The sequence below is a fragment of the Conger conger genome, chromosome 16 (assembly GCF_963514075.1).
Source record: "Conger conger chromosome 16, fConCon1.1, whole genome shotgun sequence".
NCBI lineage: Eukaryota > Metazoa > Chordata > Actinopteri > Anguilliformes > Congridae > Conger > Conger conger.
The window spans coordinates 18514161-18586249 of record NC_083775.1 but is presented as its reverse complement, the minus strand read 5'-3'; the positions used below and the strand labels follow the sequence as shown (position 1 = coordinate 18586249).

The following is a 72089-nucleotide window of genomic DNA, read 5'->3' as shown; positions in this document are numbered from 1 at the left end:
TATCCTGCAATGTTCCATTGTAATATGAATCATGGTCCAATGTAACAAATCTAAATTCACTGGAACAAGGACAAATTTAAATCTCCACCAATTTCTTTTTAAATTTGGTAAATTTGGCAAGACCTCAATTGTCTTGCAGTACAAACTATACAGTTCCTGGCTAACAAATAGTTGCAGTAGAGGGGACTGCAAGAATTATTTTTTTGGGTACTGATTAAAAATGACAGGTATGTGTTTATAATGGAATCATTTAGCCAATTGTTTCCAGGATTTCACAGAAAGGACTGTAGAATATTAAAGATATGGGTATATAGAGTAAATGTATACCCCCTTTCATTTTGAAATAATTACAGTTTTTGAGTTATCAGCTATGCAAATGAGCTGCTTGTGAATTGACAGTCAATAGCAATGTATTACATTATTGGCATTTAGCAGACGCTCTTATCCAGAGCGACGTACAACAAAGTGCAAACCCATAATTTTTTGAGAACAAATTAACAAACAAACAGAGCAAAAGTGACCAAAGTGAACTATCCAAACACTGCTTACCTAGCCAACTAAAAATACCGATACACAAAGCACATCACAGAGACAACAATTAAGGTTCACAGGGAGGTAGGGAGGTAGGGAAGTAGGGAGGGACGGGGAGAGGTGCTGCTTGAAGAGGTGCGTCTTCAGCTTGCGCTTGAAGGTGGGGAGAGATTCTACAGTTCTGACCTCAACGGGGAGTTCGTTCCACCACCGTGGAGCCAGAACAGACAGTAGTCGTGAGCGTGAGGTGGAGGTTCGGAGAGGGGGAGGTGCCAAGCGGCCTGTGGAGGCTGAACGAAGAGGTCTGGCAGGGGTGTAGGGTCTGATGATTTTTTGTAGATAAGCTGGGGAAGACCCTTTAACTGCTTGGAAGGCTAGCACCAATGTTTTGAATTAGATGCGAGCCATGACAGTGGAGGGAAGTAAGCAGGGGGGTGACGTGTGAGTATTTGGGAAGGTTGAAGACCAGACGAGCTGCTGCATTCTGGATGAGTTGGAGGGGTCTGATGGCAGACGCTGGGAGGCCAGCCAAGAGGGAATTGCAGTAGTCCAGGCGGGACAGAACCATCGCTTGGACCAGGAGCTGGGTCGAGTAGGGGGTGAGAAAGGGGCGGATTCTCCGTATGTTGTATAGGAAGAACCTGCAAGACCGGGTCACCGCTGCAATGTTCTCGGAAAGGGACAGTCTGCTGTCCATCACCACGCCGAGGTTCCTTGCACTGGGTGACGGCGTGAGTGTGGTATCCCCGAGGGAAATGGAGAGATCCAGATGGGGAGAGGTTTTAGCAGGGATGAATATCATTTCAGTCTTGCCTGGGTTGAGCTTTAGATGGTGGTTGTCCATCCAGCTCTGGATGTCAATCAGGCAAGCTGAGATACGGGCTGAAACCTGCGTATCAGACGGCGGGAACGAGACGAAGAGTTGGGTATCGTCCGCGTAGCAGTGGTAGGATAGCCCATGTGCAGTGATCACAGGGCCAAGGGAGCGAGTGTAAAGAGAAAAAAGAAGCGGGCCGAGGACTGAGCCCTGGGGAACTCCTGTGGCGAGGGGCCGAGGTGTCGATACCGAACCAGCCCAGGCAACCTGGAAGGAGCGACCAGAGAGGTAGGACTCAATCCAGTCCAGGGCTGTGCCACAGATGCCCGTTGCTGAGAGGGCAGATAGGAGGATGGAGTGATCCACAGTGTCGAAGGCAGCAGAGAGATCTAGGAGAATGAGGACAGAGGAGAGGGAGGCTGCTCGTGCGGCATGGAGTGACTCACTGACGGAGAGCAGCGCGGTCTCTGTCGAGTGGCCCGATCTGAAGCCAGACTGATGGGGGTCTAGCACGTATGGCCACCCCACACTAGAAACACAGCAACAATTGCTCGGACCAGGATTTCACAGAAAGGACTGTAGAATATTAAAGATAAGGGTATATAGAGTAAATGTATACCCCCTTTCATTGGGAAACAATTTATAGTTTTTGAGTTATCAGCTATGCAAATGAGCTGCTTGTGAATTGACATTCTATGGCAACGTATGGCCACCCCACACTAGAAACACAGCAACAATTGCTCGGAACAGGATTTTGCAGAAAGGACTGTTTCATATTAAAGATATGGGTCCAGCTAACAAATGTATACCCCCTTTCATTTTGAAACAATTTCTAGTTTTTGAGTTATGAGCTATGCAAATGAGCTGGGTGGCAACTGACAGTCAATAGCAACGTATGGCCTCCCCACACTAGAAACACAGCAACAATTGCTCGGAACAGGATTTTGCAGAAAGGACTGTAGCATATCAAAGATAAGGGTCCAGCTAACAAATGTATACCCCCTTTCATTTTGAAACAATTTCTAGTTTTTGAGTTATGAGCTATGCAAATGAGCTGGGTGGCAACTGACAGTCTATGGCAACGTATGGCCTCCCCACACTAGAAACACAGCAACAATTGCTCGGAACAGGATTTTGCAGAAAGGACTGTAGAATATTAAAGATATGGGTCCAGCTAACAAATGTATACCCCCTTTCATTTTGAAACAATTCATAGTTTTTGAGTTATGAGCTATGCAAATGAGCTGCTTGTGAATTGACAGTCAATGGCATTGCATGCCCTTACCACACTAAATACAGCAACAATTGCTCGGAACATGATTTTAGATAATAAATGTATAATTTTATATATATTATACATAGATTTAATGTATGCCCCTTCATATTTGGCAACTTTTTTTTCAAACAGTAAGCAGGTATGCAAATGAGGAGTTATTGAACCGACAGGGTCAAGCAATTTATGCTTGGCCTACAATATAGTCACTAGTCAAATAGCAAGCTAGTTGCTTGCTGACTTTTGTAAGTTCTATCAGCAATGAATTTAAACAATGGTAATTATGTGAGGAAGCGCAGCAAACGCGGTAACTATGTTCTCATTATTTAACGTTACTCAGCAGCTCTTATTTTGATGGAAAATCACAGGAAGTTGAAACCGGAACTTCTGTACAGGAAGTCTAATTGTTGCCAACTTCACGGAGCTGGAGACAAGGCTAAAGCCGGAAGCAATAGTCTCTTTTGACGGATATACAATAATTAGGGCAGACAGAGATGAGCACCTATCAAAGAAATCGATCGGTGGAGGACTGTGTATATTTCTGGAAAATAAATGGGCCACGCAGATGCACGTTCATGAACAGATCTGCATCCCGGATTATGAAATGATGACCGTGTCTTTCAGGCCTTTTTATCTGCCACAGGAGTTATATGGTCTAGCACCATGTCATCAGCATATTTATACAGCTGGCAGGTTGAATTCATAACTTGCATTTCATTAGTGTACAGAGAACACAGCACAGGAGAGAGCACACAGCCTTGGGGTGCTCCTATATATGGTCTTATGCAGACAGAGAACACAGATAATCAGTCTACATATTTCCACCATATTGGTGAGTGGTGTGAAGACAGTGCCCTTTTTATTAACAAAAGTAAGATGAAGGAGTTTGTTATTGTAAGTCAGCATAATGCCTGTCACTATTTTCCACCTGTTTTGATTAACAATAAGCCTGAAGCACTAAAGGAGGTAAATATTTAGGAACCTTTTTTGATTGCACTTTAAGTTTTACAGCCAACATAGAATATATTTTTAAAAGGAAAAAAAGCGCTTGTATCTAATTAGGAAATTGGATTCTTACGATACAAGCAACAACATTTTAGAGACTGTTTACAGAAGTCTTGTTGAAAGTGGTTTAACTTTTAACATGTGTATGGGCACCTGTGGGCTAAGAACAAAAATAGACTGTCCAGAATTACAAACATGGCCAGTAAAATTATTGGGAAAGAGCAGAAACAATTGGGATGTATAAACAAGAAGTAGGTGAAACAAACCAGACAAATTGTGTCTGATTCTGTGTTTTAACCAACCTGTGAAGCTGAAGGCAAATTTCCACAATTGTGGACAAGATTATTATTATTATTATTATTATCATTATTTATTATTATTATTATTAAAACACTTTCAATTCAAAAATCCCCCATTGACAAAAATAAATAACAGTTGCCTTTTACCTGCTTACACCTCAAACTTGTATAATTGTCTAGGCACGGTTTTAATAACACAAAATGAAAATGTAAATGAAACATTCAGTCTGTCTGGAGGGTTACGAGCGCGCTGTGACCTGCATGGTACCTGCAGTGTCTCTGTAGACACGGCAGATGAGCGCGTTTCGGCTGGATTCAGGGTTGTGGACATGGCAGGGGTCTGTGTGTCAGTGTAGTGTCAGTCTGTGTGTCTCTGGTGAAGACACCAGTGGAAAAGACCCCACAGTAGCACCTCCTGCCACTGGAAGCTCAGACACTGGAGAACTTCTGAGTCTGTCAGCTTAACAGCATAGGAGACTGTTCCCCTCTGCTTCAGAATAACCCCAGGCAGCCATGGCTGGTTGCTGTTACTGCTGAAATTCCTCACATACACATACACAGACATTAAACTGTCTCTCTCATCCAGCCTCGACAAAGGCCGGCGGTTCATCAGCATCTCGGCGGGTGATTGTCCTGTAGTTGTCTGTGGAGTGAGGTGATATTGAAACAGGAAATGAGAGAGGCGAGTGTTGAGAGAGTCCCCTGTCATTCTCTTCAGGCCATCCGTCACATTTGATCATCCACTTCATGCACATCTGTGCAGCCCCCAGAGGATGCAGCCATCCTGCAAACTCAATTAAATTTTTTGTTTAGCATAAGATTTGTCTGACAGACTCTCCAACAAAAATACAGTCTCTGGGGACACATGAGTAGCAGGGCTGCCCCTGGCCAAATTGGGGAATTCTGTTATGGTGCCCGTGCTCATTCTTGGGGCTGGGGGCCTCCTTGACAGGTTCCACTGGGCAAAGCCCCTCAGCTGTGAATTGTGCCCCAGGTAGACCACGCTTGGTGCCAGGAACACAACACATTTGGACGCATTTCAGTCAGAGGCTGGTGTCTGAGAGCCTCATGAGCACCTGTTCCAAGTTAGTCAGATGCTCCGCCTCCGTGGCCCTGGTGAGCTCTAATTCACGATTTCTTTATTCAACACCCTTTGACTCTAGGGGCGCCAGGTGTCAAGGGGGACAGGGTAATGTCATACTCAATCCATCAGTGTCAGTCTGTTTGGCGTTCTTCTTGTTCTGTACTCGTGTTTATTGTCCAGCCTAGCTTCCCATACTCTTTGTCATTAATTCATTCATTCATTCATTTGTTCCAAGTAATTTAATCTGTTCCCTGTTATCTGTTATCACACATCAATTTGTAATTTCATTTCAATCACCTGCCTATTTCCCGTATGTTATGTGCTTCTTCCATACTTACCAGCATTTTTCTGTCTGCTTTAACTGCGTATCGACCCAGGTCAGCATGCATTTACAGGGCTCCTTAGAGTTAACTTGACAGGAACTGGCGTAGAAACGCCCATGGGTTCCCTTCGCATCAAATTACAAGAGCCATGCACCACCAATCCTTTTGTGGGCCGAACTTGGCTGCCTTTCCCAGCTTGGAAACACCACTAAAGTACCAAGCCACTGATCAGTTGGTCTCTGGTCAATATCGTCCCCCCGAGTATTCAATTGTAATTTAGGCTGAAAAGGTACAAGATGAATTAGAGTCATGGAGATCACGCAAGTTACAAACAAAATACACAAATTAAGAATAGAGATAAAGTAAATAATCATACCCAGCTTACTTTGGCTACACACATATACAGAGTATGCACAGTGTAGGAAGTCGAGTGCGATCTTCCTGATACTTACATACACAAGACATGTTGTGTGGGAAGTCGAATGTGATCTTCCGCTGCTACACATACACAGAATATCCCATGTGGGAAGTCGAATGCAATCTTCCCAGATTGGTCTGTCTCCCTTGCTTTTATGCCAAATCATATGTTTGAACCAGGTGGCAGTGCCATAAATCAACCTGGAGGGGTGGTCAAATCTGGAATTTAGACCCCCATCCTTGGGGGTTGTTAAGTTGGGAAAATGAGATGATTACCAAGAGAGGACATGCAGGTTTTCCCTTGAGTTACTGAAACTATGGTTTATTAAACTCCATTTGGTATGAAATGTATCTCATCCGATTCCTTGATTTTACCGGATCACATCCATACCAAACAGATTACCCTTATGTTTTATTATGTTGCAGTTATCATGAAACTTCCCTCCTGATTATCCATTTTACATGCAATTCCTGTTACCATTGCACAAGACATAATGCAATAATACAAGGATCACATGGGCAATGTTTTAAAGGTTTTACTGGGTCTATTTGCTATCTCAACAGGAGTTTTGAATATTGAATCTAGGAGAGCAGTCACCGGTGTAATGACAGCAGTGCCCAAATGATGTGACAGTGCCCGAATGACATACATTCTTCAGGTACACTTTCTTGTGGCGCCTTAAGAAATCTACAAAGGACATCCAATTAATAGCCGAGTGTAATTCATCACCCAACTCCTCTACAGTCAGTCCTTTGAATCTATCCAATAAATTATCAGATTATCATTTCCCCATCATCTATATTGTTTTCCTCATCTTTTTGCCTTAAGCAGGCCTTATGCTCCTCCCCTGTAGGAGCAAGCCCACACTTCTCAACTAAGAATGTTTTTATACAATCATGTTACGCATGGCCTCAGTCAGACCTTTAGCCTTGCTCTCTAGAACCCAAAATCTAAGTCCCCCGAACAATTAGGGCTGCTCATTAGCTCTGAACCGCATATTTTTCCTCTTACAGGCGTTCTTGCTACCACCTCAATGGCATGTGCGAGGGGTTAACAATGCATTCCTGCCTAACCCATCCCCGTCAATCTCTCATCAGGGGGGCCTAGGGCCGGGTCCTCGACACCAGGGTCGTAGGGCTGACTGTGGGTTGAGGTGTGTTATGTAAGGAGCGGATCAGATATCGGATGGTCGGGGGGAAAAGGTTGCAAGATATTATATTTATGAATGTAGTTTCATTATAACTGCATTGTGCTGTAAATACGTATTTGTACCTCTCATGGAAATATACCTTTTGGATAAACCTGATTTGGGTGAATTAAAGGAAAGGAAACAAGACCCCAGATTGCTTGGTTTCTTCTCCTTATCTCCAAAATCCAGGCCTTAGTTCTTGACCCTAAGAATGGGTCACCCATCTGGAATTACATTACATTACATTACATTATTGGCATTTGGCAGACGCTCTTATCCAGAGCGACGTACAGTTGATTAGACTAAGCAGGAGACAATCCTCCCCTGGAGCAATGCAGGGTTAAGGGCCTTGCTCAAGGGCCCAACGGCTGTGAGGATCTTATTGTGGCTACACCGGGATTAGAACCACCGACCTTGCGTATCCCAGTCATATACCCTAACCACTACGCTACAGGCCAAATTTACAAGCAAACTCCCACCAGTGAGACCTTGGTCAGGGAGCTAAAACAAATAGCTTTTGCCCAGTTTTCCCTCGGCTCCTGGATGGTTATGATATCAAAGGCAGACTGTTACAAAAACTAGACCATTACACCAGTCGCACTGAACCAATCAGAATAACACCAAACATTACTATATTCTGACCTGGGATTATCATGAAACATCTTTATGCCATCTCCATCTCCATGCCATCAGGGGGAAGTCAGCGCATGACACCAAATGTTACTTATTACTGGCTTACACATAACTAGTAAAATACACATGAAGTGCTGTTCTAAACAACATCCACATTCTTTTGGGGGGTAGACAAGAGGGATAGGGATATCGGAAGGGGGGGGGGGAATCAGGAGGGAGGACAGTTATGTTTTTAGTCTGCGTCAAAGTAGGGGGAGGGATTCTGCTGTCCTGGCAGTGGCAAGTCATTCCACCAGTGAGGAACCAGAACGGAAAACAGGAGTGAACGTGTAGCTCGACCACCAGGTGCTCGTAGTGAGGGAACCATAAGGCGACCAGAGCTGGCAGACCAGAGTGGTCTAGCTTGGGATTAGGGAGTGATTCAGGATTGGATGTAAGGTGGGGCAGTCCCCTAAGCAGCCTGAAATGCCAACACTAGGGCCTTGAATCGGATGTGTTCGGCAATACGAAGCCAGTGGAGACCAATGAGAAGTGGGGTGACATGAGCCGACCTGGGTTGACTGGTGATCAGGCAGGCTGCAGCATTCTGGACCAGCTGGAGGGGCTTGATGGCACAAGCTGGGAAACCGGCTAGGAGGGAGTTGCAGTAATCCAGGCGGGAAATGACGAGCGCCTGGACTAGGAGCTCCGTCAGGAGATGACGGATACAGCGTATATTGTAGAGGAAGAACCTGCAGATTCTGGCAGTGGATGTTACTTGTGGAGCCAGGGTGAGGCGGTTATCAAGAGTCACCCCAAGATTCTTTGCTATATGGGAGGAGGATACTACAAAGTCCTCAACAGTCACTGAGAGGTCGTTTATCGGAGAGGACTTAGCAGGGATGTAGAGAAGTTCCGTCTTGGCAAGGTTAAGCTTCAGGTGGTGGGAAGTCATCCACGCAGAGATATCAGCCAAGCAGGCAGAGATCTGTGTGGTGACCTGGGTATTGGGGGGGGAAGGAAAGAAATGGTTGGGTGTCATCGGCATAAGAATGGTAAGAAAAGCCATTGGAAGATATAACAGAACCAAGAGACATGGTGTACAGAGAGAAGAGGAGAGGACCAAGAACTGAAGATGAGGAGATGAGGACAGAGGAGAGGCTTCAAGCATCAGGCTTTTACATTATTACATTATTGGCATTTGGCAGATGCTCTTATCCAGAGCGACGTACAGTTGATTAGACTAAGCAGGAGACCAATCCTCCCCTGGAGCAATGCAGGGTTAGGGGCCTTGCTCAAGGGCCCAACGGCTGTGCGGATCTTATTGTGGCTACACCGGGATTACACTACACTTTTCTCCTTCTCCCTCTATCAGGGATAGTTCACCTTCTTGGTTCATTATTTCAGTTTCAGTGCTTGTTTTCAATTGACAGAGACAGCTTTGTAACAGCCATTAGAGGAATCAGGCTGTTTGTTCTTTAAATGAATAAAGTGCTTTTCAAAATTAAACTGAACTGTCCCTTTAATTTCAATGTTTAATGTCTAAAACAAGTTTGACAGGCATTTTATAAAACTAGGAAAGCCAACGTTTAATGGAATACATTACAATATATGCCATCATGAACTTGATCACCATATATCAGCTAAGGTGAAGAGGGAGAGAACAATTATTTAGCCAATCAAATCAGGAGATGATTAGGTGGCAAGTTATGAGAGTAGGAATTCAGCCAGGACTCTGGGATACTCCCTACTCTCAGTGATAAATTTCATGGGATCTTTAATGATAACAGTGAGTCAGGAACTTAGTGAAATGTCACCCGAAAGCTGACATCTCTGACAGCACATTGGAATTTATGTGTCAAGAGGGAAGATCACCCCCTTTGGGCCCACCAACACCACTCCTCCCATCCAAGTATTAACCAAGCCCACACCTGCTTAGCTTTAGCCATTCAGCAGAAACAGGGTGTTGGTATGGCTGCTGGCTATAATATTTCTTAGGAGAAGAGTAGAGAATAAATAAGGTTAGTAAATTTGGCTGATTTTATCTGAATAAAGAATTATAGATAAATAGAAAATATTAATATTGCTTGCTTTTTTGTTGTAAATATATGCCATGTTGCAGTCTGTGGAGGATTATATTAAGAGAGCTATCCACTGTCCTTAATATAATATAAGTATATAAATGTATAAATTGGCTGATGTTGAACACATTCATGTGTCAATGTCTTTCCTTCCTGTGAAAGGCAATGTTTATTTCATTACCTTTACAGACCTGCTGTGACCGTCCAATGCAGAAGCAGTACCAGGCTGCTCCACAATTTAAAGGAATCTCAGCCAGTTTAATTACCCAGTTTGACTCACCTGAGTAAAACTTTTATTGTGAACCCATCAGGCAAAAAATATGATGCACAGATACAACTAAAATAATTTTATTTAAAATGTTTATCAACAAATCAGAACAGATCAAAATTAAATGTAATTAAGATAAATTGCTTGGAATATTTTCTGAAAATCTGTAGGATTTACTGAATTCCATGTATAAAGACAATAAAGATCCTGTCACATGTAAATAGTCTAATCAGACATATTTCAGATTTAGATTAATTCAGTAACTTTCAGAAAGTTTCAGTAATGATTCAGAAATCCTTCATTGGCATCAGTGATGATATACTTTTCATCCACCAGGGGACAGTCTCTACGTCTTCTGTGAACAGTAAACGCTAATCTAGCGCTTTTACATTATTGGCATTTGGAAGATGCTATCCAGAGCGATGTACAGTTGATTAGATTAAGCAGGAGACAATCCTCCCATGGAGCAATGCAGGGTTAAGGGCCTTGCTCAAGGGCCCAATGGCTGTGCGGATCTTATTGTGGCTACACTGGGGTTCGAACCACCGACCTTGCGGGTCCCAGTCATGTACCTTAACCATAACGCTACAGGCCACCCAGTTTTCAGTTCATTTATTCCATAAAGCACATATATATATATATATATACACAGTGCATCCGGAAAGTATTCTCATTTGTTATGTTACAGCCTTATTCCAAAATGGAATAAATTCATTTTTTCCCTCAAAATTCTACTAACAAAACACCCCATAATGACAACATGAAAGAAGTTTTTTAGAAATTTTTGCAAATTTATTCAAAATAAAAAACTAAGAAATCACATGTACATAAGTATTCACAGCCTTTGCCATGAAGTTCAAAATTGAGCTCAGGTGCATCCTGTTTCCACTGATCAACCTTGAGATGTTTCTACAGCTTAATTGGAGTCCACCTGTGGTAAATTCAGTTGATTGGACATGATTTGGAAAGGCGCACACCTGTCTATATAAGGTCCCACAGTTGACAGTACATGTCGGAGCACAAACCAAGCATGAAGTCAAAGGAATTGTCTGTATACCTCAGAGACAGGATTGTCTCGAGGCACAAATCTGGGGAAGGGTACAGAAAGATTTCTGCTGCTTTGAAGGTCCCAATGAGCACAGTGGCCTCCATCATACATAAATGGAAGAAGTTCGGAACCACCAGGACTCTTCCTAGAGCCGTCTAAACTGAGCAATCGGGGGAGAAGGGCCTTAGTCAGGGAGGTGACCAAGAACCAGATGGTCACTCTGTCAGAGCTCCAGCGTTCCTCTGTGGAGAGAGGAGAACCTTCCAGAAGGACAACCATCTCTGCAGCAATCCACCAATCAGGCCTGTATGGTAGAGTGGCCAGACGGAAGCCACTCCTTAGTCAAAGGCACATGGCAGCCCGCCTGGAGTTTGCCAAAAGGCACCTGAAGGACTCTCAGACCATGAGAAACAAAATGAAAGGAAAAAAAAAGGAAACCAGGCACCGCTCATCATCATCAATACCATCCCTACAGTGAAGCATGGTGGTGGCAGCATCATGCTGTGGGGATGTTTTTCAGCGGCAGGAACTGGGAGACTAGTCAGGATTGAGGGAGCAATGTACAGAGACCTCCTGGATGAAAACCTGCTCCAGAGCACTCTTGACCTCAGACTGGGACGACAGTTCATCTTTCAGCAGGACAACGACCCGAAGCATACAGCCAAGATATCAAAGGAATGGCTTCAGGACAACTCTGTGATTGTCCTTGAACGGCCCAGCCAGAGCCCAGACTTGAATCCGATTGAACATCTCGGGAGAGATCTGAAAATGGCTGTGCACCGATGCTCCCCATCCAACCTGATGGAGCTTGAGAGGTGCTGCAAAGAGGAATGGGCGAAACTGCCCAAAAATAGGTGTGCCATCTGTGCTTGTGGCATCATATTCAAAAAGACTTGAGGCTGTAATTGCTGCCAAAGGTGCATCAACAAAGTATTGAGCAATACTTATGTACATGTGATTTCTTAGTTTGTTATTTTTTTAATAAATTTGCTAAAATATCCATCCATCCATCCATTATCTGAACCCGCTTATCCTGATCAGGGTCGCAGGGGGGCTGGAGCCCATCCCAGCATACATTGGGCAAAAGGCAGGAATACACCCTGGACAGGTCGCCAGTCCATCGCAGGGCACACGCACCATTCACTCACACACTCATGCCTACGGGCAATTTAGACTCTCCAATCGGCCTAACCTGCATGTCTTTGGACTGTGGGAGGAAACCGGAGTACCCGGAGGAAACCCACGCAGACACGGGGAGAACATGCAAACTCCGCACAGAGAGGCCCCGGCCGACGGGGATTCGAACCCAGGACCTCCTTGCTGTGAGGCGGCAGTGCTACCCACTGCACCATCCGTGCCGCCTGCTAAAATATCAAAAAAACTTATTTCATGTTGTCATTATGGGGTGTTGTGTGTAGAATTTTGAGGGAAAAAAATCATTTATTCCATTTTGGAATAAGGCTGTAACATATCAAAATGTGGGAAAAGTGAAGCGCTGTGAATACTTTCCGGATGCACTGTATATACATATATATATATATATATATATATATATATATATATATATACACACACACACACACAGTACTGGGCAAATGTTTTAGGCAGGTGTGAAAAAATGCTGGAAAATAAGAATGCTTTCAAAAATAGAAATGTTAACAGTTTCTTTTTTTATCAATTAACAAAATGCATGAACAGAAGAAGTCAATGAACAGAAGAAAAATCTAAATCAAATCAATATTTGGTGTGACCACCCTTTGCCTTCAAAACAGCATCAATTCTTATAGGTATACTTGCACACAGTTTTTGAAGGAACTTGGCAGGTAGGTTCTTCCAAACAGTCAGTCTTGCCATGGTGTATGACTTCTGACGTTAAACTGTCTCCAGCAACCTTACCTTGGAAGCAGAGTTTGGCTGATCCTCACCCAGTTTTAACCCTCCCACACAACTGTTTCTGTTTCAGTTAATTAGTGTGTTTCAAACTACATATTAAATTGATGATCATTAGCTCCTGTTTGGTATAATTGGTTAATCACACACCTGACTATAAGTGTACCTAGAAGAACTGATGAAGGTTTGAAGGGTGGTCACACCAAATATTGATTTGATTTAGATTTTTCTTCTGTTCAATCACTTTGCATTTTGTTAGCGTCTGCCAAATGACAAAAATGTAAATTGATAAAAATAAACTTTTGAATTTTTCAAAGCATTCTTACTTTCCAGCATTTTTTCACACCTGCCTAAAACGTTTTCACAGTACTTTACATATATAAAGAAGATGTTATATACAAAGTATTTTCTAAATGTCTCTTGAATTACACCACAGCACATAAGGAGCACTGCAGCCGAAGGAAAGAGCAGAGAGGAGTGTCTCTCATCCTGTAGCCTGCCACATGGGGGCAGGCTAGAGGGATATTAGTGTGGAGTGTCACCCGCACTACCCTGTTCCAGTGTCTCTGTGTGACACATCTCTGCGTCACTCACTACTGAACCCCTTCTTCCATATCCAGATGATGCTGAACTCTCTGATTTGCTCCTTTTCAGCTAATGTGACACTTACTGGAAGGTTGATGAGCAGAGCTGCCTGCTTCAGAGGGGGCTGGAGTCCCTCCGCTCACTGTAACACAACACCACCAACAAGTACTGTTACACTCAAATTCATCTGAATTATACTCTTTATTATCTTCAACTTCAAACAATAATGAATATGATCAGATTAATCATTGCCTCTCTTTTGTGCTTGGATGTTTTTCTGCAATAATATGTTAAAGTTCTCCAAATGATAAAACTTTGATTTTCAAAGATGGTTATTCATTCATTTGTTCTGGTGTTCATGTACAGTGGGCTCCAGAATTATTGGCACCATAGACTGACAATGCACAAAAATATCTTCAACAATATGATTACTGAGATAAATGATGCTGAACATGTGAAAAATATTAACTATATTAATGTTTCAATGGAACCATCCCAAATCAAGCTTTCATTTAATAATTCATGTTGAAGCTGTAACTGACCAAAACATTCAATTCAGGTCTTATTAGGTCATTTAAAGTATGATTGAACAAAGGTGCTGTGGGCAGATGAGGCCAAATTGAACATTTTTGTCAGAAACAGCATTGGTATATTTGGCATTGAGACAGAAATGCATAAAAGGAGATGCACTTCATTCCCACAGTGAAATTTGGTAGAAGGTCAGTCATGTTTTGGGGCAGTTCTAATTCCAGAGGTCTAGGGACACTGGTAAAATCAATGATGCAATAGAATGCAATAATCATGGAACCTTGATTTTGGCTAAATCTTTTTTTATTATGAAATGAATCTTTGATTTTGTTTGGTTCTATTGAAAGATGAATGAAGTCCAGTATTTTATTCATGTTCAGCATCTTGAGTTATCTCAGTAATCATACTGTTTATTTTGAAAGTATTTTCTGTGCATTGCCCGTCAGGGGTGCCAATCATTCTGGAGTCCACTCTATGTGGGAAGTTGCATGCAAAATTAATTGCATTACATCTTGGAGAACTAGCCACAGTTCTTCAGTGGATTTAGGCAGCCTCAAATGCTTCTGTCTCTTCATGTAATCCCAGACAGACTCGATGATGTTGAGATCAGGGCTCTGTGGGGGCCATACCATCACTTCCAGGACTCCTTGTTCTTCTTTATGCTGAGGATAGTTCTGCTGAGGATCTGATGCAATCAGATGCCTCCCTGATGGTACTGCATGATGGATAAGTATCTGCCTGTACTTCTCAGCATTGAGGAGACCATTAATTCTGACCAAACTCCATTTGAAGAAATTCAGCCCCAAACTTGCAAGGAACCTCCACCATGCTTCACTGTTGCCTGCAGACACTCCTTCTTGTACCGCTCTCCAGCCCATCAGTGAACAAACTGCCTTGGTGCTACAGCCAAATATTTCACATTTTGTCAGTCCAGAGAACCTGATGCCATTTTTCTGCACCCCAGTTCCTGTGTTTTCGTACATAGTTGAGTCGCTTGGCCTTGTTTCCATGACGGAGGTATGGCTTTTTGGCCGCAATTCTTCCATGAAGACCACTTCTGACCAGACTTCTCCGTACAGTAGATGGGTGTACCTGGGTCCCACTGGTTTCTACCAATTCTGAGCTGATGGTACTGCTGGACATGTTCCGATTGCGAAGGGAAGTAAGCATGATGTGTCTTTCATCTACTGCACTAAGTTTCCTTGGCCGGCCACCTCGTCGACGGTCCTCAACTTTGCCTGTTTCTTTGTGCTTCTTCAACAGAGCTTGGACAGCATATCTGGAAACCCCTGTCTGCCTTGAAATTTCAGGCTGGGAGAGACCTTGCTGATGCAGAATAACTACCTTGTGTCTTGTTGCTGTGCTCAATCTTGCCATGGTGTATGATTTCTGACATTAAACTGTCTCCAGCAACCTTACCTTGGAAGCAGAGTTTGGCGGTTCCTCACCCAGTTTTAACCCTCCCACACAACTGTTTCTGTTTCAGTTAATTAGTGTGTTTCAAACTACATATTAAATTGATGATCATTAGCTCCTGTTTGGTATAATTGGTTAATCACACACCTGACTATATGCCTACAAGTGTACCTAGAAGAACTGATGAAGGTTTGAAGGGTGGTCACACCAAATATTGATTTGATTTAGATTTTTCTTCTGTTCAATCACTTTGCATTTTGTTAGCGTCATTTTGTTAGCGTCATTTTGTTAGCGTCATTTTGTTACAAAAATGTAAATTGATAAAAATAAACTTTTGAATTTTTCAAAGCATTCTTACTTTCCAGCATTTTTTCACACCTGCCTAAAACGTTTTCACAGTACTGTACATATATAAAGAAGATGTTATACACACAGTATTTTCTAAATGTCTCTTGAATTACACCACAGCACATAAGGAGCACTGCAGCCGAAGGAAAGAGCAGAGAGGAGTGTCTCTCATCCTGTAGCCTGCCACATGGGGGCAGGCTAGAGGGATATTAGTGTGGAGTGTCACCCGCACTACCCTGTTCCAGTGTCTCTGTGTGACACATCTCTGCGTCACTCACTACTGAACCCCTTCTTCCATATCCAGATGATGCTGAACTCTCTGATTTGCTCCTTTTCAGCTAATGTGACACTTACTGGAAGGTTGATGAGCAGAGCTGCCTGCTTCAGAGGGGGCTGGAGTCCCTCCGCTCACTGTAACACAACACCACCAACAAGTACTGTTACACTCAAATTCATCTGAATTATACTCTTTATTATCTTCAACTTCAAACAATAATGAATATGATCAGATTAATCATTGCCTCTCTTTTGTGCTTGGATGTTTTTCTGCAATAATATGTTAAAGTTCTCCAAATGATAAAACTTTGATTTTCAAAGATGGTTATTCATTCATTTGTTCTGGTGTTCACGTACAGTGGGCTCCAGAATTATTGGCACCATAGACTGACAATGCACAAAAATATCTTCAACAATATGATGACTGAGATAAACTCAAAATGCTGAACATGTGAAAAATATTAACTATATTAATGTTTCAATGGAACCATCCCAATTCAAGCTTTCATTTAATAATTCATGTTGAAGCTGTAACTGACCAAAACATTCAATTCAGGTCTTATTAGGTCATTTAAAGTATGATTGAACAAAGGTGCTGTGGGCAGATGAGGCCAAATTGAACATTTTTGTCAGAAACAGCATTGGTATATTTGGCATTGAGACAGAAATGCATAAAAGGAGATGCACTTCATTCCCACAGTGAAATTTGGTAGAAGGTCAGTCATGTTTTGGGGCAGTTTTAATTCCAGAGGTCTAGGGACACTGGTAAATCAATGATGTAATGGAATGCAATAATTTATTTAATAATAATCATATTATTAAATTAATCTTTGATTTTGGTTGGTTCTATTGAACAATGAATGAAGTCAATACTGTTGCATATGAAAGCGAAGTATTAATCTACATACTGCATTACTGCTTATGAAGCTAAACTTCTGTGCTGAGATATTCAGTCTTAAAGATGATAAAAAAAAACTTACAGGAAGGAGGAAGTAAAACCAGACTGTTTCTCCTCCGCTCCCTGCAGAGCACAGGGACAAACTTTGACACTCTCTTCAGCTGCTCCTCTCTTCCCCTCAACTCCTCCTCAAGCCTGTTCTTGGCCATCATCTCCTCTATCTTCTCCAGCAGCTCAGTGACCTGAGTCCCATCAGTCCTGTTCTTATTGTTGAGAACATGATACTTGTTCCCACATTTCTCTATGAACTCTTGGAGGGCCCTCCCTTCAGTCTCAATGTGCTGCTCAATGGTTCTGTCTCCCAGCCAGTCTCCCCAGGTAAACAGCACTATAGTGTGTCTCCAGACTCTCTCACTGAGAAGCTCCAGGTGTTCCACCACTGATCTCCTGTGTTCCTCTCTGAATGCTGAGCCCGCATTAATGACCAGGAAGAGAGCATAGGGTCCCGGGGGACACAGAGACACACTGCGCACAATCTCCTGTTTATCCAGCTCTGCAGTGTCATTCAAAGAATCTGTCAACCAGCCTGGTGTGTCGACCACAGTGACCTGTCTCCCAGCTACTTCACTCTGTCTCTTCACACACTGTGCAGTTCTTATTCCAGACACAAACTGCTCTCTGCCCACAATGGTGTTTCCTGCTGAACTCTTCCCACTCCATCTCCCTCCCAGCAGCACAATCCTCAGCTCTGAGAGACGGAGTTCCTCTCCTGACAGAGAGAAAGAGAACATTGTACTCTTCATTGTGAGTGTTAACAGACATTCAGCTCTGAGATGAGCTGTGTTCTGTAAGTTTGGAGTTGTGAGTATCAATAATTAAATTCTATTTATCAATCAGGACATAAGAAAAGTAAGTAAATTTGGAGGAGAAACATTCAGTATGAGACTTTTGCTCCTATCAACAAATATAATTTTCCAGTTCAACACCTTTTTCAGTGTGAAATGTGAAATAAGTTATTTACTATTATGAAAATATTAAGAATTTTAAATTTTAAATCCAAGAGGAATGTTCTTATTTATTTTATATTATAACTGCTCTCTGCTCAGCACAGGCTGTGGCTGGCAGCTCCACAGGACAGTGTGTAATAGGCAGCAGCAGGGAGAGTTCAGTCAGCAGGAGTTTCTGTGTCTCATCAAGCACTAGCAACCATCTCTGATCAACTGAGCATCTGCAGCCGGAACTCACTCATGCAATGAGCTCCTCCTTCTCAACCACTGTGGAGGAGAAAGTGGATGGCAGCTAGCAGCTCACACTTCACAGAGAATGTGTGCTTCTCATTCTGTTTAATCTACAAACAGGGTTGCAGTGATGGGACTGAATTATTAATGAAACTGACATTGCCAACGGGGAAAAATCTTTATAAATTTGTAGTGAAAATAATTCATGAAAGGAGAATGCCATTTCTGATTTATTCTAATTCATCTATAAATGAAAACTAATAATTCACACTTTGTAATCTACTACATGGTCTCCCTAAGCAACCCCTCACTCCTGAGTATGCAGTGCAATGGAAGTCAGGTGAAAATATCGACATATACATATGCACGTCTCTTTGGAGTATCACTTTTCAGTGGTAAATCTCATCTCATAGGAAAATGATTGAACACAGTTACGATTAGTCTAAAACTTCCACTGTAATTCGTTGAAAATAATTACAATGATTGAGAAAACTGACTCTCCAAAACAAGCCTTCTCATCTCAGGACAAAAAACAAATGGAAAGTCAGGAGAAAATACTGTAAGGACAGAAATGCACGTCTGTGGAGTGCATCATGTGGAGTGCATCATTCTGACCAGGTGTTTAGTATCGCTGCGGGTTTCCTCTAGACGCGGTAACGTTGATTTTTTAAAATTGCTCATTTGAACAGCAAGGGTTAGGGCTTGAGCCACGTTGTTTGTCTATTACCTGTTAATCACTTCTACTGGTTGCATACCTGTAGAGTGATTGAACATTCGTCTTAAGTAACTTAAATAGCTGTGGAATTTATCAGTAGATTAGCTTTGATTTGGTATTGCTTGTGAGCAATTGTAGGCCATTTAAATAGGCGTGTCAGAGCGACGCTAGCGTATATTAGACTGGCGAAAGTTGTCCTTAGTCAGTAAGTGCATCATTCTGACCAGGTGTTTAGTATCGCTGCGGGTTTCCTCTAGACGCGGTAACGTTGATTTTTAAAAATTGCTCATTTGAACAGCAAGGGTTAGGGCTTGAGCCACGTTGTTTGTCTATTACCTGTTAATCACTTCTACTGGTTGCATACCTGTAGAGTGATTGAACATTCGTCTTAAGTAACTTAAATAGCTGTGGAATTTATCAGTAGATTAGCTTTGATTTGGTATTGCTTGTGAGCAATTGTAGGCCATTTAAATAGGCGTGTCAGAGCGACGCTAGCGTTTCCGTCCCCGTTTGTGATGTTATGTTTCACCCCATCCCAGTCTGCTCTCTCCCTCGAAGACCCCCCCTGCGACATGGGCCTCCACGGCGTCGGAACCCCTCAAACCTCAGCTATCCCCCGCTGACCCCCTGTGAGGACTTTGCTGTCACAGGGGGACTATGGAACTGCCAGTCTGCCACTCGGAAGGCTGACTTCATCCCTGCGTATGCCTCCCTCCAGTCCCTACAATTCCTTGCCCTAACTGAGAGCTGGATCACACCTGACAACACCGCCACTCCCGTTGCCCTCTCATCCTCCTTCTCCTTCTCGCACACTCCCCGGCCTTCCGGCCGTGGCGGTGGTACTGGTCTTTTAATTTCCCCCTCGTGGAAATTTTCTGTTCTCCCCCTCTCTGACCTGTCCATATCCACTTTTGAATTCCATTCTGTTGCAGTATCCTACCCTACTAACCTTTTCATTGCAGTTATCTACCGTCCTCCAGGGCCCCTGGGAAACTTCCTTGATGAGCTAGACACCCTTCTCAGCTCCTTCCCTGAGGATGGCACCCCACTGATTCTCCTTGGAGACTTCAACATCCACCTAGAAGCCTCCCAGTCTGCTGCCTTCCTACCGCTAATCCACTCCTTCGGCCTCTCCCTGCAACACTCTCCTCCAACCCACAAGGCGGGCAATGTCCTAGACCTTGTCTTTGTAAGGAACTGCTCATGCTCCGATTTCACGGTTACCCCTCTGCATACATCTGATCACCACTTCATCTCATTCTCCCTCCCTCTTCCTCCCCATCCTCCTCCCCCTCCTCCCACCCACACTTCCTCAGCCCGCCGTAACCTCCGCTCCCTCTCACCCTCTTCCTTTGCCAGCACCGTCACCGCCTCACTCCCCCCTCTCGAATCCTTCTCCAAACTCCCCGCTGACTCTGCATCTGCCACCATCCTTTCATCTCTCTCCTCCGCCTTTGACTCTCTCTGTCCCCCTGTCTCAAAACCACCTCGCACATCCCCTCCCAGTCCTTGGATATCTGACACCCTCCGTACCTCCAGGGCCAGCCTCCGCGCAGCGGAGAGGAAGTGGGGGAAATCCAGAGACGCTTCCGACCTCATGACTTACCAGTCTCTCCTGGCGGCATTCTCTTCCGATGTCACTGCCGCCAAAGCAAAATACTATCAAACGCAAATTCAGAACTCTGCTTCTAACCCCCGGAAACTTTTCTCCATTTTCTCCTCTCTCCTCAACGCACCGCCTCCTCCTCCTCAGTCCTCCTTCGCTGCTGATGACTTTGCTGATTTCTTCGATGAGAAGGTCACAGTCATCCGCAGATCCTTTACAACCACCGCCCCCCTCACTGTGCCCCTCCCCCCCTCTAGGCCCATCCCTTCCTTTTCCACTTTCTCCCCCCTTACGGACTCTGATGTTTCTCAACTCCTGCTCTGCCACCGCCCTACAACCTGTGCCCTTGACCCTATCCCCTCTTCTCTTCTCCAAACTATCACACCTGACATTCTCCCATTTGTCACTTCCCTTGTCAACTCCTCCTGTCTTCCGGCTGTTTTCCGGCATCCTCCAAGAGGGCCCACATCACTCCGCTGCTAAAAAAGCCTACCCTGGATCCCTCCATCATCCAGAACTACCGCCCGGTATCTCTTCTTCCTTTCCTTTCTAAAACTATAGAACGAGCCGCTTCTACTCTACTTTCTTCCTTCTTTTCTAACAACAACCTGCTAGACCCCCATCAGTCTGGCTTCAGATCGGGCCACTCGACAGAGACTGCGCTCCTCTCCGTCAGTGAGTCACTTCATGCCGCACGAGCAGCCTCCCTCTCCTCTATCCTCATTCTTCTAGATCTCTCTGCTGCCTTCGACACTGTGGATCACTCCATCCTCCTGTCTGCCCTGTCAGCAACGGGCATCTGTGGCACAGCCCTGGACTGGATTGAGTCCTACCTCTCTGGTCGCTCCTTCCAGGTTGCCTGGGCTGGTTCGGTATCGACACCTCGGCCCCTCGCCACAGGGGTTCCCCAGGGCTCAGTCCTTGGCCCACTTCTTTTTTCTCTCTACACTCGCTCCCTTGGCCCTGTGATCACTGCACATGGGCTATCCTACCACTGCTATGCGGACGATACCCAACTCTTCGTCTCGTTCCCGCCGTCTGATACGCAGGTTTCAGCCCGTATCTCTGCTTGCCTGAGGGACATCCAGAGCTGGATGGACAACCACCATCTAAAGCTCAACCCAGGTAAAACTGAAATGATATTCATCCCTGCTAATACCTCTCCCCATCTGGATCTCTCCATTTCTCTCGGGGATACCACACTCACGCCGTCACCCAGTGCAAGGAACCTCGGCGTGGTGATGGACAGCAGACTGTCCCTTTCCGAGAACATTGCGGCGGTGACCCGGTCTTGCAGGTTCTTCCTTTACAACATACGGAGAATCCGCCCCTTTCTCACCCCCTACTCGACCCAGCTCCTGGTCCAAGCGATGGTTCTGTCCCGCCTGGACTACTGCAATTCCCTCTTGGCTGGCCTCCCAGCGTCCGCCATCAGACCCCTCCAACTCATCCAGAATGCAGCAGCTCGTCTGGTCTTCAACCTTCCCAAATACTCACACGTCACCCCCCTGCTTACTTCCCTCCACTGGCTGCCTGTCATGGCTCGCATCAAATTTAAAACATTGGTGCTAGCCTTCCAAGCAGTTAAAGGGTCTTCCCCAGCTTATCTACAAAAAATCATCAGACCCTACACCCCTGCCAGACCTCTTCGTTCAGCCTCCACAGGCCGCTTGGCACCTCCCCCTCTCAGAACCTCCACCTCACGCTCACGACTACTGTCTGTTCTGGCTCCACGGTGGTGGAACGAACTCCCCGTTGAGGTCAGAACTATAGAATCTCTCCCCACCTTCAAGCGCAAGCTGAAGACGCACCTCTTCAAGCAGCACCTCTCCCCATCCCTCCCTACCTCCCTGTGAACCTTAATTGTTGTCTCTGTGACTTGCTTTGTGTATCGGTATTTTTAGTTGGCTAGGTAAGCAGTGTTTGGATAGTTAACTTTGGTGACTTTTGCTCTGTTTGTTTGTTTGTTCAAAAAAAAATAAAAAAATAAAATAAAAAAAAATGGCCCTTGTCCTTATCTTTGTTGTACAGGTAGCAGTTGAAATTGTACTTACCTCTAGGGTCTTTCAGCGAACTTATCCCTGGTTATGGGTATGCACTTTGTTGTACGTCGCTCTGGATAAGAGCGTCTGCCAAATGCCAATAATGTAATGTAATGTAACACTTTTCATTGATAGAACACATTTGAATGGAAATTGATTGAACATAATAGTGATTCAACTTAATTTTCCACTGCAGTTAATCTAGAAATTATTTCAATCAATGACAAAGACTAACCCTGCAAAAGTGCCTGGAGAGTCTTTCTCTGTTTCTGAACCTTTATCATCCTCTGTTTCACTCGTTCTTCCACTGCCCTCCTCTTCTCTTTCACCTCCTTTAAGAGCATTCTATCTATTTGATAGTGAGAGCCTCTATTCCCTGCCATCATCTCCTCTATCTTCTCCAGCAGCTCTATGACCTGAGTCCAATCAGCTCTGTTGTCATTGTTGAGAACATGATACCTGTTCCCACATTTCTCTATGAGCTCCTGGAGGGGCCTTCCAGCAGTCTCAATGTGCTGCTCAATGGTTGTGTCTCTCAGCCAGTCTCCCCAGGTGAACAGCACTGTAGTATGCCTCCAAACTCTGTTGCTGAGAAGCTCCAGGTGTTCCACCACTGATCTCCTGTGTGTATCAATAAAAGGTGATCTCAAATCAATGACCAGGAAGAGAGCACAGGGTCCCAGGGGACACAGAGACACACTGCGCACAATCTCCTGTTTATCCAGCTCTGCAGTGTCATTCACAGAATCAGTCCACCAGCCTGGTGTGTCGACCACAGTGACCTGTCTCCCAGCTACTTCACCCTGTCTCTTCACACACTGTGCAGTTCTTATTCCAGACACAAACTCCTCTCTGCCCAGGATGGTGTTTCCCGCTGAACTCTTCCCACTCAGTGTCCCCCCCAGCAGCACAATACTTAGCTGTGAGAGATAGTGTTCCTCTCCTGTCAGAGAGAAAGATAATACGTTACTCCTCATCATGAGTGTTAACAGACATTAAGCTCAGAGATGAGCTGCTCTCTGTCAGTTTGGAGATGTGAGTATTAAAAATAAAACGACATTCATCACTCAGGACATAATACATGCAAGATGGGAATATATGTGAAGGAGAAAAAGTCTGCATGAGACTTTTGCTACAATCAACATAAAGAATTCTGCCAAGAGAAAGCCAAGAGAAATATTATTTAATTGTCAGTGTGTTACAGGGCTGCTGAGTGGTTCATCTTGCTAAGACACTGTTCCAGTGTGTGGATGCTCCCCAGAGTCTGTTATCAAACCCTGAGTGTGCAGCACAGGCTGTGGTTGGCAGCTCCACAGGGCAGTGTGTAACAGGCAGCAGCAGGGAGAGTTCAGTCAGCAGGAGTTTCTGTGTCTCATCAAGCACTAGCAACCGTCTCTGATCAACTGAGCGTGTGCAACCCTCCTTCTCAACCACTGTGGAGGAGAAAGAAGATGGCAGCTAGCAGCTCACACTTCAAATAGAATGTGTGCTTCTCATTCTGTTTAATCTACAAACAGGGTTGCAGTGATGGGACTGAATTATTAATGAAACTGGCATTGCCAATGGGGAAAAATCTTTATAAATTTGCAGTGAAATTAATTCATGAAACATGAATGCCATTTCTGATTTATTCTAATTCATCTACAAATGAAAACTAATAACTCACACTTTGTAATCTACTATATGGTCTCTCTAAGCAACTGCACACTCCTCAGTATGCAGCACGATGGAAGTCAGGTGAAAATAATGAAAGATTCCCATGCACGTCTCTCTGGAGTATCACTTTTCAGTGGCAAAACTCATCTCAAGGGAAAATGATTGAATACAATTATATTGATTGAATAGTCTTAATATTCCACTGTAATTCATTTCAAATAATTACAACAGATGGAAAAACTGAGCCTCCAAAGCAAACCCTCACACCTCAGAATACAAAAAAAATTGAAAGTCTGGTGGAAATAAGACAGGCGGCATGGATGGTGCAGTGGGTAGCACTGCCGCCTCACAGCTAGGAGGTCCTGGGTTCGAATCCCCGTCGGCCGGGGCCTCTCTGTGTGGAGTTTGCATGTTCTCCCCGTGTCTGCGTGGGTTTCCTCCGGGTACTCCGGTTTCCTCCCACAGTCCAAAGACATGCAGGTTAGGCTGATTGGAGAGTCTAAATTGCCCATAGGTATGAGTGTGTGAGTGAATGGTGTGTGTGCCCTGCGATGGACTGGCGACCTGTCCAGGGTGTATTCCTGCCTTTCGCCCAATGTATGCTGGGATAGGCTCCAGCCCCCCTGCGACCCTGTTCAGGATAAGCGGGTTAAGATAATGGATGGATGGATGGGTGGAAATAAGACAGAAATGTATGTCTCTCTGGAGAAACACTTTTCATTGATAGAATGCATTTGAATGTGTAATGATGTGTAATTCACTTTAAAAAGATTCATTGCATTCATTGACAAAAACAAACCATGAAGAAGTCGTTCGGGATCCTCTCCAGGTTGCTGAGGATTCATCCTGTGTAGTGCTTCCATTGCCGTCCTCCCTGCTTCCATCTCCTGTAAGAGCCTTCTCAATATTTCATAGTGAGAGTCTCCATGCCCTGCCATCATCTCCTCTATCGGGTCTTGCAGCTCTGCAACTGCAACCTGAGGCTCATCAGCCCTGTTCTCATTGTTGAGAACATGATACCTGTTCCCACATTTCTCTATGAGCTCTTGGAGGGCCCTCCCTTCAGTCTCAATGTGCTGCTCAATGGTTTTGTCTCCCAGCCAGTCTCCCCAGGTGAACAGCACTATAGTGTGTCTCCAGACTCTCTCACTGAGAAGCTCCAGGTGTTCCACCACTGATCTCCTCTCTGTATCTTTGAATGCTGAGCTCACATTAATGACCAGGAAGAGAGCACAGGGTCCAGGGGGACACACAGACACACAGCGCACAATCTCCTGTTTATCCAACTCTGCAGTGTTCTTTATAGTATAAGTCTTCCACCGGCCTGGTGTGTCGACCACAGTGACCTGTCTCCCAGCTACTTCACCCTGTCTCTTCACACACTGTGCAGTTCTTATTCCAGACTCAAACTCCTCTCTGCCCAGGATGGTGTTTCCTGCTGAACTCTTCCCACTCCATCTCCCCCCCAGCAGCCCAATCCTCAGCTCTGAGAGACGGTGTTCCTCTCCTGTCAGAAAGAAAGAATATAAGATTACAACCACATCAGATGTTTGAATAATGAATATCATCCTCTTTGAGGTCTCTGTTTTGGAAAGTATGGTCTCTTCCAAGTATTGAAAAAATGTACTGAAAAAAAATCATTTAAATCAATCACATGTTCTACACAGAAAGAAGAAACTCACCATGATGAGAGGTTACACAAGCAGCTGCCATGCTGGTCCTTCTGTCTTTCTCCAGTTTCCTCTTGCAAATAAAATTATTTTAATGGCATTTTCATTTTGGTTTTTATTTTGTATGTTTAACCATCATCTGTTGATTTTCTGCTGTAATATTTTCCTGCACAAAAAGTGTACCACATAACATCATTCTTTTCTTCCTATTTTTGACTCAGTTCTAACAGGGCACTTACTTCAGTCAGTCTATTGCATGTTTTCAATTCACACAGACACACAGTTCTTTGTGTTATTTATTATATTGTCGATTGAAAGAAGCTCATGACAACGAGCTTCACAACGAGTATTGGAGGCTTTGGTTGTTTTGTTCTTCAAAAGAAAAAATAAAATAAAATAAAAAGTCAAACAGGTTTCACAGCCTTTTTAAAATACTTGTTAAATAATAAACAATCAGGAATAAATAATCATAAAGTCTCGAAAGTATAGACCAATTCACTGATAGAACTATTTTCTTGCTGCTTTGCCTGTTTCTTGTGGTTTATGAATTTTGTAAAATTATTATTTATTTTAGCTGATACACCATATTCATCCTGTTAATTCAGTATTAATCATGTAATCACAGTATATATCTATGTAAATAGGCTATACATTTACAGTGAAGGAAAAAGAAAATTTCAGTATACCTGATTACTTGTATTCCGGGTTGCTCACCTCCCAGCTGAAAAATAAATGTATTTCCTTGAAAGGGAAATACATAGTTTTCAATGACGTTTGTTAGAAGCTTTGATAATGTCGCAGCATGGTTCCAGTGGGAGGGGTGGGTTGTTAGAATGCGGAACGAGAAAAAGTCTTGTTCTGTCAGTGTGTGCCAGCCTGTTTGAGGCGTGATTGATGACACCTGTGGTTTGTTTTGTTACTTGTTGCATTCTAAAGAAGTTCGTCTTGACCTTACAAGAATGTAATTTGGCAGACGCTCTTATCCAGAGCAGCTATGTAAAAAAAAAAAAAAAAAAAACTCAACTATTTTTTCTCTCATTCCCATTGCATTTTAACGAATACATTTGATTATAAAGTAAAAAATAAATTGTCTTAACTACATTATTTTGGCAAGTTAGCTGTATTATAAGCAGGATTTTACCCTATGAACGAGTCGGTTGTGAGGGAAAAAGGGCAATTTCCTCATGACTGATTAGTTTGTAAGATATTATCCCTTACTTAGTGCATGTTTTCAATGTATTGTTAATAAATCACACAGGCAGCATTTTGTGTGATTTAAACATATTTAAAATGTTTCGAGAAACTTCTGATTTAAATGTGATTTACTGAGGGCATTGGGTATAAATTAAGAAAATACAATATTCATTCAAAACAGTTTTTAAAAACTTGTTCAGTGTTCAATGTTTTATCTTTGCATATTTTCTTGTTCTGCCAGTGTGCCAGCCTGTTTGAGGTGTGTGTATGTGCTGGAGGATTAGGTATGAGTGCACTATGGATATTTATATATACAGTGCAAACTGTAAATATTTGGACAGTGGTATAATGTCTGATGTTTTGGCTCTTTACCCCAGCACATTGGCTTTGAATGAAACAATGAATTTTGCCAAGTTAGCTGTATTATAAGCAGGATATTACCCTATGAACGAGTCGGTTGTGAGGGGAAAAAGGGCAATTTCCTCATAACTGACTTGTTCGTAGGATATTATCCCTTACTTAGTGCAATGTTTTATCTTTGCATATTTTCTCTCCTCCAAGGTCAGGCAAACAGCCTTTTTAAAAAAACTTGGCAAGACACGCCCGACCACATGATAACATGAAGAGATCAGATGTTCATGCCCATTCTACATTATAGCCAGGGGTGGACCTTTTTTAGGACTAGCTACCTGAGCTACTGCAGTAAAAGATTTACCAATCAAGATTTTCACTAGCCCTAAATATGCAATTTCATTTTAAAGCATAAAGAGCAAACATTAGACATCAAATTCTTCTAAATATAAATGACCAAAATACATCACAAAATTATTTTTGTATTTTTAGTGTCATATATTTTCAATAACAAAAATGCACAGAAATGCATAGAAATACCCTTTTTAATTCATTAATTAATTTGCTGTAGGCTACAAGTCCTGCCCCCACCCGCCAACCCATCCCTTTTGCCCAACCATCTTACACATCTCAAGTAAATAGAGGGATCATTCCAATTGTTTATTTTTCAAATCTCTTTTCTTTTTCTTGCTTTTATCTATTCCTAGCTCCATCCATCGAGAGAGAAGAAATGTGGCAAGAAAAATAAATAGAGACAGGGAAATTCTAACGTGAATTAGGCAGATGGAATGTCCTTGGTCCTTGAACGTCAGTTACAGATGGGGAGTGCTGGATTCACAGGTCGATCATATGTCAGCAGGCTTTCTGGGAAAATTCTTCCGCAAAGGATCCACGGATGGGATGGGAGTTTGGGAGTTCCCAACTTCTACTTCTAGTTCCTAGAAGGAACATTTAACAGGTTGGAATGTCCTTAAAGATGATGGACCTCAATCGATTTCCAGGTCAGGAGCAAGTAAAAGCGAATGAGGAGAAAAATAAGCAATTAACTATAGCCTTAACTATACTGAATATATATACTTAACTAACTTACCTATAATGATCAAGTGCAGACAGTGTAGAGGAGTCCACTTTGGTCATGAACCAGGCCTATAGTTGTTAAGGTAAAATAAAGATATACTAATGCATCAATACAGCAAGGAATTAACCTCTCATTAGTTCATGAATTTGTTAAAGGTACAATAGGTCAGAATTTTACCCAATACCTTAACCCAATTGAGCATGCATTTCACCAACTGAAGAAGAGATTGAAGGGAAAACCCCCCAAAACAAATAACAACTGAAAACAGCAGTAAAAGCCTGGAAGAGCATCACAAAAGAAGAAGTTGTTCAAAATGTCAGGGTGTGACTTTGGAACAAAAGGAAACTTAAAAAATTAAAGGGAGGTGAAAACAATATTATTCCCTTATGTGATGTGTTGCCTGATTTAACAACTGGACCTCAGAATTTCCTGGGGTGTCAGGGCTCGGCACATAGTTTTTGGATTTGTTTTGAATTTGCTCCAGCCTTGGGGTAAATATCCCATCTCTGTGTTTGAGCTACTGTTACCTCCTAATTTTGTTGGGATTTGTAGTTAAAACTCAGGAATATTCAAGAGTAATGGTTATTAAGCCTTGGTAGTTGGGAAAAAACATTTTGGATTTCTTTTTAAAATCAACACAATAGGGATATTTCACATATGTTATGTTATGTTTATTGATTTATTTATCTTGTACTGAACAGAAGATTAAGTTTGGAACATGTGTAATGAACAGTATGCCACAAAAAGCTATGAATTAAAAAATACATATTTTTATATTTGACTGAAGCAACGTTGTCTTTTCTTCATTCAGTCAAAACACTGTGGGCAAATGTATGCAATGCATGCAATATTATTTGTTTGTGTGAGTGTGTGTAGTGGGGGTGTAATTGTGTGAATCTGTATGGGGTTCAGAGAGTGTTGTTTGTGTGAGCCTTTGCAAAGGGAGGGGTATGTTTGGTGTGGGGCGTGTGTTCATCTGTTTGCCAGATACTACAAAAATAGTTTTATTTAAAACAAATTAATCAAGAAGTGTAATCAACAAATCAGTATAAATCAAGATGAAATGGGCAGAGTACAATAAGTTGTTGTGTATATTTTCTGAAAAGCTGTCGTATCGATCCTGTCATGTTAAGAAGTCTGATGTAAAGTATATTTCATAAGTACGTAGATAAATTCAGTCACTTTAAAGTTCAGGGGCCTCATTTATAAAACTGTGCTTAGGATTCACGTCAAAAGGTTGCGTAAGCATGAAACCTAGGACGTGCGTACGCAAAACAATAGTCTGATTTATAAAACAGTGCATACGCACGTCCGACGCCAATTTTCCTTTATAAATCACAATCAACTCTAAATGTGGCGCAGCTTTGTCGGCTTCATGTCCCGTCCACAGTTGCCTATAAATAGGCAGTGAAACGCCCCTAATGAATATGCATTTCACGAAGACGACAATGGCAAACGCTGAAAAGAAGGCCAAGAAAAGGGATTTCAGCCATTTGATTGCCTCTGAAAAGCTACAGGTGTGGGAATTATCCTGTAAATGACGAACAGTTCTGCACAACGAATGTGATGATGACGATGATAATAATAATAATAATAATACACGTCATTTGTCTAGCACCATTGAAAACACAGTTACAAAATTAAGAGATAAAACGAACAAAAATGTATAACAATAAACACATTATAAAACGTAATATATGAATATGATAACAATATATTAAACTATGCTCGTATCTGCCCGACTGACGCATTGTAAACTGCATCAGTGCAGCGCAATTTGTCCGACTGTTCACCATATTATTTATGAGAATACATTTAATAACATGAAGTATTGTTTAACAATTCGTCTACATATTTGAGGGATTATTTTACAACAACATCTCCGTTTATATTTATCATCCTAAATCATATTTTTTGGGCACTCCAGGGAGCATCAATCAAACAGCTGTTTGTTTATTCGTTGTAAGAGAGGCTTTTATCCGTTTTTGCAAATTAACTCTTCGTATATGATACGTGAGAGGTAATATTTCATTACATTACATTGCCTGGCATTTAGCAGACGCTCTTATCCAGAGCGACGTACAACAAAGTGCAAATTAAACACAAGAACAAGTGCAAATTGGACCTGAGAGGACAGTATAGTTCCGAGTCCTAGTGTAAACATGCAGAAAATCAGAACCCTTTAAGAGTACAATCAACAACAATCAATTTCGATTTATTTTACACAGTGGTATCTGTTGTATATCATTTTCGACTTCTCTCGTCGCCAAATATTGTGTTGCACTTAGGAAGGGAGAGAACCCGTATAGCGAGATTCAACAACACAACACTTTAATAAGTATAACAGGGACGAAGCACGTCCTTACAGCAGCCATACCCAGCCACAACTCCGGGCAAATCTTTATAACTTTTTAAATCCTGTTTCACTTCCCGTTTTCCTGGTCTTACGTCACGAGCATTAAAGGCACAGTTTCTCATTTCCCCAGTTAATGTGCGTACGCATGGGTCAGAGTTTCCGTGGAGGACCGCACATTTTCCGGTCAAGTTCGTTTTTTATAAATGACAAGGTTTGCTTAGAAAGTGGCGTACGCATTCTTTTGTGCCTACGCAACGTTTATAAATGAGGCCCCAGGAGTCTAGCATTAATTCATATCACGGATAAGATCCTTTGCATCCACTAGAGGGCAGTCTCAGAATTTCATAACAGAGTCCGTGCTCACCATGGTTTCCTCCAGTAAATTTAGAAGTTAAAAGGCACAGTGGAGAATGTGTGTGGGAAGAAATAATGTAGCAGTAACCAGAGGAACCTAGAAAGACCAACAATGAATAGACTCCCTGTCAGTTAGCTGAAGACATGGGCATAGCCAAGGTACAAACCTGCAACCGAGTGTCATTACCCACCGAGCCAGAATCACAGACATACAGAGATGTTCCATAAATGCAGTCTTGTGTACTGAATGTCATGAATACTATCACATCACTCAGCTTTCACATTATAACTACATACTGCGTACAGTTTAAGTTCACATTTGACATGCCCATAGCCACCAACATGGCAATTTCTCATTTGTCTGTTAATCTGATCCAAACTAGAAATCTGCTTGATGCTCACACTGTATATTTCTCCAGATTGTAAATAAATCCTTTCTTTTTCAAGTAGTACTGTAATCTGGTATCCATAAACTGTATTTGGAAGATCCATACAAAATGCACTGCAATAAAAGTATTAGCTTATATACTTAATAACTCTTGAAAGGATATCAATGGGACAGCATGGGTTGCCAACCACTGGGTTGACACAAGGGCTCATCTGTTTTGAGGTAATCAAAATGGATACTTCCATCCCTGGACATGGATTGCTGCAATCATGTGATCTGGCAATACTTGCTAAGAACTACATTAATTCCTTCTATCAACAATGTTGGGTATGCCAACACTATTGTGCAAGGAATTATTCTAAGTAAATACGTTTTCAAGTATGAACTGGCTGTCTTGTTTTGGCAGACAGCTAGCCACCAGTCTGTGTTTCATAGCAACAGGTCGAAAGAACACAGCAACAGACCGAATCAAATTACACTACTAACCGTTCTAGGTTTGTAACTGAACTTGCCTGAGCAACACTAAATGCTATGATCTGAGGAAATATATGGCACCCTTTACAAAAGCGGTTTGGTGAAAAACTGTTGGAAATTCAAATTAAAAAGACATAACAAATATTGGTAACCATTTTATTCCACAATACACCATGGCCTCCCGTGCCTTATTGTGAAAATAAAACATTGTCCAAAAGTTTTTAGAATATTAATAGTTACCTGGATAGGATATTATAAATGTATCATTAACTCATTGTAGAATGTGCATAAATGGGTTTGGTTGTAGACTTGAAAGTAAATGGTATGTGCTGAGAAATTCAGTCCATAGGAACATGATGAATAAAACTTACGGGAAGGAGGAAGGAAATGACAGCTGTCTTTTCTCTTTGTGAATGGCAGTGTGGATCCCTTTTTCTTTGAATCAACCACAATTTTGGACATTCTTTCTATCAGCTCCTCCTCTCTTCTGCTCCATTCATCCTCAAAGCACTTCTGTTTATTATTTCCCATAGACCTGCCTTCTTCACCTCTCTCCAGTATCGTGAAAGGAAGACCCCTGTTCCTGGCTACCATCTCCTCTATCTTCTCCAGCAGCTCTGTGACCTGAGTCCCATCAGCCCTGTTCTCATTGTTGAGAACATGATACCTGTTCCCACATTTCTCTATGAGCTCTTGGAGAACCCTCCCTTCAGTCTCAATGTACTGTTCAATGGCTGTGTCTCTCAGCCAGTCTCCCCAGGTGAACAGCACTATAGTGTGTCTCCAGACTCTCTCACTGAGAAGCTCCAGGTGTTCCACCGCTGATCTCCTCTCGGTATCACTGAATGCTGAGCTCACATCAATGACCAGGAAGAGAGCACAGGGTCCCGGGGGACACAGAGACACACTGCGCACAATCTCCTGTTTATCCAGCTCTGCAGTGTCGTTCACAGAATAAGTCTTCCACCAGCCTGGTGTGTCGACCACAGTGACCTGTCTCCCAGCTACTTCACCCTGTCTCTTCACACACTGTGCAGTTCTTATTCCAGAGTCAAACTCCTCTCTGCCCAGGATGGTGTTTCCTGCTGAACTCTTCCCACTCATTTCCCCCCCCAGCAGCACAATCCTCAGCTCTGAGAGACGGTGTTCCTCCCCTGTCAGAGAGAAAGTGAACTATTTATTCCTCATAAACTCGGAGTTGAGCTGTTCACAGTAAGTTTGGAGTGGTGAGCATTAATAATGAAATTACACTGAGGACATAAGACAGATGGGCTGCAGTTACATATATTGGTAGGAAGAGTTGTGCATGATATTTTAGTTCATACCACCATAATGTCTCACTCTCCTCAATACATTTGGAATTGGACAACTGGAAACATGGAAATGTATATATATATATAAAATATTATTAATATGTAAAAAATGACTAATAATCAGATAAAATTTGAAAGCCGAAAGGAACATTTTTTGTAATTATTTTCTATTACTTTATCTGAACCACAGCTAGTTTAATCTTCTCTGGAAAATCTGGCAATCCTCGTCAGATTCAATTTGTATGGTGTCATGATGACCTTTTCAACTTTTACCTGGAAAATTCCTTCCATTTGCAACCCTACTCATTTAAGCACTAAATGGTAAATGGTTGGCATTTATACAGCGCCTTTATCCAAAGCGCTGCAAAATTGATGCTTCTCATTCACCCATTCAAAGACAGACTCACACACACACCAACGCTGATTGGCTACCATGCAAGGCGTCAGGAGCATTTGGGGGTTAGGTGTCTTGCTTTGGGACTTGGCGGGATTGAACTGGCAACCCTCCGACTGCCAGATGACTTTGCAAAGGAAAACGGCACCTTTGGCGCCATTGGCCAACATGATATTTCATAGGAACAAGGTCATACGGTCCCTTTTGTAGATTGTAATGGCTGCCTTTGTAAGTTGCAGCTAGCAATGATTACTAATTTATGCTAAATTATCTAGCTAGCTTTATTCGCTCACTAAGCAATTTCACCAGCATTGGTGCATCATAAAGTCTATTGATAATACAGTGTCCTTTTGAAATTGCAAATTTGAAATGCTACCTAGGCTAACATTCCTATTCACTAACTGTAAGCCAGTTTTATTATAAATGTTGAGTGCTATCTTTGGTGAAATCCACTTTAGTTGTTGCTAGCTCTAGTGATCCATTGAATGTCGGTAACGTAGACAGTGTTCTGATCGCTAACCCTGTGTTCTCACAGTGAGCAATTTTGTCAACCATACGTAAGGATAGAAAGCAGTCTATGGCAAATATGTAGCTTGCTCTACCAAAATCCGTCACATTAAGACCAAAACACATTGAGTCTTTTAACAGCACTGGAGAGCTGGCTATTGCTAACAATCTATTGAAGTCAATAATGCTTTGTTTGAATGACAGTTTTATAAGAAAGCAATTGAGAGAGATAGCTAGAGAGATCTGCAGACTAGCTAGCTAGGTAGCTAACTAGTCAGAGAGAGAGAGATCGCTAGCTAGCTAGCTGGCTAGTGAGAGGTATAATATTATATATAGATATTGCTAGTTAGCTAGACTATTGAGAGAGAGACAGAATATTGCTTGCTAGTGAAATGGCAGGGAAAAATAATCATCAGTGTCATGACATAAATCTAGAAACTAGGAGATATGCTATACGGTAAAAATAAAATGCATTTGATAGACTGTATTATTCCATCATTTCATTTTTTAAAAGAAAAATAGCTGCATGAGACCACTAAGAAGAAACAATGTTAAGGTTCCCGCTCCTTCAGCCTAGTACACTTGAACAAACTGTCAACCAAGTCACTCACTGTGAGCACACGGGGCAAGTTTTCTCTAGGTGATCTTTAGTTTTTGTACTCTATGTGTGTAAAACTTAAGTTGCCTCATTCCCTTTCCATAAAAACTGGGTACGAGACTCCTATGATCCATCTCAGCAGTGACAAGGTAACAGATTGGTTTGGCTTGGTTAAAATCAGTGAGCTTTTCCCCTAAATCTCCTCTAAGAACAGCAATTCATGAGACAGGGGCTTTCTGAATCCAGATTAAACAGACAGTTCTCATCATCCACCCCAAGTTGGGATCTCTAGTCCAGAGGCTATCATAGAATCAATAGGCAAAGTTTTAAAGGAAGCCATGAAACCCCACTATGAGATCAGTCACTACAGGCTGCCAAGGTATTTCAGTGGCACCATTCCAATACCCGAAGGTGAAGTTGATTTTGACTCTTGGCTGGAGCAGGTAAACCAGATGATAACAGAGTGGCAATGTTCTGAGCATAAAAAGAGGAAGAGAACTATTGAGAGTTTGAAGCCACCAGTGCTAGAGCATAGAGGTCACTGAGGTCCAACACCTGTAGCCTCTTGGCAGTGCCCATGACTTGGCTCTATACTGTAGGTGATCAAGCTTTCTGCTGCATTGCACCACACCAGTGGAACAATAAAATGGATTATTATTATTATTATTATTATTATTATTATTATTATTATTATTTTTATTATTATTATTATTATTATTATTATTATTATTATTATTATTATTATTATTATTATTTTATTTATTATTATTATTATTATTATTATGTCGATCAGTGGGATTCACAGTGCAACATTGTGCAGAAGTCATTGTCTGAACCTCATGGTCAAAAAATGAAAGCCTGCAGCCAGGCATGTTGCCAGCATGCCAAAATGGCTGATGTGTTTACAGTTGAGTATGCAGTTAATATCAGTAAAGTCATACAGCAGAAGATTAACATTAATCCAGAACTTTTTAACTTTGACAATTCCGTTCTTGAAAGAATGAGTGAGAGAACCCAGGTGTTTTCACAGAGAGAAAACACCGGGGACTTTGCCTAACTGACCACCTGTTTTGAGAGTGATCACAAAGAATTGCCCCTGCTGACATAGAGGATGTTCGTCACCATCTACATCAGTTGCAGGCCAGAAGCCTATATGCCTCCCCAATTGTGGTGATCATCACACTCTGAACTGAAAAACAGCCCTTGATCAATACAGTGCACCTCGAGAGGGCAATGTTTTACATTGCTTAGCTGGTAGCAAGTGGTTCTTGGTGCATGACTTGAGAAGCGGCAATTATCAGAAACCAAAGTGTGAGCAGGACGAAGAGAAAACAACATATATTTGCCTTTTAGGATTTTTCCAATCTGAACAAATGCAGGTGTGAAAGTTGCCTCTGTCAGATTCCAATGTTCAATGGAAGAAGCAGAAGGAGATATGTTATTTTATTTAGATGACTTAAATGTGTTTGGAAAGACCTGAGAAGAACAGAGAGTGACTCATGAGTGCACTGGACCATCTTGAAACTATCCTTAGAAATACATCTCAGGCATGTTGGATTGGACCCGGGCATTGCAACCAACCCCTCAAAGATAGCACAGGGTCCCGGGGGACACAGAGACACACTGCACACAATCTCCTGTTTATCCAGCTCTGCAGTGTCCTTCACAGAATGAGTCCACCAGCCTGGTGTGTCGACCACAGTGACCTGTCTCCCAGCTACTTCATCCTGTCTCTTCACACACCGTGCAGTTCTTATTCCAGACTCAAACTCCTCTCTGCCCAGGATGGTGTTTCCTGCTGAACTCTTCCCACTCCGTCTCCCCCCCAGCAGCACAATCCTCAGCTCTGAGGGACGGTGTTCCTCTCCTGACAAAAAGAAAAAGAACAATTTACTCTTCATTAGGAGTGCCAACAAACATTCAGTTCTGAAATGAGCTGCTCTCTGTATGTTTGGAGTCGTAAATATTTAATATGAAATGACATTCATCACTCAGAATATAAGACAGGTAGGATGTGTTTATTTTGGTGGGGGCAGAGTTGCACATGAAATTTCAGTTCATCCCAACATAAAGTCTCATTCTTTTCAATATATTATTGCAACCAGTAATTTTGGATAACAAATATTTTAATATTTTCCTGAAAATATTTTCTGAATTTCAAATATTTAAAAAATCTTTTTATGTCACCAAGAAGATTACTTAAAATGTAATGGCCTTTGTTAGGGCACAGCTGACTGGTTCATCCTGCTAAGATGCTGATGTAGTGAGTGCATGCACCCCACTGTCTGCTATCAAACCCTGACTCTGCAATGCACTTCTCTCAGGAGAAAAACTTTCCATTGATATAACGCATTTGAATAGAAACTGATTAAACATAATCATTATTCGTTTTAATTTTCACTGTAATTCATCTATAACTTATTTCAATCAATGGCAAATACGAACCATGAAAAAGTGCTTGGTGAGTCTGTCTCTGTTTCTGAACCTTCATCATCCTCTGTTTCACTCCATTTTCCACTGCCCTCCTCTTCTCTTCCACCTCCTGTAAGAGCATTCTATCTATTTCATAGTGAGAGCCTCCATGCCCTGCCATCATCTCCTCTATCTTCTCCAGCAGCTCCGTGACCTGAGTCCCATCAGCCCTGTTCTTATTGTTGAGAACATGATACCTGTTCCCACATTTCTCTATGAGCTCTTGGAGGGCCCTCCCTTCAGTCTCGATGTGCTGTTCAATGGTTTTGTCTCCCAGCCACTCTCCCCTGGTGAACAGCACTGTAGTGTGTCTCCAGACTCTCTAACTGAGAAGCTCCAGGTGCTCCTCCACTGATCTCCGGCGTTCCTCTGTGAACGCTGAGCTCACTTTAATGACCAGGAAGAGAGCACAGGGTCCCGGGGGACACAGAGACACACTGCGCACAATCTCCTGTTTATCCAGCTCTGCAGTGTCCTTCACAGAATAATTCCTCCACCAGCCTGGTGTGTCGACCACAGTGACCTGTCGCCCAGCTACTTCACCCTGTCTCTTCACACACTGTGCAGTTCTTATTCCAGATTCAAACTCCTCTCTGCCCAGGATGGTGTTTCCTGCTGAACTCTTCCCACTCCATCTCCCCCCCAGCAGCACAATCCTCAGCTCTGAGAGACGGTGTTCCTCTCCTGTCACAGAGAAACAAATCACTTAACAAACATCGCATTCTGGCAATATCAAATTCTATAAGTCTCTGTTTAGTGTACCATTCAAGTAATTTACCAATATATATATTTTCCAAGTGATTAAAATACATTCTTTGCACAGAAAGAAAAAAACCCACCATGATGAGCGGTCAGCCCACCAGCTGCCATGTCGATCCCTCTTTCTTTGCCCAGTTTTGTCTGTTAAATAACATTATTTGAACAATTTTTTATCAATGGATTATCAGTTTTAATTTAGTTTGTTTAACAGTCTTAAGTTGAATTGGCACTGAAATATTTTCACACCCAAAATGTGTGCCAAGATCAGGCTTCTCTCCCTCTCCCTCTCCCTCTAACAGGGATAGTTCACTTTCTTCATTCATTATTTCAGTTTTATTGAATGTTTTCCAGTGACAGAGACAGCTTTTAGAACGGCTTTCAGAGGCATCAGTGTGTTTTTTTATTTAAAGAAGAAAGTATGCTTCAAAACTAAACTGATCTGACTCTTTATTTCCAATGTTCAATGTCTTATGTTTATGCCTTTTCTCCCTGACTTTTAGAGCCATTTTCTAAAACTTGAAACTCAACATTTAATGGAATAAACTACAGAAAAGGCTATCATAATACTTGAAGACCCTCAATAAAAAGGTTGATATATGTCTTGATGCAGTTGAGGATTCTCACATGTACATACATACCGGGGATTCCACCAAATAAAAATATATATGCTCCCCGTGCCCCTGAAATGGAATACGCATAACCACTCGCTCAGTCTTATGACGTACCACCCCGGACCCCAGTGGGCGGCCGTCAAGCGACGTGATGGCTTGAGGCTGCGGAGTCGACCGAACCGGCAGATGATTTCGCTCAGCCCACTGACGGTCAATAAAGTTGTCCACCGCCCCAGAGTCGATAAAAGCATCTGTCCTAACTGTGGCCCCCTTCCACGTCAATTCGACAGAAAGTACTGTGCGAAAGCCAATACCTGCACTCGGTCCCACTAGTGACTCTCGCTCCACTAGTGGGACTGCTCTTTTGCTTTCCGGTCGGGACAGTTTCTTATTAAGTGCCCTGGCCGCTTACAAAAGAAGCACAGCTATTCTCTCCCGGGTCGCCCTCTAGGACGCACTAGAGTGGTAGTATCTAACTGCATAGGTTCCTCCTTGCTATGTACACCCCGTCTCCCTCCAGTCTCTGTACCCTGACCTGGGGAGGGCGGAACCTGCCAATTAAAACCACCTATCCTGCCGGCTCTCTCTCGCTCACGTTCCCGAACCCGGTTGTCGATGCGAATAGCCGTAGATATAGGCAAACCCAAATTCCCCGGTGAGTAGGTATGTTTGGTACACAAAAAAAAGCCTAAAAATGATCATACATATACATGTTCTAATATTCATTGATTTATTGCACCAAATCTAAATCTGCAATGGAAAAATAATTGTATTGTATTTCATCCCCAATATGTTATCCACCACTAGAAAGAAAATTGTGTAGCTATCTAAAAGCAGTGACATTCTGCAAGTGTTTTTCCAAGATGAGGCACTTTTACTTATTCAAAATCTATCCAAGTGGTATATTTTCTGTCTGATGCCATTCTGTCTGATGTCCAATTTGTTTGTCACAACATGTTAATCATGAATGAAGGAAAAACAATATCATCTTGAATCAAACTGCTCAAAACTTTATTGGAGCCACATTTTTTGGCCGTTCTTTTATTTGCATAAAACAGTTGAGTAGCCTACTGTTATTTCTTATGTCATACATTTTTGCTATATATGTACATATACACATTTTATATAATACAGAATACAGTTTTAGATTAAGTACCGTTGTGCTAGTATATAAAAAAAGAAAGTTGACGTTGACAAACAGTACTTCTGTACTGCAGTTCTGTAGTTCCAATAGACATTTTCAGTTACAATCGAGGGCACCATCACACAAGCTATGAGAGACATTTCAATGCACTTCAGGAACAGAACTGCCGAAAATTACTGTAACAATGTTATTTAGAGAAATAAATTAAACTTAAACCAAAATCTAGCTGCTCAGACAGGCAAGAGTCTTGCCTAGCAACCGGCTCCTGTATGTAAACAGAGCACCCCCCATATTCACATATTTAGTTCTCATTTTTACGTGGACACGCATCTCAGTCAATGGAAAATAGCGGCTATCAAAGAAAACATATTTCGCTTGAATACAAACGGAAGCATTTTGGATTATGAAAACGTTCATATGGTCAAAATAACCTTTCAAGATGCATGTACTGGATATAACTGAAGTGACTGCAAAGTAAGCACAGATTACTTATTTATTCACATTTTTTCAGAATGATTTATTCCGTGATCTTGGGCACTGTCCTGAAAGCTAAAAGATTGTAGAATTTTTTCATGCAAAGTTTTCCAGGATCGGATGACTGAAATTATTAAAGAATTATTATTAAAGAAATAAGTTTATAATATCCTTTAGGGTGTAATAAGCAATTGAGGGATGGAGAGTGTGCTTTTGTTTTATTGTCCTGAGCTAAAGGAAGAAGAGAGAGGCTACCGACCAGCCTCGTTAGCTTTAGAAGCGTCTTCTGAATGCTCTGAGAGTACATTTTCGGTGTGTTTGTGCGGTATGTTTTGATAAATTATGGATATAGGCGAGTAGTCCATCATTGAGTCGTGGGCGGTTCAAATGGGGTTTACGAAGATATGGGAAGAACAACACATCCCATCAGAATGGAAGGAGGGCTACCTCATCAAACTACCAAAGAAAGGCGATATGAGCCAATGTGCAAACTACAGAGGGATCACACTACTGTCCATCCCAACAGGATTATACTGGACAGGATGAAGGACACTGTCGACCCATAGCTCCGAGACCAACAGGCGGGCTTCCGCAAGGACAGATCCTGCACAGACCAGATTGCAACACTATGCATAACATTGGAGCATTCACTGGAGTGGAATTCACCTCTTTTCATTAATTTTAGGGACTATGAAAAGGCTTTCGACAGCGTGGATAGAGAGACCCTCTGGACACTGCTCAGACACTACGGAGTGCCAGAGAAGTCCAGAAACATCATCAGGAACGCCTACGAGGGGATGACCTGCAGAGTGATACACGGCAGTCAACCCACCGACGCCTTCCAGGTAACAACTGGAGTGAGACAGGGCTGTCTGTTGTCACCATTTTTGTTCCTGCTGACAATAGACCGGATCATGAAGCAAGCAGGGAGAAACTAAACGGCATACAATAGACATGGACGCAGTTAGAAGACCTTGACCTTGCAGATGGCCTGGCCCTTCTCTCCCACACCGAGCAGCAGATGCAGGAAAAGACCAGCATCATTGCAGACAACTCTACTCGGCTTGAGCTTAACATCCACAGAGGGAAGAGCAAGGGCATGAAAATCAGTGCTGACAACACATCACCCATCATTCTGGAAGGAGAAGCGTTGGAAGAGGGAAACAACTTCATGGCAGCATTGTCAACAAGCAAGGTGGAACAGATGTTGATGTGAGAGCCAGGATTGGCAAGGCCAGAGGAGCCTTTCTCCAACTAAAAAACATCTGGAGCTCAAGAGACCTTTCCATCGTAACCAAGATCAGGATCTTTAACACCAACGTGAAGTCAGTCCTAATCAATGGCGCTGAGACCTGGAGGACCACTGTCACCACAACCAATAAACTGCAAGTTTTCTTAAACACCTGTCTGCGACGAATCCTCCAGATTAGCTGACCAAACACCATTAGCAATAAAGACTTATGGCAACGAACACAACAACAGCCAGCAGAGAAAGAGATTCTCCAACAGCGTTGGAGATGGATTGGTCAAACACTCCGTAAACCATCCCTGAGCATCACAAGACAATCTCTCAGGGAGAAGAAAGAGAGGCCGACCATGAAACACCTGGCGCCGAGGCTTGGAAGCTGATGCCAAGAAGATGGGACACACCTGGGGACAGCTGGAGAGGTTGGCCCAGGATGGTTGGAGAACCCTTGTTGACACCCTATGTCCCAGAAAGGGTAATAGGAGTAAGTAAGTAAGTGTGTGTGTGTGTGTGTGTGTGTCAGGGTGAGTGCACAATCAAATATTTTTTCATTTTTGTTTGGTTAAAGTTATCAAACATAAACAATTGAGAATTCTTTATGTATCAAGTTACCTTTACACAAGGATTATGCCAGTCCTAAGGGCAGTCTATTCTGGGTTCTGTTCTGGGTTTAAACATCTCACCCAGGAGTGGGTGTGGCCAGGTTGGTAAAGTGAGTGGGGCAGTTTATTATAATGCAGTATTATCATTTATTAAATAGCATGCCCCCTTATACAGCTCATATTTTTACAAGCTCTCTGTGCATACAGCTGTGTATATACTGAAGCAATCTGAGCTGAGCCCCTTGCTCATGGGTGTAATTGCAGGACCTCATCTGAGATATGAACTCCCAACCTTACATGGCCAGTTTCCTCACTATTGTAGAGCTCTGCTTCCCCTGTTGTAGTCCACTGCTGATGAACATGATAAAATATTGCATAACATAATAGTTGTCTTATATGGTTTGTAATTTAGAGAAATTTTATCAGAATATCCTGAAAAAATGCACCACAACCCTCACATCATCTCAAGAAAAGAAAAAAAAACCAGTGTGCACTACCCTATCGAACAGGGAGCACCATACATCTCCTGTACTAAACAGGAGGAATACCGGAAACCATTCTAATACCTAGAAACAGATCTAAACTGGTGGTAGCTGGGGAGGTGGAGGGTGAGTTTATTTTGTGCAGTAGCAAGCACAGGCAATGAGCAGCGAGGGAAAGTTCTGAATGTTGGTTAAAGAACGGTGCTCCAAGGTGGTGTGTACATATGATTGGAAGAGTATGAGAGTGAGTTGTGTGATTGGTTCATTTTATGGAAATGCGGGTGTATGTGACAGTCCAGATCATCAAAAGCACCAATTTCTTGCAGGCATTGTCTTGTCATGCAGAGAGATTGATCCCATATAGCATAAATGCAACATAAGTGCAAAAGTCACTGTCAGTCATTTTGAAATAAGTCAGCCAGTTGGGTAGATATGAAAAGGGTTATTAGGATTCAGTGCTAAAAGAAAAAATCCAAAACAAGACATTCATTCCAATGTAGTCTAGTGGGTAAAAGAAGAAACAAAACATTGAATGAATTAAGCCCAGCCTCTGGAACCTGGACACTGAGCAATAATCTATGCAACTATAATAATAACACAATCAATAACACCATGTACAAGAGCATTGAAATTCAAAGAAAATTTTCAATGATTAACTTGATGCCAATAAAGCCAAAACAATCCACCCACCCTTGGCAACTGGCAGCACAGCACTTACAATGATGCACAACAGCTCACCTGTAAGGGAGCAGGGACAGAGGACAAAACACAACCAAAAAGGGAATCTTCAAGTTGCCCACAGAACGTGTGATAACCACTAATATAGTCTATGGGAACCACTAGAGGAGAGAGGACAGAATACTCCCCGCTAAAACACCAACTAAAATGCCACTGAAAACCTGGTACAAGTCAATATTGACGCAATAGGTGGAGGAAAATACGGAGAACTGATACGGTTACCCAAATACAGGGTAACAGGCCTTTAAAAAAGTAAGACAAATCAGCCTTGCATGCTACCTCTACCTGCCTCAGTGTCTGAAACACAATGTAACACTCAAGCACAGAGCCGGGGGACAATGTGTCTTAAATAGAGTAGAGCCCGCCTACCAAAAACAGATAATTGGTTTGGTAATTAGACTGCACCTGGATACCAACCAGATATCACAAGCACTTTATTAGGAAAATTTTTACTTTATTACAGCTACTTATTTGTACGATTATCTAATCATCTAATTGTGTGGCAGCAGTACAATGCATACAATCATGTAGATACAGGTCAGGAGCTTCAGTTAATGTTCAGGTCAACCATCAGAATGGGGAAAAAATGGGGAAAAGATTATCTAAGTGACTTTGGAATGGAATGATTGTTGGTGGCAGACAGGGCGGTTTGAGTATCTCAAACTGCTGATCTCCTGGGATTTTCACACACAGAGTTTGAGTTTGCAAAGAATGGTGCAAAAAAAAAAAAAAAATCAACAAAAAATCCAGTGAGCAGCAGTACTGCAGACAGAAACGTCTTGTTAATGAGACATCAGAGGAGAAAGGCCAGACTGGTCAAAGCTGACAGGAAGGTGACAGTAACGCAAATAACCACACGTTACAACAGTGGTATGCAGGAGAGCATCTCTGAACAAACAACACATCATAACTCTAAGTGGATAAGCTACAGCAGTAGAAGTCTAAAAAATAAGTCTAATAAATACCTAATAACGTGCTTGGTGAGTGTACTACAAGCAATATGGACAAATAAGATTTTATTTATATATTTATTGACTTATATTTAAACAGGTAAAGTCTCATTGAGATTAAAAATAAAATGAACAAATAAGGTTTAGAAACAAAGACCGTTTCCAATATTGCTATATTGTATGTCTTTTAGAACTGAAACAAATTCACCATAACAAATCAACTCTAATTTAGTTTTAAATCTTCCTGTAGGTGGGAGCATATTTAAAAACTTTTTTGCCCATCTCAGTATGAACACAGGGAACAAACAACTGCAAAGTCTCTTGAGAACGCAAGCTATATTGGCCTTGGCCTCAGGAGAGACACGTACACAAGTAAGTGGGAACCAGTCCAAGGAGAGTTTTGTAGATTAAACTCAACCAGTGGGTATGCCTGCATACATACAGAGATGGCCACTCAGCTTTTGCATACAAGGTACAATGGTGAGTAAGATATTAAATACAAAGTATTTTCTAAATGTTTCTTGAATTACACCAGAAGTGTCTCTCATCCTATACACTATAGCCAGTGTGTGCAAAGTGAGCCACAGGGAAGAACCTGTGCTGCAGTAACCAGAGGAATCCAGCAAGACCAACTGTGTCCTTCCACAGCAGACTCCCTGTCAGTGAGCTGATGACATGGGCATAGCCGAGGTTCAAACCTGCAACCCAATGCCATTACCCACTGAGCCAGAACCACAGATATAGAGATGTTTTATAATTTCCATAATAGTGACCATCACATCACACCATAAGTTATAACTACACAAACAGTTTTCAACTGTATTTTGTTGTTTTTGTACATAGGCCTTTCTGCTACACTTGATCACAAACACAAATCTCTTGTCAGAAGAATGAAACAATTTTTAGCAAAAACAATGAAGATGAAATGTTTGTTAAAATAGTGGGGGCTGGTTTTACAAAAAAAAGATTAGGAAGTAGTTCCACAATCTACCACATGGGGGCAGAGGAGAAAAGTGTTTCGTCTGAAGTGTCACCAGCACTGTCGTATACCGATATCTCTTCTTCACTCACTACAGAACTCATTGTTCCGTATCCAGATGATGCCGAACCCTCTGGTTTGCTCATTTTCAGCCAATGTGACACCTTGTTACTGGAAAGTTGATGAGCAGATTGATAATCCCACACAGAGCTGCCTGCTTCAGAGGGGGCTGGAGTCCCTCCGCTCACTGTAACACAACAACACCAACAAGCTGTTACACTCAAATTCATCTGTATTATATTTTTGCTATTTTTTGCAAATACTACATAAATATTGTTTCATCTTTTTGATTCACATGATTTAAAGTCATGATGTGCATCATTCATGTTTAAAAGGAACAATACATCATTTCTAAGGCTCAAGAGGCCGCCACTCCCCTCAAACCATTGGCTGTGGCAATTTGAACCAATTTTCAACCAATGAGCTTGTATTATTGAACAACTGCACAATGTTTTGGTTCAGTGTTGGTCTGTCAACTATATATTTTCAAACTCAAATTTAAGGACTATAAACACAGGTAGAAGGTGAGTCAATATGTCAGTGAGCATTTTCAATGATAGGAAGGGGTTTTCAATGGTCTTGTAACAATGTTTTAACACAAAAATCATTTAATAATAACCGTCTGAAAAACTGATGATCAAATGTTTTTCAGACGGTTTTTAAATCCGTTGTTTTGAAAATAGTACTTTAGGCTGGTGTTCATGTATGATGAGTTAACATTATTAACTGTTAATAAGGGTGTAAAATGTTTAAAAATGTGCATAGAGGTTTGTCATTCAAGGACTTTAAGCTGAACTGTAAGTGCTGAGAATCAGTCAAAAGAAGAATAAAACTCACAGGAAGGTGGAAGAAAATGAAAGCTGTCTCTCTTCTTCCATAATGGCAGTGTGGATCCCTCTGGCTCAACCAAAACCTTCAACATCCGCTCTATCAGCTCTGCCGCTCTTCTGCTCCACTCCTCCTCAAAGCTCTTCTGTTTTCTTCCTATTTCCTTTTCCACAAAAAAGTATGCTGAAATTCTAGGGAGCTGACGAATGTACAATTCCTTGATTTATATCAGGGCTACACAAGCCTATTCCTGGATATCAACTGTCCTTTATGTTTTCATTCCAACCCCAGTTTGGCACAATTCTAGTAATTAGCAATGAACGACATCTCTTGCTGTTGAATGAGGTATGCTTTGTTTGTGTTGGAATGAAAACAGTATTAAAACTTTGGAAAATAACAGATGATTAAACATTTACAGCAGCCACTAGATGGGGGCAGAGTAGAGCAGTGTTTAGTCTGGAGAGTCACCTACACTGTCCTGTTCCAGTGTCACCCTGTTAGCCTTCTCCACTTCACTCACTCCAGAACTCATTGTTCCGTATCCAGATGATGCTGAACTCTCTGGTTTGCTCCTTTTCAGCCACTGTGACACCTTGTTACTGGAAGATTGATGAGCAGATTGATAATCCCACACAGAGCTGCCTGCTTCAGAGGGGGCTGGAGTCCCTCCACTCACTGTAACACAACAACACCAACAAGCTGTTACACTCAAATTCATCTGTATTATATTGTGTTATATTTTATGAAAATACTACATGAATATTCTTTTTATCTTTTTGATTCATATGATTTGAGGTCATTATGTGCATCGCTGCCTGTGATGAATGGATGTTTCTCATTCATGTTTAAAGGTATAATAGGTCATTTCTAACGGTCAAGAGAGCCACACCATGCCATTGGCTGTGGCAATGAGAACCAAATTTGTGCTTGAATTATTATATGTGTTGGTGCGACAATTGTATATTTTCAAACCCAAATGTAAGGACTATAAACACAGGCAGAGGGTGAGTCAACATGTCAGTGAGCATTTTCAATGATAGGAAGGGATTTACAATGGTCTTGTAACAATGTTTTAACCTAAAAATAATTTGATAATAACCGTCTGAAAAACGGATGTTCAAATGTTTTTCAGACGGTTATTAAATCCGTTGTTTTTAAAATAGTACTTTAGTCTGGTGTTCATGGATGAGCAAAATATGCTGTATATAAAAGCTAAGTATTAACCTGTCTAATGCATTATTAACTGTTTATAAGGGTGTAAAATGTTTTAAAATGTGCATAGAGGTCTGTCATTCATGGACTTGAAGCTGAACTGTAAGTGCTGAGAATCTCAGTCAAAAGAAGAAGAATAAAACTCACATGAAGGTGGAAGAAAATGAAAGCTGTCTCTCTTCTTCCATAAAGGCAGTGTGGATCCCTCTGTCTCTGGCTCAATCAAAACCTTCAACATCCGCTCTATCAGCTCTGCCGCTCTTCTGCTCCACTCCTCCTCAAAGCTCTTCTGTTTTCTTCCTATTTCCTTTTCCACAAAAAAGTATGCTACAATGCTTAGGGGCTAACACATGTACAATTCCTTGATTTACATCAGGGCTACACACGCTTATTCCTGTATGTTTTCATTCCAACCCCAATTTGGCACACCTGATTCTACTAATTAGCAATGAACTGTGAGGGAGCAGGGACAGAGTACCAGATGCAACTGAAAAGAGAATCTTCAAGTTACCACCAGAACGTGTGATAACCACTCATATAGTCAAGGGTTCTACCCAATATAATCTAGGGGAATAATAATCAATTACAGGCTGACACAAACTCTTGTACATACCGCTTCATCCCAGGCCACCAGAACCGCCTGCTAAAGAACTCGTGGGTCTGATGGATTCCCCACAGAATGGCCCCACAGAAGTACCTGAGCACGTACCCTGCCAGGGACAAACATGCGACCTGGAGGGTCGCTAACAGGGCCTGGCTCTAAACGCTGAGCCTCCTGCACAACAGTCTCAATATCACAAGAAACTGCAGCCACGATCCGGACGACCAGAACAATGGGTGTAGGGGGACGGTCCTCCACTGACCCGTCATACAACCGGGAAAGGGCGTCCGGCTTGGTATTCTTAGACCCAGGACGGTATGTCAGGAGGTGGGGGAGTTGATTAAAAAGAGAGGAATACCCTCTGAGTGCCGCCTAAATGGGATGTGCATGTTGACTGGGGCTGTGATCTCTTCTAACCCTGTACCCAATGGGCAAACATCAAAGGGCGAGACATAGTGCGACTGCGCTAGGGGGTGTGATGGAATGCCCACGCCTCAGCCCACTGGGCATCAATAAAACACTGCAGGGCCCCAGAATTGAAAAAAGCTTTGGTGTTCAGTGAGAAACGGTCCCACCTTAACTGGACAGTCAACAGGGTGCAAAAGGAATTGAACCGGTGTCTCACTTGGCCCTCTCGCCTGCTCAGTGAGACCCCCCATTTTCCGTCTGCCTAGGGCGAGCCTGCCCGGTGTGCCCACAGCAGCACTGACACCAACTCCCCCTAGCTCAGCCCCTCAACTGCATGGGCTTGTCATAGGTCAGAGAGGAGTGGACGGCAATAGGGGCTGCGAAAGGAACATTGTCATAAGCCGATCTACGTCTCACATAATCGGGCATCTGAACGGATTAAGGGATCTGCCCAGGCGAGGGCCATCCCGGTTAATAAGGAGAAAATAAACGCCACCCACGAATTGTGAGAGGCGAACCTGGACGGCTGAGTCTTCAAAAAATTAAACATTGGGACAGGAAACCACAAGGGAGCTGGAGTTTGGGTTCCCTAGGACTGACAGAAGTGAATGGGGTGTCATGGGAGAGTGGTTGCGCGACTGGGGGTGGAGCGTTGATTACCAGCCAGTGGAGACTGTCTGCTAGTTCTTGCATACAGTCTTCCTGACAGCGCAGCTGGTCAATGAGCTGACCCTGTTGAGCCTTCATAGCCTGTTGTTGGGCCTGGAGGGTCTTTAAGCCCCCTTCATGAGCAGCTATCGCAGCATGCTGATTAGCCTGCACTTGTTTAGCCCTGGTGGGGTCGCTGGTTCCTCCATATGACTTCTGTGAGAGAGTGGGGACAGAGGACCAGACACGACTGAAAAGGGAATCTTCAAGATACCACCAGAACGTGTGATAACCGCTAATATAGTCTCGGGTTCTCCCCAATATAATCGAGGGGAACCACGAGAGGAGAAAGGGGACAACAGGACAGAAAACTCCCCAACTAAAACAGAACTGAAGACCTGGTACAAGAGTCTATTTTGACTTAAGAGGTGGAAGAAAATAATAAAGAAAACCTGATATAGTTACCCAAATACAGGGTAACACGCCTTCATGTCGCTAATGAAAAACCAGCCTACCCCAAGGCTACCGCTACCTGGCTCGGAGTCTGAAACACAATGAAACACTCAAGCACAGAGCAGAGGGACAATGAGTCTGAAATAGGGTTGAGTCCGCCTACCAATAACAAATAATTGGTTAGTAATTAGACGGTACCTGGATACCAATTAACCAAGCCAGCAATCTGCATGCGTGAGCCCGAAAAACGGAACTGCCTAGAAAATGAGTAGGAAAACCCTGACATGAACAAGACCTCTTGCTGTTGAATGAGGAGTGCTTTCTTTGTGTTGGAATAAAAACCTACAGTATTAGAATTTTGGAAAATAACAGATGATTAAACATTTACAAAAGCTACTAGATGGAGTAGAGCAGTGTTTAGTCTGGAGAGTCACCTACACTGTCCTGTTCCAGTGTCACCCTGTTAGCCTTCTCCACTTCACTCACTCCAGAACTCATTGTTCCGTATCCAGATGATGCTGAACTCTCTGGTTTGCTCCTTTTCAGCCACTGTGACACCTTGTTACTGGAGGGGGCTGGAGTCCCTCTGTTCACTGTAACACAACACCACCAACAAGCTCTGTTACACTCAGATTCACATGATTTAAGGTCATTATGTGCATCAAAGCCTGTGATGAATGGATGTTTCTCATTCATGTTTAAAGGTACAATAGGTCAGCTCTAACGGTCAAAAGCCAAGTATTAACCTGTCTACAGCATTATTAACTGTCTATAAGGGTGTAAAATGTTTTAAAATAGAGGTGTCATTCCTGGACTTGAAGCTGAACTGTAAGTGCTGAGAATCTCAGTTAAAAGAAGAACAATAAAACTCACAGGAAGGTGGAAGAAAATGAAAGCTGTCTCTCATCTTCCATAATGGCAGTGTGGATCCTTCTGTCTCTGGCTCAACCAAAACATTCAACATCTGCTCCATCAGCCCTGCCTCTCTGCTCCTCCACTCCTCCTCAAAGGTATTACGCTCATCACCTTTCTGTCTCTCCCGTATAGTGAAGGAAAGACCCATGTTCCTGGCTACCACCTCCTCTATCTTCTCCAGCAGCTCTGTGACCTGAGTCCCATCAGCCCTGTTCTCATTGTTGAGAACATGATACCTGTTCCCACATTTCTCTATGAGCTCGTGGAGGGCCCTCCCTTCAGTCTCAATGTGCTGCTCAATGGTTGTGTCTCCCAGCCAGTCTCCACTGGTGAACAGCACTATAGTGTGTCTCCAGACTCTCTCACTGAGAAGCTCCAGGTGTTCCACTGCTGATCTCCTGTGTGTATCTCTGAATTCTGAGCTCACATTAATGACCAGAAAGAGAGCACATGGTCCAGGGGGACACAGAGACACACTGTGCACAATCTCCTGTTTATCCAGCTCTGCAGTGTCCTTCACAGAATGAGTCCACCAGCCTGGTGTGTCGAACACAGTGACCTGTCTCCCAGCTACTTCACCCTGTCTCTTCACACACTGTGTAGTTCTTATTCCAGACTCAAACTCCTCTCTGCCCAGGATGGTGTTTCCTGCTGAACTCTTCCCACTCAGTCTCCCCCCCAGCAGCACAATCCTCAGCTCTGAGAGACGGTGTTCCCCACCTGTCAGAGAAAGAGAACATTTTACTCCTCATAAGGAGTGTTAACAGATATTTAGCTCTGAGATGAGCTGTTCTCTGTAAGTTTGGAGTCGTGAGTATTAAACATGAAATGACATTATTCAATCACAAGATAGGACAGGTGGACTGTGGTGATTTTGGTAGGGGCAGAGTTGCCCCTGAGATTTGAGTTCAAACGAACATAAAGTCTCATTCTGTTCAATATGTTATTGCAACCAATTATAAACATTTTTATATTGGGTAGGGACCATGTAACTTGGTACCGTTAAACCAATACTGTAATGCCAGGAGCAATAAACTTTCACAGATGAGAGCAAGGACAATCGCATTGTCCACCCCTTCTTTGTCCACTGTTCTCTTCTCTTCCCTTACCTTCCTGCCAGCTCAGACAGCGGCAGAGGTTCTCTCTCTCTCTCACCCTCCTGCCAGCTCAGACAGAGGCCGACATCATACCACGCAAGTTAGCTTACTTCACAGTAACTAAGTGTAGGACACTTTCAACCCGGTGAACTAGTGTACGTGCTGTGCTAGATAGCCACCGGGAAAACTTCCAAGCAACCGGGAACTTGGCACACACCCCACGTATCACAAACAGCCCAATAAACTTTTGCGGCCTGCAACCAGCACCCTTCTTTCAGATGACCGGAACACACGTTGCGTTGCCTAGGCTAAAGCCAAGGACACCAACTGGCACGTTGCTCTCCACGGAAGTTCACCATCGCGTCTCTCCTGGACACCCACGACTGGAGACAGCAAGACGTAAACGGACTCAGTCAGACTGACTAAACATCCCAGGCATTAGCCACTGTTTAGTTAAGTCTTAATTGTGGTTCGCCTGCTGTGAATGTATGCGTTTTCTTTTTGTAACGTTAGTCGACTTTATTATGTGATTATGTTCGCTGTGTAGCTTATGTGAATCGGTTCGCCATTATCCCGTATGTAAACGCTAGAGTTAATCACATACGTGTTTTACTCCTAACCACAGCTAACTCTTCCAAACTCCACTAATAACGACTAACGCACACAATACAATCAAACCTTGTGTCCTCCCCTCTCTCTTCTAGGCAAAAATAAGTTACTGCTGCAATTACACGCACACCCGCACCGACACATACACACCCTGGTCCTTTGTCTAAGACGCGCGCACACACACATTCCATTGTTAGCATTCCATGTAGCATTCTTGGTTATCATTCATTCTCCGTGATTAATTTTGTCCTTGTCTACTCTGTGTTTGTAATTTTGTTGAATAAATTATCTTATTAAACCCGGTGTTTGGTGTTGTATGACATGGGAGCCGACTCAAATTCATCATCCGAAGAATTCCAACCTTCAGGTTATCTGTATGTTTAATCGCTAAGATTGGTTATTTTAATAATTAATAAAAATACTACATTTGTGGTTAGATATTTTAGATAATAGTAATTTTATGAGACTGATTACTAATTGCAGTATACACTGCTTCCCCTACATAATTGGCGCCCACGTGAGCACTGAGACGTATGCGTTTAAAATAGTCATCCTCATTATTTCGGAGAGTGTAAAAACCCGACAGGTAAAGAGAACATTTTACTCCTTATCAGAAGTCTTAACAGACATTTAGCACTGAGATGAAGGGTTCTCTTTAAGTTTTGAGTTGTGACTATTAAATACGAAATGACATTCATCGCTGAGAAAGTAAAACAGGTGGGCTGTGTTTATTCTGGTAGGGGCAGAGTTGCGCATGAGATTTTAGTTCATAGCCACATAAAGTCTAATTCTTTTCAATATATGATTGCAACCAGGAATTTCTGATTATCAGTATTTTTATATTGTGATGAAAATATCTTCTGAATTTCAAACGCAAATAAAAATGTGTTTTATGTCAACAAGAACATGACTTGAAATTTAATGATCTCAGTTGTGGCTCATCATTCTAAGATTCTGATCCAGTGTTTGGATGCACCCCACCGTCTGCTATCAAATCCTGACTGTGCAATGCAATACTTTTCATTGATAGAATCCATTCGAATGGAAATTGATTTAACATAATCATGATTCATTTTAATTTTACACTGTAATTCATATAAAAATCATTTCAATCAATGACAAAAGCTTACCCTGAAAAAGTGTTCGGACAGTCTTTCTCGGTTTCTGAACCTTCATCAACCTCTGTTTCACTCCATCTTTCATTGCCCTCTTCTCTTCCACCTCCTGTAAGAGTCTTCTATCTATTTCATAGTGCAAGCCTCCACGCCCTGCCATCATCTCCTCTATCCTCTCCAGCAGCTCTGTGACCTGAGTCCCATCAGCCCTGTTCTCATTGTTGAGAACATGATACCTGTTCCCACATTTCTCTATGAGCTCTTGGATGACCCTCCCTTCAGTCTCAATGTGCTGCTCAATGGTTCTGTCTCTCAGCCAGTCTCCACTGGTGAACAGCACTATAGTTTGTCTCCAAACTCTCTCACTGAGAAGCTCCAGGTGTTCCACTGCTGATCTCCTGTGTGTATCTCTGAATTCTGAGCTCACATCAATGACCAGGAAGAGAGCACAGGGTCCCGGGGGACACAGAGACACACTGCGCACAATCTCCTGTTTGACCAGCTCTGCAGTGTCCTTCACAGAATAAGTCGACCAGCCTGGTGTGTCGACCACAGTGACCTGTCTCCCAGCTACTTCACCCTGTATCTTCACACACTGTGCAGTTCTTATTTCAGACTCAAACTCCTCTCTGCCCAGGATGGTGTTTCCTGCTGAGCTCTTCCCACTCAGTCTCCCCCCCAGCAGTATAATCCTCAGCTCTGAGAGACGGTGATCCTCTCCTGTCAGAGAGAAAGAGAACATTTTACTCCTCATCAGGAGTGTTAGTAGATATTTAGCACTGAGATCAAGGGCTCTCTGTAAGTTTGGAGTTGTGAATATTAAACATGAAATGACATTCATCAATCAGAAGATAGGACAGGTGGGCTGTGTTTATTTTGGTAGGGGCAGAGTTGCACATGCGATTTTAGTTCATACCCACATAAGGCTCATTCTGTTCAATATATTATTGCAACCAGAAATTTCTGATTATAAGTTTAATATTGTGATGAAAATATCTTCTGAATTTCAAATATTTATAAAATATTATTTATGTCAACAAGAACAAGACTTTAAATTGAATTGCCTTAGTTATGGCACTGCTGCGTGACTCATCATTCTAAGATTCTGATCCAGTGTGCGGATGCACCCCACCGTCTGCTATCAAATCCTGACTCTGCAATACACTTCTCTCGGGAGAAATACTTTTCATTGATAGAATCCATTCGAATGGAAATTGATTTAACATAATCATGATTCATTTGAATTTTCCACTGTAATTCATATGAAAATAATTTAAATCAATGAAAAAAGCTTACCCTGAAAAAGTGTTCGGACAGTCTTTCTCGGTTTCTGAACCTTCATCAACCTCTGTTTCACTCCATCATTCATTGCCCTCCTCTTCTCTTCCACCTCCTGTAAGAGCATTCTTTCTATTTCATAGTGAGAGCCTCCATGCCCTGCCACCATCTCCTCTATCTTCTCCAGCAGCTCTGTGACCTGAGTCCCATCAGCCCTGTTCTTATTGTTGAGAACATGATGCCTGTTCCCACATTTCTCTATGAGCTCATGGAGGACCTTCCCTTCAGTCTCAATGTGCTGCTCAATGGTTGTGTCTCCCAGCCAGTCTCCACTGGTGAACAGCACTATAGTGTGTCTCCAGACTCTCTCACTGAGAAGCTCCAGGTGTTCCACCACTGATCTCCTGTCATTCTCTCTGAATGCTAAGCTCACATCAATGACCAGGAAGAGAGCACAGGGTCCCGGGTGGCACAGAGACACACTGTGCACAATCTCCTGTTTGACCAGCTCTGCAGTGTCCTTCACAGAATAAGTCGACCAGCCTGGTGTGTCCACCACAGTGACCTGTCTCCCAGCTACTTCACCCTGTCTCTTCACACACTGTGCAGTTCTTATTCCAGAGTCAAACTCCTCTCTGCCCAGGATGGTGTTTCCTGCTGAACTCTTCCCACTCAATCTCCCCCCCAGCAGCACAATCCTCAGCTCTGAGAGATGGTGTTCCTTTGCTGCCAGAGATTAATAATTAAAGTTTACAAACACATCAGCGGTTTGAATAAAAAATGTACAATCATTTAAATAAATATTTAAATAATCATTTAAATCAATGAAATGTTCTACACAGAAAGAAGAAACTCACCATGATGAGAGGTCACACCAGCAGCTGCCATGTTCGTCCCTCTGTCATTCTCCAGTTTCATCTTGCAAATAAAATTATTTTAATGGTATTTTGATTTTGGTTTTTTTTTTGTACATTTACCCATCATGTGTCAATTTTCACGCACAAAAAGTGTGACACATAAGTGTGCCACATAATTTTCTCCCTCTTTTTGATTCAGATCTTACAGAGATAATTCACTTTCCTCAGTAGGTATTTTCATATTATTCCATGTGTCTCATTCACACAGACAGCTTGAGTGATTTATTATATTCTACATGTTTAGCAAAGCTTCTGACAGCATGTCAGCTTCACAATGGGCATTCGAAGCATCAGTGGTTTTCTATGAATTGAGAAAAAATACTGAAAAATGAAACTGAACTATCCCTTGAAGTTCAATCTTCAATCTCTTTGTTATATTTTCTCTCTGCTATGGTAAGTCAAACAGGTAAGTACTTGGAAAGTAGCCATTCACACTACCACATTATCACATCAAAAAAACATTTGTACCCATTCTACATTATGTTACAAGTGAGAGTTGATTGAGATTTTAGACAGAATACACAGAATAATTTAGACTGAGAGTTTCAAGTGAGAACTTGAGAGCTGTAGACGAGGCATGAATACGTATTCGGCCAATAATTTATCAGTGTGATAGACATAAATAGCTGCCTGCCTGAAACAATTTCCTCATAGTTTTAGCTCTGTAATGCTTACCCTTTAAGTCAAAGTGTAAACATTCTGTGGGATTGCGGCAGTGAGGTCTAGTCTATTTCCATGTACACAGGACACTTAGTCCTAGTCAGACAAGTGTTTCATGTCATTACATGGGTTTGAGTGAAAGACAAAGTACTACATCAGTCCAGATTGTTCTTGCTCTGTGATGTCCATGTTGCAGGGTTGCCAGGTCTGTATGATAATAGCAGCTCAATGGCCAATAATAACCAGCGCAATGGCCAATGAAACCACCCTAAAAAAACAGCCAGAAAAACAGAAGATGAAGCCCTGCTGAAAACCTATATACTGCAAGAGCCGACTATCATTGCTAAATCTTTATCGTTTACAAACTAACATTTTTATTGTAGTAGCATTTTCCCTCAATGGTTCTTTAGGAACTTATCATGAAAAAATTATAATCATGAACAAATATGTATAGCATATGTATGTGAATGTGTAGACCAATTCACTGAAACAAACCATCTTGTTGCTGCTTTGTTTATCTCTTATAGTTAATGCAATTACATTACTTTATTTTAGCTGATACACCATATTCATCCTGTTAATTCACAGTTTTAATCATATAATTACAGTACCTGTTGACTTGTAGTCCAGGTTCACTCCTTCCAGCTGAAAAAGAAATGATCTGCTTGAAATGATTCTGTGAATATTGATAGTTTTCCATGACGTCTGTTTAAATGCTTTGACAATGTCATGGGTTGCCTTTTGGTTCCAATGGGAGGTAGTCAGAATGTGGATAGGAAACAAAATGACACACCTGTCAGGCAGTCTGACAGCACAGGCTGGTTCTTCCAGTGTGTGTGCCAGCCAGCTTGGCGTGTATGTATGTGCTGTAGGATTAGGTATGTGAGAGAGTAAATGTATTGCTCCGGGGGGAGCTTTGCATCAATAGCAACTTTTTCCAGAACGAGTGCACCACGTCATCTGATCAAGTTTAGTGAAGCTACGCCACACACTGGAGCGGAAGCCAAAGAGTCACAGAGAGCAACAGAAACTCCTCAACCGTGTTTCACTCATACAGCTACCCCTACTGGCACCAGGGATAGATCACAAGCATCCTATTTAGCGCTATATTATTGATAATGATGACATTATTAATGTTTTTTGTTTCATTTCCGGGCCGCGGTGCGACTGCTGACCCAGTGCTTCACGTTGGTGGTTTGTTTGTATGTTTTTAGGCTTTATTTTTATTTTGTCTATTGCGTTGATGTGTTTAACCTCATGAGAATAACAGAGTAACCAGTTTCTTAATATGGAACTTCAAAAGGTTTGGATTGCGTTTTACATCGCTCTGCTGCTACGGCTTTCGGCGAGTGGCGTCTTACCTACACTAGAGATCAGATGTTGACGCTCCAAGCTCAAGTCGGGAGTTTTGAAGCTCACATTCCCATGGACTGTACAGAGATCTTGAGACACAGGTGGTGGAGGAAAACGCCGATAACTAAAATAAAGAAAAGAGGTTCAAGAGGAGGTGTGCGCAAGAGATTGAGAAGACGCGGCTCCAGATTTCCCTACCATCACACTATCAAACTCTCAACAGTAAAATTGACGAGTTCAAAGCGAGACTGACCCACGAACAGACTTCATTGTGTAATCTAATCTGCCCAACGGAGACATGGCTAAAGCCGGAAGCAATAGTCTCTTTTGACGGATATACAATAATTAGGGCAGACAGAGACGAGCACCTGTCAAAGAAATCGATCGGCGGAGGACTGTATATATTTCTGGAAAATAAATGGGCCACGCAGATGCACGTTCATGAACAGATCTGCACCCCGGATTATGAAATGATGACCGTGTCTTTCAGGCCTTTTTATCTGCCACAGGAGTTATATGGTCTCGCACCATGTCATCAGCATATTTATACAGCTGGCAGATTGAATTCATAACTTGCGTTTCATTAGTGTACAGAGAACACAACACAGGTGAGAGCACGCAGCCTTGGGGTGCTCCTGTATATGGTCTTATGCAGACAGAGAACACAGATAATCAGTCTACATATTTCCACCATATTGGTGAGTTTATCAAGTGGTGTGAAGACAGTGCCCTTTTTATTAACAAAAGTAAGACAAAGGAGTTGGTTATTGTCTGGTTATAAGTCTGCATAATGCCTGTCACTATTTCCAACCTGTTTTGATTAATGATAAGCATATTGAAGCAGTAAAGGAGTTTAAATATTTAGGAACCTTTTTTGATTGCACTTTAAGTTTTACAGCCAACACAGAATACATTTTAAAAGAAGCAATGCAGTGCTTGTATCTAATCATGAAATTGTATTCTTACGATACAAGCAACAACATTTTAGACACTGTTTACAGAAGTCTTGTTGAAAGTGGTTTGGGGCATGTGGATGGGCATCTGTAGTCTAAGAACAAAAATAGACTGTCCAGAATTACAAACATGGCCAGTAAAATTATTGGGAAAGAGCAGAAACAATTGGGATGTATATACAAGAAGAAGGTGAAACAAAAAACCAGACAAATTGTGTCTGATACTGTTCATCCCCTTTTTAAAGAATTTACAAAACTGCCCTCGGGGGAGACACCATCGAGCCGCGGCGTTAACCAAGAATATTTATAAAATGTCTTTCAGACCAAATTCAATAACTTTGTAATGTTTAAATTCATAAACATCTTTTACACCAGAACCACGTCTGTTATTTTCGTCTGTACTGTGCATGTTGTGCTATTTATGTATTATGATGTGTTTTAACCAACCTGTGAAGCCGAAGGCAAATTTCCACAATTGTGGCCAATAAGGATTATTATTATTATTATTATTATTATTATTATTATTATTATTATTATTATTCAAACACTTTAAATAAAAAAATCCCCCATTGACAAATGAACTGGAGAAAAATAGCAGTTGCCTTTTACCTGCTTACACCTAAAACTTGAATACGTGTCTAGGCAAGGTTTTAATAACACAAAATGTAAATGTAAATGAAACATTCGGTCTGTCTGGAGGGTTACGAGTGTGCAGTGACCTGCATGGTACCTGCAGTGTAGACACGGCAGATGAGCACGTTTCAGCTGGATTCAGGGTTGTGGACATGGCAGGGGTCAGAAAGATCAAAGATGATCAACAATTACCTGTAAGTGCTGTTACTGTCAGAAGACATTTGATCGAAGCTAAGCTATCAGCAAAAAGCCCCTGTAAAGCACCATTGCTGAAAAAATGGCATGTGTTGAATTGGTTAAAATTTGTCAAGGAACACATCGATTGGCTCAAAGAGAATTATGGTTATGGTTATGCAACAATGGTTATGCAACTAAATATTAGTTCAGTAATTTAAAGTGAAGTTAAATCTTTCTTCAGTTTATGCAGTAAGTGTTTCAGTTTGAAGAGAAAAATGTCGACATTGCCATTGTTTTGAACAGATTAATATTCCTTTTATTTGCTTCCTGTAAAGGAATAACAAAGACTTGATAAAACATTTTAATGCTTTGATTTGGAATTGAATGTGTAATGTTTCCACTATATTTGAAATATGTAACTAAAAGCTATTCAAAAAATATTTGTAATATAAGATGAATGAAGTAAGGCCAGCCAGCCCAGCAGTATGCCATTGTAACCTCTTTTCAAAGAAAAGGAGACACTGCCACCTGAGCAATAATCTATGCAACTAGTACGTTACACAAGAACACAATGAACAAGAGCACTGAAAATCATCCAACATTTGAGATTAACTTAAAGCCGAAACAACCCACCCAACCTCTCCCCAGCCACTGGTCAGCACAGCTCTTTTCCAACTTTTCAGGTGAATGCCCAAAAGCTCACATGGTCGTTATGTCACAAGACAATGCAAATTTCTCAAATTCATAACAACAGCAATGTTTAAATTGTGTACTTATAAAGTGATTAATTATATTGCATAGTGTGATACTTACAATTATCCATAAATAGATTAAAATATTCATCAATATTCTTGCTTTTTTGTTGTAAATATGTGCCATGTTGCAAAGTATGTGGGGGATTATATAATGAGAGCTAACCACTGTCCTTTATAAAGTAACTATCAGAAAAGTATAAATAGGCCTACGTTAAACACATTCATGTGTCAACGTCTTTCCTTCCTGTAAAAGAGAATGTTTACTTTTATTACCTTTGCAAACCTGCTGTGACAGTCCAATGCAGAATCAGTACCAGGCTGCTCCACACTTTAAAGGAATCTCAGGAAGTTTAATGACCCAGTTTGACTCATCTGAGTAAATTGTTTAAGTTTTTATTGTGAACCCATTTGGCAAAAAGGCAGGAAGACACCGCACCCGACAGCACATGCTTCAAACTTATGTAATGAACAGATACTACACAAATAATTGTATTTAAAGCTAAAGTTTATCATCAAATCTGAACAAATCAAGATGAAATGCACAGAGTAAGATACGCTCTATGTATAAACAGAAATATCCTGTCACATTTAAGTAGTCTAATCAGACATATTTCAGATTTTGATTAATTAATTATTAACTTAAATTTCAGTAAGCTTCTGTAATGATTCTGAAATTATTCACTGGATTCAGTGACGAAGATCATGACGGCTAAAGTATCTGACAAAGTTAAATCCTTTTCTTCCACCAGGGGGCAGTGTCCATAAGGAATTTCATCATAGGGGTTGGGTTCCTCCATCCATCCATCCATCCATCCATCCATCCATCCATTATCTGAACCCACTTATCCTGAACAGGGTCGCAGGGGGGCTGGAGCCTATCCCAGCATACATTGGGCGAAAGGCAGGAATACACCCTGGACAGGTCGCCAGTCCATCGCAGGACACACACACCACTCACACACTCACACACTCACACACACTCACACACACTCACACACACTCACACTCACTCACACACACACACTCACGGGCAATTTAGACTCTCCAATCAGCCTAACCTGCATGTCTTTGGACTGTGGGAGGAAACTGGAGTACCCAGAGGAAACCCACGCAGACACGGGGAGAACATGCAAACTCCGCACAGAGAGGCCCCGGCCGACGGGGATTCGAACCCAGGACCTCCTTGCTGTGAGGCAGCAGTGCTACCCACTGGTTGGGTTCCTGTGAATCCAAAATGCTTTTCGAGCGCTTATCGAGCGCTTTTTAGTTCATTGTTACTGAAACTAATACTTTGAACTGATTTATTATTTAATAATAATCCTTAAAGCACATAGCACATAGATATATACAATATTCACAAATTGTGATGAATATTATATACAAAGTATTTTCTAAATGTCTCTTGAATTACACCACCTGCACACCAGGAGCACTGCAGCTGAAGGAAAGAGCAGAGAGTGTCTCTCATCCTGTAGCCTGTGTGTGCAAAGTGAGCCACAGGGAAGAACCTGTGCTGCAGGAATCCTGCAAGACCAGGGCCGGGTTCGATTCCACTTTAACACGTTACCTTAACTTCCATCAGATGACTTTGGAATGTTAATGAATAATTTAATAAAAAGTGGTTTTTTTTTTTTTTTTTTGTGGTATGAAAATGTAGGAGGGAGGCGAAGTGTGCTGTGAGGAGCCTGTGAGCTGGGGGTTCTGCCATTTGTGAGGTGGGGGTTCTGGTGTGTGTCAAAAGGGACAAAGGACAATGCTGTTTGTAGTACCTTTTGACGAGTTCCAGACCAGTGACGCCAAGAAGATAAGGGATAGATATATGGTGGGTGGATGAGCGGTTCCCGGGCAATTAGGCCATGAGGGCCATTAAAACTCCCGGGAAAAGAATGTGCCTAATATCTTATGACCCCACACCTGGTCACTTCCAGGGGGAAAGACTCCGGGCAGTACCACAGTGCCCTCTTTTGGGCACTGCTGTCATTACCCCAGGGACTACTCACTTGGAGGAAAACCTCAGAACTGTGGTTGAGATGGTCAATAGACCCGTTACAATATTGTAAACATTGCCCATGTGATCCTTGTTGTATTGCATTATGCCCATTGTTGTAATAACAGGAATTACATGTAAAATGGATACACAGGAGGGAGGTTTCATGATAACTGCACCATAACAAAACATTAGGATAATCTGTTTGGTATGGATGTGATCCAGTAAAATCAAGGAATCAGATGAGATACATTTCATACCAAATGGATTTTAATAAACCATAGTTTCAATAACTCAAGGGAAAACCTACACGTCCTCTCTTGGTAATCATCTCATTTTCCCTACGCAACAACCCCCAACGGTGGGGGTCTAAATTCAAGATTCGACAACCCCACCAGGCTAATTTATGGCACTGCCGCCTGCATCAAACACATGATTTGGCATAAAAGCCAGGGAGACGAGCCTATCAGGGAAGATCGCACTCGACTTCCCACACTGTGCATACTTTGTATATGTGTGTAGCGAAAGCAGGCTGGGTAAGACTATTTCACTCTGTTCTTTTTATCTTCAATTTGTCTTTTCGTAATTGACTTTGTGATTCTACGCTAACTGCCTACCCGTCTGCAAATAAATTATTTTGTTTGTAACTTGCGTGATCTCCATGACTCTAATTCATCTTGTACCTTTTCAGCCTAAATTACAATTGAATATTGAGGGGGACAATGGGGACCAAGGACTGACCGATCGGCAGTCCCTTGGTACAGGTGATAGTTCTAAGCTGTGAGGCCAGCAAGTTTCTGCCAACGTAAAGGGTCGGCTATGCACGGCTCTTGTGGTTTGACGCGAAGGGAACCCCTGGGTGTTACGGCGCTGGTTCCTGTCAAATTATCTCTAAGGAGCCCAGTTAATGCTATGCCGACCTGGGCTCGCAACTATCATGACTGTGTTGCATGTATTGTGTTGACTGGACCCTCAGCCTCTGAGTTCTACACCGAACTGAGAGCTTGGTACCCATGTGATAGTTCTAAGCTGTGAGGCCAGCAAGTTTCTGCCAACTTAAAGGGTCGGTTAGGCACGGCTCTTGTGATTTGACGCGAAGGGAACCCCTGGGCGTTACGGCGCTGGTTCCTGTCAAATTATCTCTAAGGAGCCCAGTTAATGCTTCGCCGACCTGGGCTCGCAACTATCATGACTGTGTTGCATGTATTGTGTTGACTGGACCCTCAGCCTCTGAGTTCTACACCGAACTGAGAGCTTGGTACCCATGTGATAGTTCTAAGCTGTGAGGCCAGCAAGTTTCTGCCAACTTAAAGGGTCGGTTAGGCACGGCTCTTGTGATTTGACGCGAAGGGAACCCCTGGGCGTTACGGCGCTGGTTCCTGTCAAATTAGCTCTAAGGAGCCCAGTAAATGCATTAAAAATTTAAAAATTTAAAAATTTAAAAATGCTAATATTTTTACAACATATTTTCAGTTTTCATTTAGTTTGTTTAACAGTCTTCAGTTGATTTGGCACTGAAATATTTTGACACACAAAATGTGTGCCACGTTATAACATCAGGCTTCTCTCCCTCTCCCTCTAACAGGGATAGTTCACTTTCTTCGTTCATTATTTCAGTTTTATTGAATGTTTTTTTGACAGAGACAGCTTTTAGAACCGCTTTGAGGCATCAGTGTGTTTTTTTCATTTAAAGAAGAAAGTACGCTTCATAACCAAGCTGATCTGTCTCTTTATTTACGATGTCTTATGTTTATGGCTTTTCTCCCTGAGTAGGCAAGTCAAACAAGTTTTACAGCCATTTTCTAAAACTTGAAACTCAACATTTAATGGAATAAACTACAGAAAAGGCTATCATAACACTTGAAGACCCTCAATTAAAAGGTTGATATATGTCTTAAAGCAGTTGTGGATTCTCACACAGAACAGCATAAAATCTTCAGTTTTTTAACAAAATTCAGTTTTTCACCAATTTCAAAAACCTCTAAACACAGCTCCAAAAGTACATAGCCTACAGAAGCGATTTGCTGCCCCTACAAAATAAAAATAAATACAAATTAAGATCATATTATGTGACAATTTCCCATTAATTTGAGACAATTATTTTGTTATTTCTTGAAAATATCACATGACATTTACACCCTATCTATTATAACCATTCCATGAATATGACAAACCCATCATTCATGTTCCTTTAAAAGATCATGTTAAAATGTGTTAACTTTTATACCGTCTACACAATACAACAAGTGGAGAGTTTATTACGTTTTACTTTCTTCTTGGATTGAGACCTGACACAGTATTTCCGACAGAGCTTCAACTGAAAACATTAAGAGCTTTAGACTAGGCATGAATATTTATGTATACAGTTTATCAATGTGATAAAGATTATGTCTGAATGCATTGCTGAAAGTTAATAAATAAAATATTTTTACCTGACTGCCACAACTCCCTGAGTTTGGTGAGAGGGTTCTGTAGTTGTAGTGAAGAGCACCTGCATTTCAGGTCAAGTGAAAGTAAATTTCATAATGGGTCAGAACATGGGTGTGTCCTGCGATGTTTATGGGAAAAGTTGATACCTTCAAACCTGAGAGAATGTTAGTGCCTGAAACATTTTTCCTATTGGCTGCAGGTGCTGATGGGTGTGTATGAAGTCTGTGAACAAAGAGAGAAAAGGCCTTTCTCTCTTTGGATCAAAAGCACCTCCTAAATGACTAAACTGTAAAGGTAAAATGTACCTGTGACTATGAACACAAGCATTGTTACATCCTCAGCCTCTGATTGAAGTAAGCTGCAGCTGCAAAACAATTCAATTTAAAAAATCTTTCAGTTTTTTAAAACCATATTATGGGCCCTATATACACCTCCACGTGAAAGGCTGCAGGATTGTTCTGGCAGCACGCTGGTCAACCTTTCTGTTTAAATGTTTAAAAGGTTCTGCAGAGAAAGAAGAAACTCGAGGGATTTCTATCAACTCATCATCAGTTTTCATTTAATTTATTTACCCTTCTTGTGTTGATTTTGTACGGAAATATTTTCACACACAAAAAGTGTGCACCTCTAAATCAAAGGCTGTTTGATTGCATTGGCAGTATGCTGGTCTCAGTCAACCCTTCTCAAGATGATCCGCTTAGCAGGGCCAGGGGGAATGCCATCCAGGCCTGTCTGTGTGTGTCCGGGTCCGAGAACTGCTATATATTTTATCGAACACCAATCTTTGTTCAGTTACAGTTATCTAATGTAAACCATCAAGACTTCTTTATGTATCAAGTCACCTTCATTCACACAAGGATTATGCCTGTCCTAATGACAGTCTGTTCTGGGTTCTGCTTTGGGTATAAGCATCTCACTCAGGAGTGGGTGTGGCCAGGTGGCTAAAGGGGGTGGGGAGTTTATTATAATGCAGTATCATCATTTATTAAATAGCATACCCCCTTATACAGCTCATATTTTTACATGCTCTTTGTCCATACAGCTGTATGTGTATGTGCCAATAATGAGCTGTATATATACTGAAGCAATCTGAGCTGAGCCCCTTGCTGAAGGGTATAATTGCAGGACCCCACCTGAGATATGAACTCCCAACCTTACATGGCCAGTTTCCTAACCATCGTAGAGATCTGCTACAAATAGGACAATGCTGAAGGCATGACAAAATAGTGCATAATTAATATTTCACAATATTCGTTCATTCCTTGAATTTACAGTGCCCTCCATAATGTTTGAGACAAAGATCCATAATGTATTTATTTGCCTCTGTACTCCACAATTTGAGATTCATCAAATTCATCAAAAAATCATGTGATTAAAGTGCACATTGACAGATTTGAATAATGTTTATACATTTTAGTTTCACCATGTAGAAATTACAGCAGTGTTTATTACCTTTACCTTTATTACCTTCGCAGACCTGCTGTGACAGTCCAAGCAGAATCAGTTCCAGGCTACTCCAAATGAAAGAAAGTCCATTTCAGCATCGCTGCCAGTTTAATGACTCAGTTTAAGTTTTTATTGTGAACCCATCCATCCATCCATCCATCCATTATCTGAACCCGCTTATCCTGATCAGGGTCGCAGGGGGGCTGGAGCCTATCCCAGCATACATTGGGCGAAAGGCAGGAATACACCCTGGACAGGTCGCCAGTCCATCGCAGGGCACACGCACCATTCACTCACACACTCATGCCTACGGGCAATTTAGACTCTCCAATCGGCCTAACCTGCATGTCTTTGGACTGTGGGAGGAAACCGGAGTACCCGGAGGAAACCCACGCAGACACGGGGAGAACATGCAAACTCTGCACAGAGAGGCCCCGGCCGACGGGGATTCGAACCCAGGACCTCCTTGCTGTGAGGCGGCAGTGCTACCCACTGCACCATCCGTGCCGCCTATTGTGAACCCATCAGGGAAAAAAAGGCAGGAAGACACCACACCTAATAGCACATGCTTCAACCTTCTAATGTAATGCACCAAAATAATTCTATTTAAAGCAAATATTACAAATTCTTTCAACAAATCTGAACAAATCAAGATTAAGTGCACAGAGAAAGATCCTGTAAATTGCTTGGCATATTTTCTAAAAATAAGTTCCATGTATAAACAGAGTTAATATCTCTTTACATTTAAGTAGTGTTATCAGACATATATTGAAGATTAGTTCAGTAACTTAAAGTTCAGTAAGCTTCAGTAATGATTCTGAAGACATTCATCAGCTTCAGTGATAAGATCCTTTTCATCCACCACGGGGAAGTCTCTGGAAAGAATTTCATAATAGGGGTTGTGTTCCTGTGAATACTGAATGCTTATCAAAACCTTTTCAGTTAATTGTTACTTATAATATGGGCTCAAAACAATACTGCCCTACTAAGGCAAAAGACCTTAACTCCCCAGAGTGTGAAACTGAGAAAAATGACTTTAAAGTTATGTTAATGTCCTGACAATTTATAGGTATAATATTGTCATTTTCACATTTTGTAGTGTATACCTGTATTAATCCACAAAAAAATTTTGAACTCAAATTTGACCTTTGACCCTTTTTCGGAAGTTACTGTATTCTGCCTTAGCATTGCCCACAAAATGACAATCGGTCATACCAAGGCAAAAGACCTTAACTTCTATTTTATAGCACAATGTTATGATAACAATGATAACTTTCACTTAAAATTTAAGCAATATTGACCCTGTTGGACTCACGATGATAAAATGGCTTCACATTTATCAACATGATATGAAAATGAAAGATCAGTAAGTTTTTTCTGTATTTCATACTCATACCACACAGACAGTCGCATGATTGATTCACACACTCTCTCTCTCTGACAGACGTCAGTATTAACAATGAGAGTGTTTTGATGTTTTAATGCATATAAAACATGTTCTTCAGTTTGGATATGAGGCACTAATTTAGACTCATTGGCTTGTTTATTTGGATAACAGCAAAGATATTTCAGAATCATCCCATTGTATCTTAATGTTGAAAGCCAGTCTGCTGAAAACATAGTAGGAATTTATATTTATTGGGATTTTACTTGCAGTATTTGCATTATTATCATATATACAGGAATAAACTTTGATGATGTGTGTAGGTCTTTTCGAAAAATTATGAACAAACACTGTATTGATACATTTACCTGGATAGAATGGAAACTTGCAGATGATGATAAAACAAAGTTCTCCCACACAAATTAGGTAAGATTAGGATGTGATTGGTTGCCTTTATTTGGTCATTTTATATAACTGCAATTTAAAGTAAAGGAGTCTGACAACAAAGTTGAATTGTTGCTATTCGGTCTTTACAACGTGACACCTATGACATCAACGAGTCACATGGTGGATTCGTCCAATGATCAATTTTATTTTCTTTCTTGGCAAATCAAGACGTGACATCGAGCTAAGGAAACTGCCTGCTTTGCAACTAGCTTTAATTTCCCCACTAATCCACACCTACAGTAAACTCTAGGATTGCATAGATAGAATTGAAAGCCTGTTGCTGACAACCTGGGAGTTTTGACTAGCCGGCAGCAAGTTTTAAAAACTCGTGGTGGATTTAATGGATTTGCTTTCTCGTCTGATTTTTGGCATGCATTTTAACCAGGGTTCAACAAAAGGTAGGCTGTAAATTACTACAGTAAATCCTCAAATTGTGTCCGGGATTCTATTTGAAGCTGGGCCTCGGATAATAGCCGGGGGCGTGGTCGATTCGGACAAATAAAGGCCGGCCCCCAAATACAAGCCGGGGTAATATTGCCTACCAGTAGGGCTATCAGTCCATGAGCACTAGAAGACATTGTTTCGATTTAACTCAATTAAATAAAAGAGCTCTTCTTAATATTTCATATTGTTGGTTGGTTTCATACTGTTGCCAATGAAAAGTCGTTGTCCTACACCATGGGTCTCCAACACGTTGCTCTCAAGCTACCAGTCGCTTGCCGCCCCCTTCTGAGTAGCTTGCCAAAGGCTGAAGCAGTATACATTTAAACACAATTGTTGCCGCGAGGCATTCCAGCCTACGAATTTAATAATAAGTAAATCAGGCAAAATTAAAAAATAACTCAATTTAGGCTACTTGGCTACGCAATAAGGTTTCCATGTATTTACAGCACAGCGCACATTCAATGAATGAATGAAAGCAGCTGCCTTGGCTCGCAATAAACAGACGGGTGGAAATCCCGACACTCTTTCAACTACATAAAACTTAACAGTGAATCATCAAATACCCCCCAGATTTCAGTGCCCATCAGTCCCAACATTTAGCAATAGAATCAAACAGTCCAAAAGTAAATTAAATCCCAAACCAAAGCGAAAAACTTTTGATAGCCTACCGATATGCTGCTCCAAACGAAACGCATGTCTCACAATAAAACGCACTTTAGGAAAAAAAGATCCTTAACTGCTGTTATCTACGATAATTTGTTATTGTTCATGAAGGCGTGTCTGGCAAGTTGTTATTTTATGGATTCTGGACTTGCATGTGATTTATTGTGTTTGAGAATATTTGCAATAAACTCAGTCTGACTGACACTATGACTTACGAAACGGTGTTCCTGATAAGCCGACACTAATTGATTTCTGAATGGTTACAGGAAGTGTTGAACTGTGTTGGCCCACTTTAAGTGTAGCCTTTTACTTTATTTCTAAGAATAAAATTCTACAACAGAAGCCTAATAAGAAATAAAGGCCTGCCTCGAATACAAGCCTGCCCCAAATAAAGGCCTGTGCTTTTTGCAGCCTAAGTAAATAAAAGACCCCGGTCACAATTTGAGGATTTACGGTACATTCCTGCTGCTGGTGTGTGGGTGTGTGTGGGTGTGTGTGGACGGTGTGTCGTTGCGGCTCCAACCAACTTGCGTAGTTTTCAGTCAGTGGACTGTCATTGGCAGGCGAGAGCTAGCCTATGAGAAGCAAATTTTATTTAAGTTGTACATGTAGCCTTGTATTACAGGCTGTGAATTAAGATATGCTACAAGCCATTCTCTAATGCACCACTTGTTACTGGATAAGTTGTTGATTATGGCTTGCAAAGTTTGTGTCTAGTTTGTGAAGTAGGTTAGCCTACTAGTTTGCATCGCTAGCTAAAGGCTACCGCTAGCTATTACTGGATTTTAAGTCAGGCTACAAAGATTATCTTTTTTTTATGCACCCGTGTGTCATTCTTACCTTGATCTTGGCATTTACGTTTCAAAGCCATCTCCACCATCATTTTCCCTCGAGAGTATGCCATTCTTCAAACCTAGATGTCAATAATCTAACACAAGCAAGCACTGCAAAACATGTACTGCATACACTTTATTGAAGTTAGTGTGTGTCTGAGGTGATTTAATTGCATATAATACATAGACATAACACCGTAACTCCAGCGCGGCAAAACAGTAACTTCACTTGGATGGTTGGTCAGAACAAGGCAGCGTGCCGTAACTTCAGGGCAGCGCACCGTAACTTCATTCGAGTGATCAGGAGCAGCGTGAAACGAAGGCATAGAGCAGTATCTGACGTCACGGGCTTCTGCCACAGTTTCCCCTTGGCTTTGTGAAGTTACGGCAAAAACATCATCTTATTTTGCCAAAAAAACAACCGAATTGAAACTTGATGTTTGTCTACGTGATAAAACTTATGTTTATTGTCCTAAAAAAGACAATAACTAATTTTCGCCAAAAATCGAAGTTACAACCTTTTTCCTTAGTGCAGCAGAATAGTATAGCAGTCATTTTGATTGGTTGAAAAGGTATAAGGTAGAGAGGAAGGGTTAAAACACAAGTTCAATTATCAGTACTTATCCCGCACCCCGCCCCCTCAATCCTCAACATGTGTTCGTAAATTATTGCTGAACCTTCCAAACTCCCACAAAAAATATTTTGGGGATTCCCCCATTAAAGCAAGGGAAGGGAATATCAGGAAGTAAGCATAGCTGAGGTTCAAACCTGCAACCAAGCGCTGTTACACTCTGAGCCAGACACAGATTTACAAAGATGTTACATCGTGTACATTTGGTATCATCAATGTCACATATACCATCACATGACACAGCTTTCAAATTATAACGACAGATGCAGTTTTCAATTGTATTTGTACATACCCATTGTCATCAGCACCGCTTTGATAGAACTGACATAATTATAGAATGTTTTATATTTTTCATATTAACATATTTCCATAGTCAAAAGTATTAAAATATGAATTTTGAACAATAAAAATAAATATTTGATATATTTAGGTGGCACGGATGGTGCAGTGGGTAGCACTGCCGCCTCACAGCAAGGAGGTCCTGGGTTCGAATCCCCGTCGGCCGGGGCCTCTCTGTGCGGAGTTTGCATGTTTGCGTGGGTTTCGTCCGGGTACTCCAGTTCCCTCCCACAGTCCAAAGACATGCAGGTTAGGCTGATTGGAGAGTCTAAATTGCCCGTAGGTATGAGTGTGTGAGTGAATGGTGTGTGTGCCCTGCGATGGACTGGCGACCTGTCCAGGGTGTATTCCTGCCTTTCGCCCAATGTATGCTGGGATAGGCTCCAGCCCCCCTGCGACCTTGTTCAGGATAAGCGGGTTCAGATAATGGATGGATGGATGATATTTCAGGCTTGCAGATTTACAATTTGGCAGATTTTGAAAAGTAGTTACACAACCTACCACATGGGGCAGGGTAAATAAGAGTTTAGTCTGGAGTGTCACTTGCACTGTCCTCTACCAGTGTCTCTGTGTCAGACAACTCTGCTTCACTCTCTCCAGAACTCATTGTTCCACATCCAGATGATTCTGAACTCTCTGGTTTGCCCCTTTCCAGCCACTGTGACACCTTCTTAATGGAAAGTTCATGAGCAGATTGATAACCCTGCACAGAGCTGCCTGCTTCAGAGGGGTCTGGAGTCCCTCCACTCACTGTAACACAAGACCAAAAACAAGTTGTTACACTCAAATTAATTTGCATTATATTCTGTGACATGTTTATTATTATTATTTATTCAATGTATTTTGATTCACAGAATCACATAAAAATTGATTGAAAAAAAATAAAAAAATAAAGAAATAATTGCACTTATGATGACGACTATATGTTTAGAACAGCATTCCATGTGTATTTTCCTTGTTATGGATGTGATGCTTTGACTTGTGGAAGAACATATGCACTTGTAAATCGCTTTGGATTAAAAGCGTCTGCCAAATGACAAAAATGTAAAATGTAAAAAAATGTAACATAATTATCATTATGTGAATCATTGTTCTCTCATTCTCTGGTTCATGGATCAGTTTCTCATATGAACTTAATTTTCACTCATGAAAAACTGGTCCAAATTAGAAATCTGTTCATATGTTTGTCCAGCTGGTCATTAAATCCTATGTTTTTAAAGAAGTACTTTAGTCTGGTGTTCATACAGTGCAGTCTGGACAGTGACACATATATATAAACACACATATATTGGTTTTCGCTCTGTACCCCTGCAAACAGTTGAAAGAAAGCAATACCTACGTGGCTAAAGTACAGAGACTTTCAGCTTTGAGGGTTTTTTCACCCACATTAGGTGAACTGTGTAGGAATTACAGCCCTTTTTATACATAGTCCCCCCAATTTTAGGGGACCAAAAGTAATTGGATAAATTAACACAAACTGGAATAGGATCATGAGCTGTCCTTTTTTTTTTTTTTTACTTCTCTTTCCATCAC

At 41.8% G+C, this 72089-nt stretch overlaps 1 protein-coding gene and 1 pseudogene across 1 annotated transcript; both read right to left on the bottom strand.

The window, feature by feature from the left end:
• Positions 1 to 16098: 16098 nt before the first annotated feature.
• LOC133114089 (GTPase IMAP family member 8-like) lies at positions 16099 to 25859 on the bottom strand. The gene is made up of 5 exons (XM_061223282.1): positions 25829 to 25859; positions 24946 to 25653; positions 22726 to 23433; positions 17034 to 17658; positions 16099 to 16126 (listed from the first exon to the last, which is right to left on the bottom strand). The coding sequence occupies exons 1-5, from the start codon at positions 25857 to 25859 to the stop codon at positions 16099 to 16101; spliced, it is 2100 nt and encodes a 699-aa protein (XP_061079266.1).
• Positions 25860 to 31281: 5422 nt separating this feature from the next.
• Positions 31282 to 56819, bottom strand: LOC133114088 (uncharacterized; annotated as a pseudogene).
• Between the last annotated feature and the right edge of the window lie 15270 nt (positions 56820 to 72089).

Excerpts from the sequence above, each read along its gene's own strand:
- LOC133114089 (XM_061223282.1), bottom strand. The coding sequence starts at position 25,859 with ATGGCAGCTGCTTGTGTAACCTCTCATCATG. Across the intron at positions 25,654-25,828 it reads TTGTGTAACCTCTCATCATG|GAGAGGAACACCGTCTCTCA; the intron begins GTGAGTTTCTTC and ends TCTTTCTGACAG. Across the intron at positions 16,127-17,033 it reads CAGCTGAAGAGAGTGTCAAA|TGAGCGGAGGGACTCCAGCC; the intron begins GTTTGTCCCTGT and ends GTTGTGTTACAG.